The sequence below is a fragment of the Eptesicus fuscus genome, chromosome 2 (genome assembly GCF_027574615.1).
Source record: "Eptesicus fuscus isolate TK198812 chromosome 2, DD_ASM_mEF_20220401, whole genome shotgun sequence".
NCBI classification, from domain to species: domain Eukaryota; kingdom Metazoa; phylum Chordata; class Mammalia; order Chiroptera; family Vespertilionidae; genus Eptesicus; species Eptesicus fuscus.
In genome coordinates this window covers 48,616,794-48,688,882 of record NC_072474.1, presented here as the reverse complement: position 1 = coordinate 48,688,882, position 72,089 = coordinate 48,616,794, and the positions used below count along the sequence as shown (strand labels likewise).

Sequence of the window (72,089 nt, the reverse complement as noted above, 5' to 3'; positions counted from 1 at the left end):
AGAAATCAACCCATGCCTTTATGGTAAATTAATATTTGACAAAAGAGGCAAGAATATACAATGTGGTAAAGATAGTCTCTTCAATAAATGTTGGGAAAGTTGGACAGGTACATGAAAAAAATTACACCATATACAAGAATAAACTCAAAATGAATAGAAGACTTACTTGTAAGTCACAAAACCATAAAAATCCTAGAAGAAAACATGTGCTTTAAAATCTCAGAAAAAATTAGGGCAATATTTTTGCCAATATGTCTCTTAGGGCAGGGGAAAAAAAGGAAAAATAAACAAATAGGACTACATTAAACTAAAAAAAAAAGCTTCTGCACAACAAAGAAAACCATCAACAAAACAAAACAAAAAGGGAACCCACTGTATGGGAGAACATATTTGCCAATGATACATCTAATAAGGGGCTAATCTCCAAAATATATAAAGAACTCATACAATTCAACAGCAGGAAGACAGGTAATCCAATTAAAAAATTGGCAAAAGACCTGAATAGACACTTCTCCAAAGAGGACATATGGATGGGTCAATAGACATATGAAAAAAATGTTCAACATCACTAATTAGCAGAGAGATGCAAATTAACCCTACCAGACCACTGTACCGATTTTTCAGTAATTTCTGAATCTGCCGCTATACCGCTGTACCTAATTTTCGGTACTATGCCTAGTATGTGAAAAAAATGCGTCACAAACTAAAAATAACCAACCAATCATGGTCAAACCTCATGGTTAGACATTGGAAATGTCTGCCCCCATGAGTTTGAGTTGACTTTGTGTGGTTTGACGTGAAAAAATTCTGAAAATTCCCAATGAAACGAGCGGGAACCAAGCACTTCAACAGGAAAGCGAAGTAGGTCTAGGCTTATCACAGTCCAACAGGTGATCGATACTTTGGTTGATTCAGACTCAGGTGGAATATTGGCGCTAGATGAAAGGTAGACCTATTTTCTACAATGTCTCTAAGTTCCATCTTATTCTAACCACTTGTTTGCATGTAACTAACATTTTTCTATATCATGTTGATTTTTTCTCTTTAATGCTCAGGAGCCCAGGTATAGGGGACAGTTAGGTTCAGGGCCTCAGGTCTGGTAGGGTTAAAATCTCAATGAGATATCACCTCACACCTGTCAGAATGGTTACCATCAATGAGATATGTGGAGAAAAGGAAACCCTAGTGCATTGTATTGGGAATGCAGACTGGTTGTAGTCACTGTAGAAAACAGTATGAAACTTCCTCAAAAAATTAAAAATAGAACTGCCTTTTGACCCAGCAATCCCACTTCTGGTAATATACCCTGAAAAATCACAAAACACCAAGTTGAATATATGCATCCTTATGTTCATTGCAGTGTTATTTACAACTAGAGGCCCGGTGCACGAAATTCGTGCATGGGGGTGTGTGTCCCTCAGCCCAGCCTGTACCCTCTCCAATCTGGGACCTCTCGAGAGATGTCTGACTGCCCATTTAGGCCCGATCCCACCTGGATTGGGCCTAAATGGGCAGTCGGACATCCCTCTCACAATCCAGGACTGCTGGCTCCCAACTGCTCGCCTGCCTGCCTTCCTGATTGCCCCTAACCACTTCTGCCTGCCATCCTGATCACCCCCTAATCACTCCCCTGCCAGCCTGATTGATGCCTAACTGCTCCTCTGCCAGCCTGTTTGCCCCTAACTGCCCTCCCCTGCAGGCCTGGTCACCCCTAACTGCCCTCTCCTGCAGGCCTGTTCCCCTCAACTGCCCTTCCCTGCAGGCCCGGTTGCCCCCAACTTCCCTCCTCTGCTGGCCTGGTCACCTCTAAATGCCCTCCCCTGAAGGCTTGATTGCCCCCAACTGCCCTCCCTTGCAGGCCTGGTCCCTCCCAACTACCCTTCCCTGCTGGATTGATCACCCACTACTTCCCTCCCTTGTAGACCTGGTCCCTCCTAACTGCCATCCTCTGCTGGCCATCTTGTGTTGGCCATCTTGTGTCCACATGGGGGCAGTCATCTTTTATCACATGGGGGCAGCCATCTTGTGTGTTGGAGTGACAGTCAATTTGCATATTATTCTTTTATTAGATAAGATTAGATAGGATAGAGGCCTGGTGCATGGGTGGGGGTCGGCTGGTTTGCCCTGAAGGGTGTCCCAGATCCGGGTGGGGGTTACCTTGGGGCTTGGGGTGGCCTGGGCGAGGGGCCTATGGTTGTTTGCAGGCTGGCCATGCCCCCCGGAGACCCAAGCGGAGGCCCTTGTATCTGGGATTTATTTATCTTCTATAATTGAAACTTTGCAGCCTTGAGCGGAGCCAAGCCTCCTGCTTGCTCCGTGGCCGCAACTATTTTTGTTGGGATTTATTTATCTTCTATAATTGAAACTTTGTAGCCTTAAGCGGAGGCCAAGGCAGGCCAGGGCTGGGGAAACTTGGCTTCTTATGGTCTTAGGCGACCCTGCTAGCGGTTATCAACCTGTGGGTCCTGACCCTCAGGTTGAGAACCGCTGCTGTAGAGACTAAGACCATCGGAAAACACAGATATTTACATTACGATTCATTAACAGTAGCAAAATTACAGTTATGAAGTAGCAACGAAAATAATTTTATGGTTGGGGGTCACCACAACATGAGGACCTGTATTAAAGGGTCGTGGCATTAGAAAGGTTGAGAACCACTGTTTTAAAGAAAGAACAATATACGATGTCCTTTTTAGAGTGTGTGGAATAAGATGTGAGCAGGACAATAACCTATCATTTTTCTAATTTCTAAGGATAGTTTCTAAACTGAGAAAGAGTCCATTTGATATTTTACCAAATCATCTGAGATCAGGACTTTAAGTTATCAGATCAACCATACAAAAATCATTGGTCAAAATAGGTCCAGTATTGATAACTTCATAAGATTCAACCTATTAACTTTCAGTTTCTCTGCCATACATCAACCCAGAGTTGTTATAGTAAAGAATACAAATTTAAACTTCTATTTACAAATACAGAATTGCTTAGGGCACAAGAAATAGGGGGAAATAGAAGACATGGCTGCTATTATTCAAGGAACTTAGATTAAAGTCATACACAAAACAATCAGGGTCAAAGTTACACACAAAATTATTACATCACCATGGAATAGATGGAGAAAGCTACAGAAATGTGGCTAGGTGCCTGGATATGAGTGTTGTGAAAAGAGATTGCTGGAAAATGGTTATAAAGCAGTTCCAGTCAGAAACAACAGCAAGATAAAGAGCAGACAATTGGGAACCATGATGAAGTGCAAATAACGTTGGAGTCCAGAAGGGAGAGAGAACTAATTGGGTGATGGGTCCAGGGGATCCATGAGGAGGTAAAGTTAGTTGGGTAAGTGGGAAGAGCTGAAAGTGGAAGGAAAAACCTGGGCCTCATTCTGCCAGGAGTGGTTAACGCTTTTCCATGAGAACCTTGTGAGTAAAACCACATGCTCTAGGTTTAAACTGGTCACAGGCACAATCTGAGAGAGTGGTCAGAGCAATTGATGAGAAGTCTAGCTAAATGGTTCCAGGCCACGTATAAGGGCCAAGGTCAGGGTGATAAAAATGAGAACAATATTTTGAATTGAATACCTTGAATTAGAGACATACTTTGAAGGAAGAAGTAATAGGGTTTGTATTATGTTTTGACATATTTATGGAGTAGGAAAACAACTCTAAGATATTGGGCTTATGCAATTAAGAATGAGGTTTTAGCCCTGACCGGTTTGGCTCAGTGGATAGAGCATCAGCCTGCGGACTGAAGAGTTGCAGGTTCGATTCCAGTCAAGGGCATGTACCTTGGTTGCAGACACATCCCCAGTGGGAGGTGTGCAGTAGGCAGCTGATCGATGTTTCTCTCTCATTGATGTTTCTGACTCTCTATCCCTCTCCCTTCTCTCTGTAATAAATCAATAAAATATATTTTTTAAAAGAATGAGGTTTTATTGTTTTAAAAAGAAATAAAATGGAGAAGACTGAGTAGATTATTTATTCTAATAAATATATAAAGTAATGATAGCTTATTATTGCCTGTCAACTGTCTCAAGCATTGAGTACTAAGGAATGTAGGAAGGTATACACATACTTCCACATACACAATCCTTAAGACAATATTGCATGACAAGTATTAATATTTCAGTTTTATAAGTAAGGAAATGGAGACTCAGAAAGGTAAAATATTTTTTCCCAAAGTTGCACAGCACTAAATATTTATGAGTTCTAAGAACAAAGCCCCTGCTCTTTCACCTGTTTCACCCAGGTAGAATTTGAAATGACAATTGAACCTTCAAATGACTGTATCTTAAACATAGCAGAGAGAGGAACACTAGGTCTAGAGTGAGAAGTGAAGCCTGAATCATTGAATTCGGAAGTCAATCAGGATAAGCTGAGCTTTGGAAGTAAGTAACCAATCACTTCAGAGTTTAGGGATATGAGAGGAAGAAAAAGAAACAAAACTAAATTCCTGAAAGTAACTGAGCATAATGGATAGAAAGTAGAGAGGACAGATTAAGAAAGATTAGAGAACAGAGTGAGAGTGTCGAAAAATATGGTTTCATGTCTCTCAGCAAATATGCGTTGAAAATTCATAAATGGCAGCTTTTGTGAATAGCAAACAAACCTAGACATGGCCTTTGCCTTCATGGAACTAAGAATGGGAGAAGACTGAAATTTATCTAATAATCACACCTACAATTGTAATGTCTAAAAAATATTTTTGTTGATTTCAGAGAGAAAGGGAGAGGGAGAGAGAGATAGAAACATCAATGATGAGAGAGAATCATTGATTGGCTGCCTCCTGCATGTCCCACACTGGGATTTAGCCCACAACCCAGGCATGTGCCCCAACTGGGAATCAAGCCATGACCTCCTAGTTCATAGGTTGACACTCAACCACCGAGCCACACTGGCCGGGCATAAAGTTGTAAATTTAAAATAAAATTTTAAAGATGCCAGCTACCCTTACAGTTTATAGTAAGGGCCTCCGCTGGGAAGGGGTGGAAGGGCTCACAGAAGACATTCTTGAGAAAGGGACAAATGAGCTGGCATCTTAAGGTCCAATGGAAGTTAAACAGGTGGAAAGTGTCCCAGGCAGAGGGGAGCTAAGTAGAAAGGGAACATGCTCAAAGGTGAGTGTCAAGAAGGAAGAGCGATTGAGGGCAATAATCCGTGGAGGGCTGGAGTCCAGGAGGGCTTACCTTAGGGTCTCAGAGCAACCCATTTTTTTCTGGATCAAATACTTCTGGAGTAAGGACTGTCCAGTCCTAGGCTTTTGAGAATCTCAGTTGTTCCAGATTTATGGTCATGGAAACAGCTTCTGTCTGTATCTAACTCCAAAAGAATTTTTGAACTGGTATCTCACTTACCTTCCCCACAGTTTCATTTGATAATAAACAAGATATATCACCAAAAACTTCTCATTTTTTAAAGCTTAAAAATTGCTAATGTGATTTTTGCTAATTACATTGCCACTTCAGGATTAAATTTCGATGTCAGTAGGGAATCCTCGCCTACTATGGCTGACATAATATACCTCAAAGGGGTACTAAAAGGAAGAAAAACAGTGGTGAATTTCAGAAAATTTTGAGAGAAATCTATTTCCCAACAATCCCTGACTTGTGCTTTGATTCTTTTTCTCATATCTGTAGTTCTAAAATGGAGTAGAGCAGGAGCCAAATACAATTTTTGTCCCATGAAGAAATAAAACCCTATAGCAGTGGTCGGCAAACTGCGGCTCGTGAGCCGCGGTTTGCCGCTCTGTTGACTAAAGAGTTTGCCGACCACTGCTAGACTAAATGTTACCATGTAGTTGGAAGCTGTGAGGATTAGGCAATTGTGGCATATTGTGTGCAAAGAGGTAAAGGGTAGTATATGACAGTGGTCGGCAAACTCATTAGTCAACAGAGAGGCAAACCGCGGCCTGCGAGCCGCAGTTTGCCGACCACTGCCCTATAGCCTTCTCCACCTCTAGTCATAAAACAGGCAGAAGAGCAAGTGGGGATATTTCCCAGAAGAGTACTGCACCCCTCTGTCAGTGTGCTGAGCAATTGCCCCTTACTTGTATTGTCACAAACACCACACTCTAAGGAAGCCACTTTTGCAACAAGCAAATGGATTTGGGAGAGCGGATAGCCAGCCACATGGTTGATACATTCTGTAGCCTTTGTTAAAAAAGTTTCTTGGTCTCCTAGCAACATTGTAGGGAAATCCATCAGGAGTATGAAATTAGACGGCCATGTAGGCGGCATACCTGTGGAGTGTTCAGTTTTATGAAAAGCTTTCACTAAAAATATATATATTATGTAAAATGCTACAGTAATGTAAGCTTACATTGTTCTACTCCTCCACAAGCAAATTCAAGGTTACAACAGTACCCAGGAGCCAAGGTTCTACATTGTACAGAAAAAAATAAAAATAAAAACATTATGTGGGTTGTCAGATAGATTAACCATTCGTGATTAGGGAGAATTTTGTCTTCAAAAGGACATTTCCAAGTAACCTGATCCAGGATTTCTTTTGTAAAAACTTGCTTCCAACTTTTGAGGTAGAAGGAAATAAAACATTTTCCCAGGAAATACACAAACAAGTGAATACGCAAGTTAGAATTACAAAATTCAAGGAACAAGGACACAAAGCCCTGCCCTTTGTAGGGGTAGCTGCAATTGATTAGGTTCTCTCTCCATGCCTTCTTTCTCAGAGTGTTTAAGGAGCAGCTGCATACAGATTTCTGAGCTGCAACCCAACTAATCAGAGTTGGGGAGCAGTGGGTTCCGGAATCTGCATGTGACCAGTCTGCCCAGGTGATTATTGATAGTCTTGCTGCATTTTGTACAAAGTACTTAGTCTTAAGGGGGTCTGCCCATTCCTTCACTCAAGGCTGTTGGAGGATGAGAAAACATGCTCTTACAGATTACCTATAATGTTTTCCTTCTGCCCAATCTGATGCAAAACAAAGATCACTTTAAATAACAAAACAAATTTCTTCTGCTCAGTTGATGTATTTACATGTGTAGTTTTGGTCATCTTCCTTTCCTATATCCTCCCAACTAATTCCATTAAACATCTATTGAGTGTCTACTGTGCATCTACCACAAAATTACAAAATTTTACAGGACTGAATATGTATCCTGCATGTTCTTGGCTTCTCTTGCAGTCTACTGGCAACAACAAACAGGCAATACACATTCAAGATACATGCTGTTGAAGATCATTTGTTTAAAATTTTAAACACATTTTAGGTTCCAAAAGATTTTTTTTTAATTTTATTTCTTGATTTTAGAGACAGAGAGGAAGGGAGAGAGAGAGAAACATTGATTTGTTGCTCCACCCATTCATGCACTCATTGACTGCTTCTGATATGTGCCCCTACTGGAGATCAAACCTGTAACCCTGGCATATCCTGATGACAGTCTAATCAACTGAGCTACTCTGACAGGCCCCAAAAGACCTTTGATTCTGGATTTTAATTATATCTATATATATATAAAAGCTTAAGCATCATCTGACCATCTGACCATCTGACCAATAGCTATGACACGCACTGACCACCAAGGGGCAGATGCTCAATGCAGGAGCTGCTGAGCTGCAGTGACTTGGCAGCTGTGGTTCTTGGGTGATGCACTGGGAACCAGAGAGGAGGGAGCCTGATTCCAGGGTGCGTCACCCGAGAACCGCCCTCTCTCAATCTGGGACCACTCAGGGGATGTTGGAGAGCTGGTTTGGGCCCAATCCCTGCAGGCCAAGCTGAGGGACCTCACTGGTACACAAATCCATGCACTGGGCCTCTAGTTTTCTAAATAAAATTTAATTGCTTGGTATTATCCATATTTATTTTCAAAAACCATCAAAGATATACAGCAGAAGGTTAAAGATCCAACAAAAAGTGGTTAAATTGTTTGAATAACATTGGAAAAATATGAAATACCTTGGGACAGAGGAGGCAATATAGTTCTCGTCTATTTCTGAGTTTCTCTGTACCACACACATTACTTTTCTCCTGGGTTAAGAATGGGAACTAGGAGGTGGCATACAAGGACCTTGCCAGGGTGCTTCAGATCTGTCTCTTCTATACAGTATTTACTTAAATTGAAACTAGTTTCCTGACTAAAAGATCTGTTACACTAACCAAAAAATTCAAAATCTGATTAGATTTTGAGAAAAAACAGGGTTACAAGCTTATCCAATTATGCTATCTTTGAAAACAAAACTGTATTGATTTCAGAGAGGAAAGGAGAGGAAAAGAGAGAAAGAAACATAAATTTTGAGAGAGAATCATTGATTGGCTGCCTCTTGCACACCGCACACTGGGGATTTAGCCCACAACCTGGGCATGTGCCCTGATCAGGAATTGAACCATGACCTCCTGGTTCACAGGTTGATGCTCAACCACCAAGCCACACCAGCTGGGCCAATTATGCTGTCTTTTGTAATTACCTACATAACTTTTATGGGTTCTCTTTGTTTTTGTTTGTTTGCTTGTTTTTGTTTGTTTGTTTTTTTATACAGATTTGAATTACTGTCTGTTGTCACTAGCTTTCTGCAAAATAACTTTTTTAATAGTTTTTAAGTCAGATCCTCTAGTAAATTATCTGTTTTCATTTATCTGAGAACGTCTACTTTGTCTCCATTTTTGAAAGAGTTTTGTTGAATAAAAGATTCTTGGTTGGCTGCTTTTACTTTTAGAACTTTGAATATGTCATCCTACTATCTGGCCTTCATTGTTTCTGGTAAAAAGTCAACCATTAATCTTATCAGGGTTTTCTTGTATGTGTTGAGTCATTTTTATCTTACTGATTTAAAGATTTTCTCTTTATTTTTGGCTTTCAACATGTTTACTATGATGTATCTGACTATAGATCTCTTTCAGTTTATTCTATTTTAAAATTGTTGAACTGCTTGGATGTATAGATTAATGTTTATCATTGAATTTAGTATGGTTTTGACATTTAAAAAATATTTTTTCTTTTTCCAATTACACTTATGTTGGTACACTTAATAATGCCCCACATGTTTCTCAATTTGCATTCATTTTTCTTCATCCTTTTTTTTTCTCTGTTTTTCAAATTTTAAGACCTCTATTGATCAATCTTTAAGATTACTGAATCTTTCACCTGTCAGTTCACTTCTAATGTTGAGACCCTCTACTAGTTATTGTTCTTTTCTACTCCAAAATTCCATTTGGTTCTTTTTAATAACTACCTCCTTATTGATATTTTCTGTTTGATGAAATATCATCATCATAACTTCCTTTACTTCTTTAAACATAGTTTTTTTTGTTGTTGTTCTTTGAACATAATTATCATAGCTACTTTAAAGTCTTTGTCTGCTAAGATGACTTTCCAGACCCCTCAAAAAGCATTTTCTAGTGCTTCCCCCCCCTTTTATATGGGTCATACTTTCCTGAGGTTGTTTTGCATATCTCATAATATTTTTGGTGAAGCTACAGTTTAGAAAATATATTGTAGCAAGTCTAGGTAGTGATTCCTCTGAACTTAGTCATTACTACTGTTTGCTTGATGGTTTATTTGTTCAGTGTATTGGCTTAAGCCACTTTTTTATCAAATGTTGTGCTTAAGCCCTCTTAATTAGCTATATTTTTACCCTTTACCATTGAATGTGGGTATGACTTGATGGCTATTATAATTCAGGGGTTTTTATGGTGTTAACCCTATGTTTAGGCAAGGATTGGAAGATTGGAGGTTCTCTCTCTGAGCATTCTGAGAAGGGTGCAGCTGTGGGCATGCACAGTCTTTGAAACTGCCAGGGGAAACATTTTGAGGACGAGAAGAGCCAAACAAGGAATTCTGAGTTCACGTTTCTCACAGTAAGGTTCTCTAGAGGTCTTCGCCTTCAGTAAAGTCTTCCATACATGCAAATCTTGTGTAGGTTACATCTCACAGAATCTAAGAAATAAAATTTTGTTGCACTTCAACGTTGACACAGTTTGATAGAAGGTCAACTGGAATGGTATGGAAAACTGTCCTACAGCTGAAAGACTTTTGTGGGCACAGAAGCTCAGAGCCAGAGATAACCATGAAAACAATTCAAAGAAACGTTTGGAATGTAGTTTTTACAATCTATGGAGTAAGAAAGGAGTCAGAACACCTTTGCTTGAATGTTAAGGAGCAGGGTGATGATGCTAACTGGCATCAGGATAACAACTGGGCTCCCTGTTACCCAGGTACAATTTATCCTAAGTGCCTTATCCATTCTCTCCAAGATTGACCCCACCTGTACACCCAGTTTTTGTTGCAACAAGTATATCAGATGAGATAGCCACTGTAGGCATGGTCATTCTCCCTATACTGCACCATGGTAACCTGCTTTTCCTGATAAGGCACAATCTCCTGTTTTATCAATCACTTCTTTCCACTACTCAATGCCTCTGTCTATATTTTCAGGGACTGAGAAAGTAAAATAAATTTGGCGAGGAAAAGTTCTGTTACAAAATCTGCTGTGAAACAGAACCTCTGTTGTTGATGGGCTTAGCCACCTTATACAAACCGAGTGACTGCGCTGACAAAATATGCAACCTGTAGACCTACCAGCAGCTGCCCATTTGTTCTTTCTTGATAAATCAAGGACAGAATGTTGGCAATTCATTTTGGCGAGTCACAAACATTACAGACGGGGAAGATTACTTGATACAGGAAGCTTATCAGGAGATGCAGGTTGTTGCCAGCAGCGGAGGAAATGACTGCCCCACTTGCAAATAACGGGCTTTCTCATCTGCTTCCCTGGGTCACTGTGAACCCCCTGGGAGAATTCCACTGGGGATGTCTGTGCCTCCACATCTTTCTGGAAACCTTTCTGGGGTAGGAAAGTTGAAATCAGCTTTGACACGAATATCAATCTTGACCATCTTCCAGGACCAAAGTGGATTTATTTTTTCTGGGAAAGAACCATGAGAGAGAAACTGATAGTTGCTATTAAGACACTTTCTCCAGCTGCTGCAGGCAGCCCATTGCAAGATGCTTATTTGTTTTCCATCTTATGTTATTAGAACATGGTGGAGAATCAGGCTTCCACAGCAGTCTGAGGGGAAATCATGTAAATTACATAAGGAAAGTTTCTCTGTTAGTCTGGTTTGCTCTTTTATTAAAAAAATATAATTTTTATTGATTTTAGAGAGCGAGGAAGGGAGAGGGATAGAGAGATAGAAACATCAGTGGGAGAGAAACATCGATTGGCTGCCTCTTGTACTGCCCCTCTTGGTGATGGAGCCCACAACTAGGGCAAGGCATGTACCCTGACTGATGGGGAATCAAACCAGAGAACTCTTGGTTCATGGGTCGATGCTCAACCACTGAGCCACACTGGCCAGGCTAGTTTTTCTCTTTTGCTAATTGTTACAAAAATAATTGTTTTTTTCTTATTCTTTGTTAAGCTCCGTCATATCCATTTATGTCTGTAGCTTTCCTTTCTTTCAGACATTAAATTCTCTCTGAAGAGAAAAGAAGCAAAACCTATACACCAAATTCATTATTCTGGTGTCAAGACGCCCATCACTAGCTTTAGAGGGTGCATAATCCTTAAAAAGGAAACCATCACTCCTCCTCTTCTTCTTTGCTTTCTTTGATGTTAAATAAAAACAGGATTTTTAAAAAAATTTTTCTAGTTTTTTCCTCTATTTGGTAAAACGTTTTAGAAGCCAAACTTTCAAACTTCTTAATATGTTTTTCCCAAACAGGTCCATTTTATTATTTTGAATATATCATATCATAAAGTGGTTATCCATTCACTCACTCCACTATTTCAAGATCAACCTTTTTGTCAAAAACCAAACTGTCCCTAATACTTACAATCTAAATCACTATCTCTCTGTGTCTGAACCACATCCTTACTCCTAGATACCAGGAAGACCCGGGAAGGACAGAGAATAAGGAACTATTATTTTAAGTAGCACTGACTTCCATAGGCTTGACAATCTTTGATAGTTTAAAACAAAGATGTTAGGGACTTAAAAGGAGAGAGCTATGTATTCATTCACAAAACTTGATAGAGGGCCCACAATGTGTAGATACTGCACCAGATGCCGGAGATAGGAAAATGAACAAGACACAGGACACTGCGAAAACAATGTGTGCTGTGATGGCGCTGGTAGCTGCCAGGCAGGCACAGTCAGAGCACTGGTGATAGAGGCCTCAATTCTGGCTTGGGGTTTGAGGTCGAAAGAAAAAAGCTTCTCTAGAAGTTTCCAGCACTGGGATTGGAAGGAAGGTAACTTTTTGCCAGGGAGACAGGAAAAGGAAAACGAAAACAGAAGCCTTCCTCCCTCTCGGACCACAGCGTGCAAGTGAATAATTAAATACTTAGTGAACCATTAAGCATTATGCTCTTCTACTAGTACATCAGTGTTATTTGGCTTCAGAATTTAAGTTTGAAGCCTTAGTTCAATAAGGATGTTAGATTTTTAGGGTTTTTTATTTTTTTAAGGACCATTAAAAAAATAGATATTTAGTGACTACTTAATTATGAAAAAAAGAACCGAAAGACTGTAATTTGATCCTTTTACAAATCACAAAGCTCTGACATTCTTCCTCAATGCCAAATAGATAACAGGAAAGCACTGAGGCATTTTCTATCAGAGGCAAATAACAAAGTCACATTTGCGCGCATTATCCGGGCTGAGGTTCCCCAGGCCAATGGACTGCATTGTTCTTTATTCCTTGAATCCAGTATTCTTCTCCCCATCGAATCTGTGCTCTCCACTTAACCTTAACTCCATCTGCATTGTAGTGAAGAAAAAGAAAAGACATAGTTGCTGCTAGGAGAATAATCTTCAACTCTCCACAATGATCAGCCAAAAGGAAAAAATCAGCTTTGGTTATTTGTCTTCCGCCTTCCCCTACTTCCTGAGGAGTGTTCTCTGCCTTTCGCTTGGAAGGGTTATTTGGGTTTTCATGATGCTACAGTAAAGAGGGAATCACCAAGGTAGTAAATGGAAAAAAAGAATTTACCAAAGCTGCTAAGTTGTTCTATATGATCAAATGGTGAGGGAAGGCTGCGAGAATGAGGAAAGAAAGGCCACATGTGATGGGAGTGGATAAGAAAGTATGTGGGAAGTAAGGGATATGGAGGAGCTGCAGGGCATATAGGCAGGTGAAGACAGGGAATTTTAACAAGTGTGCTCTAACCTAAGTATTGAGATACCTGCACATCTTTCATGAAATACCAGTAAAAAGTTTGAAAATTTTAAAATTTATTTTGATTTTAATTTACTTACTCATAGCTGGGCTCCAAAAGTAAATCCTGTGGCTCCACATTAACAAGAATTATGCTTCTTTGATAGGTATGCTTACTGATCAGCAAAAATAGGAATCTTTCTCTGTCCAACACAGTAGCCACTAGTCACACAGAGCTGTCAAATGCTGGAAGCGTGGCTAGTCTAGATTGAGATTCACTGTAACTGTAAAATACATCCAGGATATTGAAAACTAGCCAAAAACAACAACAAAAATAAAGCAGGAAGGCAAAATATTACTTTAATAATCCCATCTAATAAAGAGGGAATATGCTAATTGACTACCCCGCCCTCAAAGATGGTGGCACCCACAGCCAGTAAGGAGCGAATATGCTATACTGCCCACCCTCAAAGATGGCAGTGCCCACAGCCAATAAGGAGGTAATATGCTGATTGACTGCCATGCCCTCAAAGATGGCAGCGCCCACAGCCACAAGATGGCGGTGCCCAGTCCCCTCAGCCCATTCTAATCCAGTCTGACCTCATCTTAACTCATTGAAATCCCCAAGGACCCTATCCTATATAATAATAGACAAATATGCAAATTGACCATACCTCCGACACACCCACAAGCCACGCCCACTCTCCAATCAGAGCGAGTATGCAAATTAACCAAAACCAAGATGGCTACAGCCACAGAGAGCAAGGTTCCCTAGGTAACAGAGGAAGCCAAGCTTTCTGCCAGCCATTGCAGGCCTAAGCCTCCACTCAAGCTACAAAGTTTCAATTATAGAAGGTAAACAAATTCAAACAAATGGCAGCAGAATGGAACTTGAGAGAGCAGGCCAGGGTTGCCGCCGGCAACAGGGGAAGCAAAGCTTTCTGCACACCCTGGCCGGGCCCACCCGCTTAAGGCAACAAAGTTTCAATTATAACCCCAACACAAATGGCTTTGGGCCTCGGAGGGAGCCCCAGGCTTGGCTCCGCTCCAGGCTGCAAAGTTTCAGTTGTAGAAGGAAAATAAATTCCAGATACCAGGGTCTCCGCTTGCGTCCCAGGGGGCGTGGCCCACCTGCAAACCACCACAGGCCCCTCGCTCAGGCCGCCCCATGCCCCAAGGGAACTCCACCTTGATCAGGGACACCCTTCAGCACAAACCAGCTGGCCCCCACCCCTGTACCAGGCCTCTATCCTATCTAATAAAAGAGAACTGCAGATTGATCATCACTGCAACACACAATATAGCTGCCCCCATGTGGACACAAGATGGCCAGCAGGAGAGGGCAGTTGGGAGGCACCCAGCCTGCAAGGGAGGGCAGTTGGGAGGGACCAGGCCTGCAAGGGAGGGCAGTTGAGAGGGACCAGGCTTGCAAGGGAGGGCAGTTGAGAGGGATCAGGCCTGCAAGGAAGGGCAGTTGGAACCCTGCAGGAGAGGGCAGTTAGGGGTGACCAGGCCAGCAGAGGAGGGAAGTTGGGGGCAAACAGGCTGGCATGGGAGTGATTAGGGGGTGATCAGGCTGGCAGGCAGAAGCAGTTAGGGGCAATCAGGAAGGCAAGCAGGCAAGCAGTTGGGAGCCAGCAGTCCTAGATTATGAGAGGGATGTCCGACAGCCCGTTTAGGCCCCATCCCAGGGATCGGGCCTAAACGGGCAGTCGGACATCCTTTGAGGGGTCCGAGATTGGAGAGGGTACAGGCTGGGCTGAGGGACAACCCCCCTCCGTGCACGAATTTCGTGCACCGGGCCTCTAGTTTTGAAATAAGGCCACATTCACTGGTTCCAGGTGGATATGAATTTTGGGAAGATAGTAAGTCCAGTAAATACTTGAATTTTTCATTTTATCATACAAATATAGAACAAACACCAACTTCTAAAGTAAATGTTTGTATACATTGTGTTTTAAGGAGTTGAACTACTCTGGGTGCTAAAGCAGTGATTTATGTCCTAGGCAGAGTCTTACTGCCATCAACATGAAATGATCCTTTGTTAATTATACTTTTGGACTACTCAGGGACTCAAAACTCTCATTTATTCTTTTAGAGACATGCTTATATTTGAGCAGTGGTTCACAGATTGGGACCTAAAACTTAAAAGAGTTGCAAAACCACCTCATTTTGGAGGAGATTGACTTGGCAGGGCCAAGTGTACCTAGCTGGGACAGTTGCTGTCTCACTGGCTACATGTACCATTGAAGGCTAGATGACTCAGATCTTGGTAAACGTAGTTGTGTTTAGGGCTAAATATAGTGGTAGACATAGGCATAGACATAGACACATATATTTATGTATATAGATGTGTGAGTGTGCATTTTAAAATTTTATTTTGTGTAAAGTAAAAAGCCATATTTCTTAGGTAGGCAGTTCCTCTTGCTACTTGAATATTTTCTTCACTATCTAAATTCTCCAAACTATAGTTCATCAGGTTTTCCTAAAGATTCCATTAAACCTTTTTGTCCTTTTGTTTGTGAGCAACTCTTCCTATATCAACACTATATGCCTCATTGTGTTAGAGCCCTGAGAATGGCAATGGAGTAGATAGTATGATTCTTTCTCTAGCCCTCTAGACCACTAGATTTTCAACCTGTGTGCCGTGGCAGGCACACTGGAGTGCTGCAATAATTTTTAAAACATGCAATACCTGGCTGGTTAGTCAGGGGCACTGACCTCTTCTCCCTTAGATAGTCAAATAAAAAATGACAACAGCCAACACAACAATAGCTGTCTGATGTGAATGAATAAAAATTACACCATTTTTTTTGACAGATAAGCAAAATATATTTTTTGGTGTGCTGCAGAATTTTAGTAATTGTTGTTTTTTTTGTTCCATGAGATGAAAAAGATTGAAAATTGCTGCTCTAGACCCTAATTAGTAAGAGGATATTTTAATACATCAAACAATGTATGCTGAGGTACTAGAAAACATAGTACCACACTTATACAGGAATTTAGAATCAGGAAGATTTGATAGGATTTTAATACAAAGACTGCAGGAAGGGGATTAAACTGAGCAAACAATTATGATAAGTAAAGTTAGACATACTTATGAAAGGCACTTAATATCCTCATGAGGATATTAGATTTGGGAATACAATTATTAAACAAGTTTAACCCTCCTTTGTTTCATTTTCACTTTAAAATAGGAAAATTAAAGTCTGAGATAAGTTTAAATGGTTAAATGGAAAAATAATAATTTCTGAGGGTTGCTAAATACATTATGTATGTGTATTTGAAGTAGTTATTATTCTCTTAGGTAAACTGATTTTTAAAAACAGTTCAGATAAGCAGTGAATGATAGCCAAGGGAAGGAAATGGAGAAATGGGAAAATAAGAAGGAAGAGAAAACAAACAAAACATTTCCTCTAAATGTTGGGAAATTGAAAGTTAGTGGATCCATTTAATTATAGAAATAACTAGGAAGACAGGGTTGTGGATGTAATTATCTGAGATTTTAAATAGGATCTTAATAGAAACTGTAATATATAAGCTCTGAAAATAAGCCTTTGGTGAAGGGAAAAAGCTTTTTTAAAAAAGAGTAATTACTTAAAAATTCAGAAGTCTAAAAGACATTAATGAGAAGGTAATTATTTAGTCCTTAGGAGGCATTGCATTTAATTGCTTTAATATTCTAAAATAGTCCAATTAAATGGCTTTTGGGCTATCTTAAATAATTTATGGTAGCCTTTTGCAAATTTTCCTTACCCACTCACAAGTTTTTCTATAAATGGGAAAATAGGTCATTTACTAGAGTGCTGTAGATAAAATAAAGGAGAGATACTGCAAATGGTACCCATCACTGTCGTCCCCATAGTATTTCACTCCAGGCTGCATGTCAGGACTGAGTAGCTGTGAGGATGAAGTGGGTTAATGACTCTTCTTGAACACAGATATGGCTGTGGAGGTCCTTCTTCTGTTTCTTGGATTGTTCTTACACTAGCAGTCAAAGGAGGTGGAGTCAGGTCTCAGGGTATCACCTAAGCAAAGGAAGTCTGTATTTCAGTAGCCCCTGCCCTGTGGCTTCTGTGCAACAGAAATCACCTTGCCCCTTATTAGTCAATATGCTCTGCGGCTTTTATTTTAGAAGGCTGAAATAAATGCCCTCTTGTTTATTGGAAGACCTAGCCAAAAGGATGAGGAACTAATTAAGATTTATTTAATTGCTTTAACTTACCCAAGTGGAAAAGAATATATATAAAACAGGGTATCTATTAAGATAAAATGAAAATAAAGGAGCAGCAGAGAATGCAGTTAAAAATCAGTCTGGCCTCTGTGCCTCAGAGCGAGTTCATTGGTAACCTTCGAACAAGTCCTCTTTGTTTAGACAATAGTTATTTGAATGTGCTCCCTCTTAGTTATGCAACTGTTCAGTGAGGGTGATTCATTGGCTAAACTGAAAGTAAGGATAGGACAGATTGGGGATTAACCAAGGTCTCTTACTACCCAAGTCCAAATGAATGAATTGGTGAATTGATTTACCGCAGAATCTCATGACTCATAGGAGGAAAGAAGTCACAATCAAGCCCCTCAAGAATAAAAGTTAGGCAGAACAATTGGAATAATTCAGAATGGTCTGAATCAAGTCTTAGTGGCAGAGAATGACAAAAAAAAAAAAAGATCCCTGAAATAAAAATTTCTTTAGTTAAAAAAAATCAAGAGTGGATATTCCACTCATGATGAGGTTTGATTGCTCATGGTCATGCACAAGTATTAATTTAATCACCCCTAGAATGCAAGCTCCACTAAAGGTTTCTGTTGGCTTTATTAATTGCCTTCTCTCCAACACCTAGAAGAGCGCCTTGCATGTTGTTGATGTGGGAAAATACCTTCATCCAATGGTAGTCTCCAAGTACACAATGAGGCAGGTTATCTCAAATAATCATTATCTGCACATGTCTTTCTATCTCTGTCTGTGTTGTATCAGTCTTTCTTACTGATGATATGCTTATGAGGGCCAAAACTGAGGGAGAGGGAAGCAGATGGAAGATGCCTGGAGCTTGCTCTACCAGAAAAACCAAGAGTTAATGTGCCTGAACACAGCAGTGAATCACCTGATGATCTGATGAGTAACAATGAATTTTATCTGTATGTATCAGATGGAAAACAAAGAGCCAAAAAATAGGTGTCACCAATGGATGGCCAACTTGATCCTGTATGAATATTGAATACTTTAAGAGCATTGAGTGACTCAAGTATATTTAGTAGACTGCTTTGTCTTTACATTATTTTTGTGAATTATCAATACTTACACACTCTTCTTTATCAATGTCTAACAATTTGCATAAGTTACTTGCTTCTTTCTTTAGTTTCATCTATTCTCCTTACATATCTGTATCTTTTCTTTAGCAGAATATAATATTATTAAATAATACTGCAAACACATTACATAAAAAATAGACACCCAGTAAACATTGGTTAAGTGAATGAATGCATGCATGAAGATACATATTCATAGCATAGCGAGTGCATTTGATAGAAGATCCTTTGGGTCCAGTCAGCCTGGCAGTGATTAGGCTTCAGCACAGTGGCTGAGCACGGAAACTTAAAAAGAGCCGAGTCACACAGTAAGTGATGCCATTGTCCCCTCAGCCCAATCAAGGTTTTCCTTGCTGCAGTTCAAAGCTTGCAAATCAGCAGCATCACTTCAAAAGTAATACTGTGAAAAGAAGCACAATATTTGTGGACTAATAAGATTCCAATTATATTTCCAAAGGACCATTGGGAAAAAATTGTTTTGAGTGCAAGTTCCTGAGGTTCAGACAATTGAGGTTAAAAGAGGAGGCCTCAAGAAGATGTTGGACTTCCTGCAATCTTGCATGTGTAATTCAAGTAATTAGTTAGATAAGAATTAGTTCTGTGTCTCTATTTGCACTAAAAAATTGGTGGACTGTGTTATAACAATGGCAGTAGTAAATCAAATATTTCTCTGTTCAATTCTTACTGATCAGCATAATGGTATTTCTGATCCATTGTGTATTTTAGAACTAAAATACATTCATTCACAGAACCAGGGAACACAGATTGATAACTCCTTTTTTTTTTTTTGGGGGGGGGGAGCCAAATCTAAGTTTAAATAAATAACTATAACACAACATGAAGAACTTCTTCATACATATTCCTTATTATTCAGACATGCATTGATTTGTCAAAGTAAATCCATGCATTACATGTGTGCATATGGGATAGCAATGGGTGAATATATAGAATTCATGTTATTTTAATATGTTTATGTTTAAAGCAACACTAAATTAAGTACTTGTCTTGTCCTAATGTAGCAGCCATGTGAGGAGTAGACATATTAACTTGGAATCTATAAGGCTTTCCTAAAACCTCACAGTTTTCACTGAAACCATAACACCTGATTTGAAAGGTTGTGGAGGATTATTTTAATTCTTATTGAAAAATATATCTGTAGAAAGCTTTAGTAGGACAGCCAATGAAAAATGGTGTCAACATGGGAGATTCACATTTACAAGCAAAATATTTACTATTGTCCAGCTGGAGTGGCTCAATGGTTGAGCGTCAACCTATGAAGGGGAGGTCAGGGTTCAATTCCCAGTCCGGACACATGCCTGGGTGGCTGCTCAGTCCCCGGTAGGGGGTGGTCAGGAGGCAGCTGATCCATGATTCTCATCATTGATGTTTCAATCTCTCTCTCCTTCTGAAATCAATAAAAATATTTTTAAAATATTTACTATTTCTGGATACCAGAGGGAAAAAGGCTAGAGGGGAGAAGCAGGGGAGGAGAGAAGAGATGCCTCCAGGAGATTATACCAGGGAAGAATATGGCAACTGGAGGCAGGTTGGAGGTAGGAGGGAATGGCAAAGAGGACTTGCTAGCTGACAAAAGAAAGGGTAACTTTTTGAGAAAAAAAAAATGGGTCAAGGGAGAAATGGATTGCTTTGTTAAAGAGAGAGGTGAGTTCAAATAATTTGGCTATTTTTTGTGTGAGCCCTCTCCAATTCTTTTCCATTAGGTTTAATGATAAACCAACAGAGATGGTTGGCTCTGGCATAAACTGAAGCAATGATTAAAGACAGAGACTCTGTGTCCTGGAGTTTTGTCCTGCTGTACTCCTGCCACCCATTTAGTTTTCAGGCTTGCAAGTTTTAACCAGGCCATATTGCTGATGTGTATTTTTAACTTTTGCTGTTTCTGTCAATCCTTGTCAATGCTGAAGAGCTTCTCCATTTCTAGAAACTTTACTGTGGTCAAAAAGCAACTGACAAGCACATAGTACATTGCACCCTGTAGGCATTAATAGACACTTGTTTCCTAACAGCCTGGCTGAATGTGTCTTCAGAAACATAGGCAATAAACCCAACTGCCTTAAAATAACAGATGTTGTATCTGGTAGGCCTTCCCCTGAGGCCTTGTTAAATACATAACTGACAACAGGAGGCACCTGTATTTTATTACCTATTCAAAGCGAGAACTATTTCAGTCATTTGCCAACATACATGTATATGTGTGAGAAAATGAACATTGGTCCCTAACCACCTGAGACTCCTATGAGGATTAGGAAAAGCAAGTCACAACAAGGGAAGTAGTCGATAGTTGCAAAACTGGTCAAGTCAAAGAGATGAGATCTTGTGGGGTAATAATAAACTTGGAAGAAGTTTGAATTGATGAGTTAATCACTTAGCCTTTAGGAATATACGGGGACAAAATGTGGAAAGTTGGGGGGAGGCTGAAGAGCACGTATGTATTAAAAACATATCATTCATATTCCTGCCAGTGTTATCTTTGGAAAGTTTGAGCATGCTACTTTTTTACCTAAAGCCCTAAAATTAACAAGAAATTTGACATTAATATTAAGTTTTGGAGTAGGTGAAGCTTTCTAAACAAGAAATAAGTAAAGAACAATAGATTTAACTACACAAATCTTTAAAATTTTCTACATAAAAATAAAGGTCAAATAAAAAATCAGGAACATATTTTCAGACACTCAGAGTGTTAAATCGTTGATAGGTAAAGCACCCCTAAAAATAAGAAAATCATTAAATGGCAACATAGAAATGAGTAAACAATATGGAGATGATTTTCTAAGTAGAAAATGCACTTAACTGACAATCTTTTTTTGAACTTCAAGAACATTTCTAATTAGAAGAATCCACATTAAAACAGTTTTACTTATCAAATTAGCAAAGATTAAAAAAACAAGAGTGCAGACTATTAGTCATACTTTATAATGGGAAAAAGGATGAGCAGGTATCTTTAGAAGCAGAGTAATAATGTTTTAAATATTCAGTTCTTCACTCTTGCCTCTTAGTACGTCATCCAAATTTTTCCATGATACAGCCCCTGCGCACTGCTTCTGGTTTTCTCACTGTTCCTCCTTTCCCAAGTTATTGTTCAGCAAATCTGGAATTTGCAGTTTCCCAAATGTGCCATAGTTTGTCAGATGTCTATGTTTGGGGGCACCCAGGCTAGAATGTTTTCTACTTTTGTTCACCTGGCAAGTTCCTGTTCACTCTTCCTTGACATCCTTCTTCTGTTAAGTCTTCCCAGTCACACTCCTGTCATCTCCCTCACCCCATCATCTCAACAAAGAAACTCTCTCTTACTCATTTTGACTACATTTTTATTGTTCCATATTTTATCCCATATTTTATCAATTTATTTGCATATATATATACATACATATATGTATATATATATACATATATGTATGTATGTATATATACACACACATACATACATATACATACATATATATATATATATCCTCTATTAATTAAAGGATATATTGCTTGAGAACCTCTGAATCCTATGTTTCTACCACTGAGCTTGACAAGAGAAACTTAGTGTTGGCTGATAGGAGTTGAATTAAAATTTCACTGTAACATCAGTGTACATGAAGCAAAATCATAATCTTAAACCATATCTTTGCACACACACTCACACACATATACAGGGTGTCCCCAAAACTGTATACACGCTTTAACAGCTGATAGCTCAATGGATGTTTCTTTCTTCACAGATTTAACCCATTGGAATTAATAATTATTCAAAGTGCATATACAATTTGGGGGGACACCCTATATGTACACACACACACACACACACACACACACACACACACACACAGAGCTTCTCTATGGGTGCCTGGTTTAGAGCTTCTATTAAACTGAAGGTTTTATATATGCAATTTTCATCAAAGTATTTGAAAATGTAAAAACTATAGTAGTTAATTACTGACTATCCACAAAACTAAACCCTCAATGCTCAAAAAACCCTCATGGCTTCATTTATTTCACGCGAGAACTACCATCAGGGAAACATATTATAAGCAGACTTAATGGCTAACTAGATCGAGCTGTAATAAAACCCCAATACTTAGGGCCCCTGTGAGCTTCTTCTAGAAGCCCCAGGACTTGCTCAAATGTCAGAGGAACCCTCGAAATCTTGTAAATAAACTCAGAGACACTTGTATCCAGAGATAGAAATTAAACCACCTTCAGTCCTCCCAAGTTGACTGAATTAGAAAGATGGTAAAATACAATTGTAATTTAGCAAGCTTGGGGAGGGGGAGAGGGCTAGAGGCTGGTTTAGCAACAGCCATAAAAATAAGTTTCAGATGAAAACAAAGAAAGTGAAAGAGACCTACCAGCACCCTAACCTGGAATCCATTAACGCAGGGGCAAATTCTAAGATGCCCAGGGACAGGTCTATGCCTACAGCCTGCCTGTAAGGGATTGGGCACAAAACAACCATGTGTGTTAATTCTGATGCCCTGAGTCATCAAGAAGATTTCAGTTCATTGGTTTCCTCCTTATGGATACAAAAAAAAAGCATAAATATATTTTTGGAAGTTTTTATACCTCTAAAATGTTAAAAATGTGAAAAGGCATGAGAGTTTCAGAACTTACTTTCACCAATAGCATATGAATTAATGAAGACACATCCACCAAGAATACTAATAAGTAAGATAATTTGTTGTACCACATCTTCTTTTTAATCACATCTTAAAATGTATATCATCTAGGCTGTAATGAATAATCGGTCTTAAAATCAAACAACAAAGTTACCAACTTGTGAGAATCCCTTGGTGGCCGACATGAAATAAAATCTGTGATCAAAAATCACTTTGGATCTTTGTTGTTATGGCAGCAAAAAAATGCTTTTCTGGGATAGTGAAAGAAAGTGTGGGTGAAAAATAATTGAGCATGCCTCTCTGACATTTGAGCAAGTCCTGGGGCTTCTAGAAGAAGCTCACAGGGGCCCTAAGTATTGGGGTTTTATTACAGCTCGATCTAGTTAGCCATTAAGTCTGCTTATAATATGCTTCCCTGATGGTAGTTCTCGAGTGAAATAAATGAAGCCATGAGGGTTTTTTGAGCATTGAGGGTTTAGTTTTGTGGATAGTCAGTAATTAACTACTATAGTTTTTACATTTTCAAATACTTTGATGAAAATTGCATATATAAAACCTTCAGTTTAATAGAAGCTCTAAACCAGGCACCCATAGAGAAGCTCTGTGTGTGTGTGTGTGTGTGTGTGTGTGTGTGTGTGTGTGTGTACATATAGGGTGTCCCCCCAAATTGTATATGCACTTTGAATAATTATTAATTCCAATGGGTTAAATCTGTGAAGAAAGAAACATCCATTGAGCTATCAGCTGTTAAAGCGTGTATACAGTTTTGGGGACACCCTGCATGTGTGTGTGTGTGTGTGTGTGTGTGTGTGTGTGTGTGTGTGTGTGCAAAGATATGGTTTAAGATTATGATTTTGCTTCATGTACACTGATGTTACAGTGAAGTTTTAAGTTATCTCTTTCTGAAACGTTATGACTTTCTGGTGAATGTGAGTTTGTGCAGAAGGTAGAGGGACTGATGGAAAACAATCAGTGAGTCTGAGGCCTGGGGAGGGAGTGGTCAGGAAAGCAGGGGGGTTCTGGTGAATGAGGAGAACAGTTAAATAACCAAGTGACCAAAATCTTACTTTACTCAGCAGAAAATTTACCTTGGAAGGACCCATTTGGGGAAGGTGTAGAGACAGACATGATACTTGAGAAGGAAGGCAATACCATCAAGAATATCACTGAATAGGCTAGCTATATTGTTTTACTTTGTAATTCTGTATATTAAGCATTTTAATTATTTTGAGTATTTTTATTTTTATCTGAAATTTAAAATTATCTTTCATATCTTCAGAAAAGTTGGAATTTTTATTGTAATTGCATTAAATATATGAATTAACTTAGGAAGAACTGATGTCTTTAAAATATTAAATCTTAACCTAGAACAGGATATGTGTTTGCTTGTCTTATACAGTCCTTGTACAATTTAGAAATGTGTCCAACATTTTCCCATATAGGTTTTATATATTTCTTATTAAGTTAGTCACTAAACATTTTATGTTGGTGTCATGTATGTAGTTTCCTGATTCATTATATCTTGTATTTGGTGGCTTTTATATATATACTAGAGGCCCAGTGCACGAACTTCATGCACTCAGGGGGTCCCTCAGCCCAGCCTGTGTCCTCTTCCAGTCCAGGAGCCCTCGGGGGATGTCTGACTGCTGGCTGAGCGCTGCTGCGGAGGCAGGAGAGGCTCCTTCCACTGCCACTGCGCTCGCCAGCCATGAGCCCGGCTGAGCAGGGCTTCTGGCTGAGCAGTGCTCCCCCTGTGGGAGTGCACTGACCACCAGGGGTCAGCTCCTGCATTGAGCATCTGCCCCCTAGTGGTCAATACATGTCATAGCGACTGGTCATTCTGCCGTTCGGTGGATTTGTATATTAGCCTTTTATTATATAGGATGAAAGCTATATATTTGTTAATATTAATTTACCCTATTGGATTCTCTTGTTTTGGGTTATCTTGCATTTACAGTTAGTTATTTTTTCTTAGTATAGTACTAATCTCACCTCCTCCTTTAGTTCTAATATCTTTTCCTTGTCTAATTACATTGACTAATAACTCCAGTATAATGTTAATAGTACCAGCTACATTAATTACAATAATAAGTTATAGCTAATATCCTTTTATTTTTCCTAACTTTAGCAGGAATTGCTCCATTAAGTATAATGCTGACTCTGGGACTAATTATACATTTATACACCAAAAAAACTACTGAATAAGTATACTTCAGCTCCTTTTACTCTTTAAAAATATTTTTAATGACTTTCTGAGGAAGACAAAGGGAGGGAGAGCATGAAAGCTAAACATTGATCGCCTCCTGCACACACCCCACCCTCCAACTGGGGACTGAACCCACAACTCGGGCATGTGCCCTAACCTGGAATCAAACTGGTGACATTTTGGTGCATGATGCAACACCCAACCAACTGAACCACACTGGCCAAGGCAATTTTTTTAATACTTACCCCAGAAAATTTTCCCACCCTTTCTTCCCCTAATCAGTTTTACTATTCTCTTAAGACTCAACTTCCCTACACAAGCATGTTTTGTTGACTTCAGGATGATTGTTTTTCTTTTCTATTTACTGGCAAAGAAATACTCTGAGTCCTTTTAGGTTGTCAGGGTAGTTTGCAACTACTCAGTCTTTTACGTCAGATTTACTTTTGATCCTCCAAACTTGGTTTACATGAATAGAAACAAAACAAAACAAATGTGTTGGTCTCTTTCTAACACTGTGACTTCACCAAGTCACTCTGACTCTCTTGATATTAGTTTCCTCATAAGCAAAACAGAGGAGTTGGTTTAGATCAGTCCAACCCTGTAATGTGGAACTCTAAGATTGTCCCAGGAAAAGCTCCTGAGTCTCTAAGAAGGAGACCAGGGAAGCATATCTCCTTCTTCATCTTTTACTTCAAACCCAGCCACTGTTCTCTTATCTGTCTTATTTATTAAGTGTTTGCATGAGATTTCTTTTGAAGAGCAGGTCAATCAACTGAAAAGAATTTGAAAATGACTAATCTACATAATCCTTAAGATCCATTTCAGCTCTCACATTTTATCTTCTCTAGCTCTTCTGTTTTTTATTTCCCTGACATACTTCACGGTAACCAGTGTGTTGGCAGTATGTATCACAACGTTGTGTCAGGGATACAGAAAATGATTCATTAAATGCCTTTTAAGAAAAAAAAAATGAGCAAATGTATTAATGGGTTTGTTAATCCCATCACAGATGTTTAAAGATATCATTAATTTCCAGACACTCCTAAAGAGAATAGAGACATAATGTTGAAAACTCGGATTAAATACCTGCCCTCCTGGAATGCTCATTGAATCGTTGCCTTAAGTAACAATTATTGGACACCTAATATATTGTAGGTATTTTGTTAAATCTTAGTTATATCAAGACCTATTGCGCCCTGTCCTTGTCCTTGAAGATTTTGAAGTCTTCTAAGAGAAAACATGTAAATAGATTATTAAAATAAAACATGGTAAGTATTATTATAGAATTAAGAGAAAAGTGCCAGGAGTGTTCAGAGAAATGAATTCTGACTCTGGCTGAGGTAGTGAGAAAGATTTCACAGAGACCTGTAAACAGTTCTAGGAATGAGACTGTGCCGTGTGGAGAAAACCCATAAACATGCTGGCAGTAGGAAAGTATGTAGAAGGCACAGAGAGAAGAAGAACTAGGGAGTGCTAGGAGGAATTTGGCATGATTGCACAGCTCAGTGGTTGGACATAAAAAGGTAAGCTGCAGCCCGGCTGGTGTTGCTCAGTGGTTGAGCATCATCCTATGCACCAGGAGGTCACCAGTTCGATTCCAGGGCAGGGCACATGCCTGGGTTGTGGGCTCAATTCCCAGTGGGGAACATGCAGGAGGCAGCCAATTGATGTTGATGTTTCTCATTGATGTTTCTATCTCTCCCTCTCCCTCAACCTCTCTCTAAACTCAATAAAAAACATATTTTTTTAAAGTAAGCTGCAGAGTCATTTTTGGCTTCAAATTATAAAGTTATTTCATGCTATTATAAAGCTTTTGAGTCCCATAATTTAGGAATAGACAGTCAACAGAAATTTTTAAGGGTGATGTGGCAGCATAGGTTTGTCTCCTAAAAATAAAGACAACACGGGCTGGCATAACAAGTCCAATGAGCAGGAGAGCAGTAAAGATGCTGTTGCAATAGGTCAAAAGGAAAAGGAAGAGAGTCTGAAGGATGAAGAGAGGGATCCCATTGGAGAGAATACTTCAAATGGATTTAAAAGGATCTGGTGACTGGCAATCACTTAGTAGTACTTTAGCCTAGAAAAAGATGATCAAACATTATTTCAAAATATTCTATTTATCACAAAACCTGACTAGCAACTGCTAACTCTCTCATGTAAATATATAGTCAGTCCACTTGCAGAGGCTAATGGATGACTTAATTAAGGTCTGACAAGATTCTCTAGGATAAGAGATAAATAGAAATTCCCCCTGAACAGTCAGTCCACCTTAGATGGATGACACAGGCATTATTAATAATTTCTCTGGGCATTTCCCATCCTAAGGAAGAATTAACACAGGAGATCACATCTGGCCAGAGAGTCCAATCTGGAGTCGCTCTTTTTGTTCCATCAGAAAGCTCGACAGTTAGCCATGGCAGGTTGTTGTTATTCACGTTGACTTCAAGTGCAGTATCAGTGGCGGGACTTGGCTGGGAGGGGCGAGCGGGTGTCAGGAAGGATTGTTTTCTGAGATGGCAGATGGTTTGGAAATCATTTCCCACGACAGACCCAACAGACTAGAATTTCAATTCTCTGTTTCTGAAGTGGTGACGAAAAGGGCCCAGGCGGGAAATTAACTCTCCCGATGTAACTGCAAATGACAACCCATTGCACAGTCAAAGCACAAACTGGTAACAAGAAGGAAAGATAAATGCGAGGCAAGTGGGAAGTTCCTAATTAACTCCAATCTACTTCAAGTAAATTTCCCTAACTCAATGTTATTGCACATATGAGGGAAGTCAATTCATGCATTGCAAGGCTTGATTTCATAACGTTGCTCTTGAAAAAAATGAGATAATCAAACAACAGAAGGATTATATTAACCAGGGACCTGGATTATAGTGAGTCAGAGTGAGGTACCAGGTAATCGAATCTAGTCAGTTTATCCAGAGCAGGATGCAAATAAGTAATTTGGACATCTTCAATGAGCTCTGCCAACTTCAAAGTCTCATGAAAATTTTGTAAACATGCCATGTGCTTTAATCTGAGAGTGGAAGGTGATTAACAATGATTTCAGACTTCTATTTGACCATTGTTATTATTATAGCTTTTTAAGTGTTTCCCCTGACATCTTCCTGTGTAAATGAATATGTCCCAGGGACACTTCAGTAAATGAGATGAACTAATGTAAAATGTTAAATAATTCATGTTTTTGGAAGCCACTGTGACTTAGCTCATGTTTTCATAGAAACCAAATCACTGTTGTGATGCAGGGGAAAAAAGGCATCTGCATATGAAAATATCTCAAGTATTATCTTTTCAGCTTAAATGTGTGCTCAGTAAGTAAAAGGAGGAAGAGGAGCATGTTGAAATAATATAGCACATGCCACTTTCACCATTTTATAACAGTAGAGATGACGAATAGGATTTTGATTTGGTATTTTTCTGTTTTGTTTAATTTGGAGTTCATCTCCCTGCCTGTGTCATAATTTCTATCATTCTGAATTAGACTGGATGAGGCAGTCAGGTGGGATGTGGAGGTGAGACTGAGACAGCAGAGGCAACATTGAGGAGGAGAAGGCAGCATAAAAGGATTAAGGACCTGGGATATTTGTGTTCCAAGTTCTGCCCCTGTAAGGTCTGATTTGGGGTTTGTTATAGAACCCCTCAGGGCCCCTGTTTTCTTTTTTTTTTTTCTTTAATTTCTTTATTGATTAAGGTGTCACATATTTGTCCTCATCCCCCCATTCCCATCCCACACCCTTCCCCACGGATGCCCCCAACCCCCTGTTGTCCTTAACCATTGGTTAGGCTCCTATGCATGCACACAAGTCCTTTGGTTGATCTCTCCCCACTACTCCCACCCTCCCCTACCCTCCCTCTGAGGCCCGATAGTCCGATCGATGGCTCCTTGTTTCTGGTTCTGTTCTTGTTCATCAGTCTATGTTGTTCATCATTGCCCCTAGATGAGCGAGATCATGTGTCACTAGAAATATACTTATAAGAACTGAATGTGAGACGAGCAATAATAGTTATGCTGACAGGCAAATGAATCAGTCTGTAGTGAGTTTCTTTCTGGACCAACAGTTCTTTTGAGACCCAATTTCAATGTCCACCAGTTCCTTATGTGTACATGTCGGCACTGACTTTTCAGCTCTGGATGGTGGACAAATGGTGGTAATGCAGGTCCGACTCCCTCTGGTTTGGTCTCGGCCAGACCCAGGGGCACGGCTTCACCCGGACTCAGGGGTGCGTGGCCTCACCCAGACCCGGGACCCAGCCTCACCCAGATCCAGGGGCACACGGCCTCACACGGACCCGGGATCCAGCTTCACCCGGACTCAGGGGCGCGTGGCCTCACCCGGGCCCGGGACCCAGCTTCACCCGGACCCAGGGGCGCGTGGCCTCTCCCAGACCCAGGGTCGCGTGGCCTCACCCGGACCCCGGATCCGGCTTCACCCGGACCCAGGGGCACGCGGCCTCCCCCGGACCCAGGGGCATGCGGCCTCCCCCGGACCCGATGGCCCCAGTTTTCTTATCTGTAAAATGTTATGATGATATCAGCCTCACAGGGCTATTATGAAGATTAAATGAGATAACATGCATAAGAAGATTAAGGTGTCTGGTACAAAGAGGGCACACAAAATTTGGAACCTACCTGACCATACCATTCCAAGAAAGGACCTCACACTGCCAGCTTCCCCTGGAAGGGAATTTCCAGAGTTCCTCTCACTATTAGCAGCAAGACAGTAAGCCAAAGAGGTTGTGAGTTAATTTTAAAGACAAAGTTCTTCGTCTTCAATGCCAAATCGACCACTTACCAGTAGTGTCATAGCTAGTTATCTAACCTCAATTTCCTCATCAATATACCTTACTAAAGGTAATGTTAGAACCTATCCTACTGATGGTTTGCAAGGATTAAGTGAAATAATCTGCCTTAAGTAATTAGTACAGTTTTAAGCACATGGCAGACTCTCTAAATGTTACCTTCAAGTATCTGTTGGTTAGAACCCACAGAATTAGAGCCATGAAAATTCTATCTGTAATCAGGGACAAACAGAGAGAATGGTTTTCCTCTCTCACATAGGACCTTGCTATGAAAATGTGACAAAACAAGAATTTTTCTTTTAAATGTTGGTTAAACATGGTTTGTTCCAAAAGGAATTTTGACCCATTAACAAATAATTCTGAGCTCTTTTAAACACTGTTTCAGAGGAAAGATTTAAAGCTATTAATAGTTCCACTTCCAATATTTGAAAGCATTGGAGAGTGGTCAAAGTGATAAAAATCCCAAGGATAGTCCATTTTTGAAATAAGGGAACCATACTATGTGAGTTTGCATTTGTGCAGCTTTTCTCCTGTGGGCACACCCCAATCCATATTGTGTGGGATGGCTGAAACTCAGAGAAACTTTGTCTTTCTGGCTTGATGAGTCAGAGGACAGAATTTGGAACTGCCAGAGTGGCTAGAATGTAAGGGGAGAAATGAAGAAGAGCTCATAATATTGTGTAAATTCTGCCCCTGTCCCTGGCTGAGGCTTGAACTGCAAATGGTCCAGGGAGACATCAAAGAGCCTGACTGAAGGACTATAACTAGAAGACTGAGGGAAGTGAGCCAAAATTTCAGCCTATTTATAGTAGGATTTGCAGAATTCAGAGTTTGTTTGCAGCCAAAGTTAACTGCTTGCTAAAATAAAAATCACCATTATTCAGGAAGATATCAGAATACAAAGTATTTATAACACAGCATATAATTAAAAATTACTAGTTACGAAGAAAAATGTGGCCCATCATCAAGAAAAAATTCATCATGCCCTAACTAGTTTGGCTCAATGGATAGAGCATCGGCCTTCGGACTGAAGGGTCCCAGGTTCGATTCCGGTCAAGGGCATGTACCATGGTTGCGGGCACATACCCAGTAGGGAGTGTGCAGGAGGCAGCTGGCTGATGTTTCTTTCTCATCGATGTTTCTAACTCTCTATCCCTCTCCCTTTCTCTCTGTAAAAAAATCAATAAAATATATTTTTTAAAAAAGAAAAATGTCATCAGTAAAAACTGACTCTGACATGTTAGAATATGTAGGTGAAGAGTTTAAAATAGCTATTATAAATTTGTTCAAAACTGACTTAAAATTATTACTCAAAATGAATGAACAGATAGAAAATCTGAATATATAAGTAAAAAATCTAAAAATGAGTCAAATGGAAATACTAGAACTAAAAAGTACTATATCTGAAATGAAAATGTCAGTGAATTTGAAGACATAACAAAAGAATTACCCAATCTGAATAATAAAGATCAAAACTTAAGAACAAAAGCTCAGTTACTGTGGGACAAAACAAGCTGATATCAGCTTGTTTATATAAATAATTGTTCATGATAAATGGACAAAAAATACTTGAATAAATTATTATAAAAAATTTCCCAAATCTGATTATAAATATCAACTTTTAGCTTCAAAGATTTCAGTAAATCACAAGCAAATTAAAAACAAAGAAAAGAACAATTAGTTATAGGATGGTTAATTTTATGAGTCAAATGACTGTGAACCACAAGATGCCCAGATTAAACATTATTTTGAGGGGTGTCTCTGAGGGTGCATGTGAATTGGTGGATTCAATAAAATAAATTACCTTCCCAATTGTGTGAGGCTCATCCAATCCCTTGAGGGCCTGAATAGAACAAAAAAGCAGAGAAAAGGAGAATTCGCCTCTTTTTCCTCCTGACTGCCTACTTGAGCAGCTTGAGCTGAAACATCAGTTTTTTCCTGTCCCAGGGCTGGGACTTACACCACCCATTCCCTTGATTTCAGGCCTTCAGAATCAGACTGGCTTTATAGCACTGGCTTTTCTGAGTCTACAACTTGCAGACAGCAGATCATGGGACTTCTCAACTTCCATAATCACATGATCAAATCCTCATAATAAATCCCCATTCATATATGCAATATTTCCTACTGGTTCTGTTTCTCTGAAGAACCCTGACTAATACAAGCCACATCATAGATTTGTTGAAAATTTGAAACCAACACAAAAAAATACTGAAAGTAGCCAGAAAAATGACTATATTTAAGGAGGGGGGACAACAAAAATAATGGTTGAGTTATCAGAAAACATAAAGGTCATACAACACTGGAAGAATATATTTAAGGGGCTAAGAGAAAAGAAAAAATAACTACCAATCTAGAATTCTATATTCAGCAAAAATGTCCTGTGGAAATGATGTCAAAATAAAGGTAGGTCTCACTCAGATAAACAAAACTGAGAGAATTTATTGCTAAGTAAATAACTTCATAATAAAGAGAAATGACACCAGATAGAAACATGGATCAATAAGAGGTAAAGAAGAGCAACAGATATGGTGTGGGACACCTTGTAATGATAAAAGTGTTAAACAGGCAAAATGTGTATGAGCTTAAATATAAAGCTTCAAAATTTAAATAAGAAACTGAAAAATCTATAGGGAAAGTAAATCTATCTTTAATATTGCAGATTTTAACACTCTCTCAGTAACTGTTAGAAACAAGGATTGGCTGATAAAACAGTAATTGCTAGAACAACTATATAAAAAAAATAGTTCAGAGATCCGAAAAAGATTAGAGAAATACTATCAACCAGTTTAACCAAACTGATATCTATGAAACCTTATATACTACAAATGTACACAACAGTTATTTAAATTGTGTTGTGCAAAGAGCACATTCACAAACATAACTTCTATGCTGCATCTAATCCAAGTCTTTAATAAAGGTCAAAATGTGAAATGTTAAATAATATGTACATTTTGAAAAAATTTGGATAAAGTCCCACATGTGTGAAGAAAAAATAATACATTTCTAAATAACTAGTGGGCCAAAGAAGAAATCACAAAAGAATGTAGAATATTCAGAAATTCAATGTATTATAATTCATGTGATTCAGCTAAAGAGCACAGAGGGAAATTTATAACCAGTTATATAGCCAATATTTTCTTAAGAAGTTAAAAATAAAAGAATAAATTAAAGCCATAAAAGTTGAAAGAAGAAAAAATAAAGATAATATCAGAACTCAGGGAAATAGAAAACAAAATTAAAAAATTGACAAAACTGATATTTTGTTCCTTGAAAAGATTAATAAAATCAATAAAACCCAAGCAATAAAAATATTAATAAATACAGCGATTAAATTGTCATTATTATGAATAAAGTAACATCTATTTTATTATACATACTTTAGAAAGATAAAAACAAAATATGTGAACAACATTATAACTTAAATGAAAGACAATTTTCTTGAGGAACATAACTTACCAAGACTTATCCAAGATGAAATTTTAAAAAGTGAATAACCCATATTTATTAGAAAGGTCATTCTGTTATCAAATACTTTCACACAAAAAAATTCCTAGCCCAGATGGATTTACAGTGAATTTTCTAGTACAATTCAAAAACACATAATGCCAATCAATGTTATCAGAACTCTCCATGCATAAGAGAGTCTACATTGGGGTCATTGTTCTGAGCAATAAGTGACTACAAGTTCATACTGTACCTTGGCAAAGAAGACCTGCATGCACAAAAATAAGCAAGAAACCATATGGCTAGCATGAGTTTTCAAGATTTGATGAAATGAATCATGTTGTACATGAGTCAGTGGTTGTAACACATTGTATTTGGTAGGTATTTAATTTGGGTGCCATTTCCATCTGTAATACAATGTTTTAGACTATTTGTTTTTAAAATTTTTATTTTCTGATGAAGTCACCACTCACTGACATAAGATGTTTTCCAAGTTATTCATGACCAAAAGGGGAAAAAAAGATCATCATGTAGTAAGTATAATAACTATAGAGTTCTACATATTAGTTCTGTATCCAAAATACTCAAATAACAGTGATGGAAACAGCTATCTGTGCATGTAACCCAGAAAAATTTATTTTCTGAAAATTTTCATGTTTTAGGAGGGAACTGCTCTATACTGATCTCTATATCTCCCATGTAATGTAATTCTTGTGTTTAGTAGTGCAAGTACCTTAAGCCCTTTCTGCAGAGACATATATTTTATTGGTTCAAGCCCTTACACAAACTCTGAAAATTTAAATTCAGTGGTCAACCTATGCCTTCCCACTTGAAAGGACCCTGTTCCCAAGGAAATATTAGGGAGATTTTAATAACAACAACAAGGCAAAATTATAGCCCAAACATGACCAGGCCCAAAAGCACAACCTCATAGCAACTTTGGAGCATAACTCAGTTTTTCTCTGTGTTCTCCAAAGAAAATATTTTCCAAATGGTATTAGTAAGAAACATAGAATTTACACTCAGGTTAGAAAGAGAGAGGGCGGGAGGGGGGGGGGAGGGGATTTTATATCATGTACTAGATAGAAAAACCCAATAAAATTCCAAGTAAATATCTTTCTTTCTCTTTCATTCCATCACTCCATGCATCATAGTGTCTTTTCCTTTTTCCTTCCTTCTCTCCTAGCTTCTACCTTGCCCTGCCTATGTCTAAAACTTGCATTGTTCACTAGCCATATGTGGTTATTTTAATTTAAATAAAAATATTAATTCAATTTCTCAGGTATACTGGTCACATTTTAAGTGCTCACTAGCAAGGTGTGGCCCATGACTTCCATATTCAACAACACACATAAAGAGCATCTCCATTATCTCAGAAGTATTTGTGGGACAATGCTGATCTGTCTCTTTCAAAAAGAAAAGAAAAGTAGAAGAAGAAGGCTTCCGAGGAAGAGCAGGAGGAGGGTGGGGAAGAATGCATGTTATAGTTCACCTTACTCCTGGTAGAAAGGAGTTCAAGAGCTTCCTGTTCCGGCAGGAACTTGATAGCAACCTTGTCTCAAGTCTACTTTCTTCTCCTCTAGGAAAACCAATAGAACCACAAGAAGGGTAGGCAGGAAAAGCCTACAAGCTATATCTTCAGTGAAACTAGGAGATGGAGAACACTTTAAAACCCCAAATTCTTTGTGTGGGCAAAAGCAAGTAAGTCTTATAAAATCTGCCTGGAAAGTTATAGCAGCTTGATAGGGAAAAGCAGAGAGGATAGAGGTGGGCTAGAGGGGACAGATTTCAACAATGACCAACAAATACTAAATCCTAGACAGGAAAGCCCCTTCTTAAGTAGAAAGTGCTGATTTCCAATGGGGTACAATCACTGTGGCTTCTGTGACATAAGGTACTGAAAGTCCCCAGAGATCCTGGCAGTGACAGATTTAAGAAAGCACCATCTTTCAGAAGAGAGCATGACACTTTGAAAGATGAGGCTTGGGCTCTTGGCAGCAGTGTTTAGTAAAAGAAGAGTGGTCTGGGGCTAGGTCTGAGAAGTGGAGGGGGCATGGCTGGCTGCACAGAGGAGTTATATTGTAATCAATCAATCCATCTCTTCTGCCCCACTCTCCTGGAAAATTCTCACCATCCCTTACAGTCTCCTGCTGTTATCTTGTTTGGAAAATTTAACATATTCAAACCTGAGTGTCAAAAACAGCAACAACAAAAAACAGTGTCCTGCTATTGAATTGCCGCCCCCCCCCCCGCCCCCTTCGCCCCCCCGCAAAAGAATGATATGTTGAAATCCTAATCCTCAGACTCTCAGAGCATGACCTTATTTGGAAATAGGGTCATTGCAGATGTAATTCGTTAAGATGAGGTCATACTGGAGTAGGGTGCATCCTTACTTTATATAAGAAAAGAAGAGACACAGGGGAGAATAGTGACAATGATGGAGATTGCAGTGCAACAGCCACAAGTCAGGGAATGTTAAAGATTGCTGCCAAACACCAGAAGCTAAGGATTCTCTTCCACATGTTTCATAGGGGACATGGTCATGCTGACATTTTGATTCTAGACTTTTAGCCTCCAGAACTATGAGATAATACAGTTCTGTTGTTTCAAACCATCCACTTTGTGGTACTTTTTTTTATGGCATCCCCAGGAAACTCATCATCCTTTCAAAGACACCATAAAAATAGGGAATAGCAACAAAAATCATTTATTTTGAGGGGAAAAAAACTTCTCCAGAAAAATGTTGCCTCAAAAAGATAACAATACCACCTTTCACCATGATTAAAGAAACAATTACAACTGTGAAGGAAATATAAGGACTCAAGGAGATATGACTTGATGAGAGAAGCTACTTTTTTAGACATATGGCAATAAAATGGAATCTAATAGAATTCAAGAAGAACATGTAAGAAAACAGATTTATTTAGGAATAAAACTAGATTACAGTATCACAAAAGATAGTGACACCATAGAAAACACAAGAAGAGATGTACATGAGAAAATAAAATAAACAGAAATAAAGATAGAAACATGTTGCAGGTAATACACAAAAGACAAGCAAAATATATCTAATACTCACATCATTGGAACAAAAAAAACAACAACACATCAGAATAATAGAAGAGAACCAGTATTTAAAATACATTTCCAGAAAACTTTCTTAAATAAAAGAAGACTTGACTCTAGCTCTTGAAGAACTATAACCCACAGAGAGGGTACACTGTGACACAGAATGGTCACTATTGAGACAGAACCTGAAAACAATTGTTTAATTTTAAAGATAAAGAATTTGGGGGCAGCAGAAAGAGATATTAAAATCATTTTAGGTGAAAGAAAATCAAGGTAACATCAAACTTCCCCTGCAAAATTACCTATGAAAAGATGGTGAAAAAAAAATTTCCAAGGAAAAAAATGCAATGACTCAACAAAAGAAAGTGTGAGTAAGCTTTTATACCTAGCTAGGCCATCCTTCAAGTATAAAGGCTATAGACAACTATTATTTTTTAAGATATATCTTTAAGTACTCAAGGAACAGAATCTGAGTGGAGTGAGCTTGTGAGCTCAGTGGTTGTGTGGTCACGTGCCAAAAGGCAGTACCACTTGCATCATGGCTGACCAACTGATTGAAGAGCAGATTGCAGAATTCAAAGAAGCTTTTTCACTATTTGACAAGGATGATGATGGAACTATAACAACAAGGGAATCAGAAACTGTAATGAGGTCTCTTGAACAGAATCTCATAGAAGTAGAGTTACAGGACATGGTGAAAGAAGTGGATGCACAATCCACTTGGCACAATCGACTTTCCAGAATTTCTGACAATGATGGCAAGAAAAATGAAGGACACAGACAGTGAAGATGAATTAGAGAAGCATTCTATGTGTTTGATGAGATTGGCGATGGCTATACTAGTGCAGCAGAGCTTCGCCATGTGATGACACACCTTGGGGAGAAATTAACAGATGAAGATGTTGATGACATGACCAGGGAAGCAGGTATTGATGGTGATCAAGTAAACAATGAAGAGTTTGTACAAATGATGACATTGTGAAGCCAAGTGAAGACATTGTACAGAATGTGTTCAGTTTCTTGTACAAAATTGTTTATTTGCCTTTTCTTTGTAACTTATCTGTAAAAGGTTTCTCCTACTGTCAAAAAATATGCATGTATAGTATTTAGGACTTCATTCCTCCATATTTTCTTCCCTTATCTTATTGTCATTGTCCCAAAACCTTATTTTAGAAAATTGATCAAGTAACATGTTGCATGTGGCTTACTCTGCATATATCGAAGCCCTTCTGCACATCTAAACTTTGATGGAGTTGGTTAAATGAGGGAACATTGGAACATTTGGGTTATGCCATTTCTTAAGTAGTTTTCTTCAGGAACTGTCAGCATGTTGTTGTTGAAGGGTGAAGAAGTAACTCTCTGTGGACTGTGGACAGTCAACAATATGTACTTCATAGTTGCACTATTGCAAAATGGGTGTATTATCCAGGTACTCATACACTATTTTTTTTAATATATTTTATTGATTTTTTTACAGAGAGGAAGAGAGAAGGATATAGAGTCAGAAACATCAATGAGAGAGAAACATCGATCAGCTGCCTCCTGCACAACCCCCACTAGGGATGTGCCCGCAACCAAGGTACATGCCCTTGACCGGAATCGAACCCGGGACCCTTGAGTCCGCAGGCCGACGCTCTATCCACTGAGCCAAACCAGTTTCGGCGCTTCATGCACTATTTTTTTGTACTGCTGGTCCTGTACCAGAAAATTTTCTTTTATTGTTACTTACTTTTTAAACTTTGTTTAGGCATTTACAGAAAATCTGCTTATGGCACAATTTGCCTCAAATCCATTCCAAGTTGTATATTTGTTGGCCAATAAAAAATTTTTACTCTTCTCCTCTCCAAAAAAACTCAAGTAATTTTAGTCCTACAAGCCTTTTTCAAGAATTCTATTAAAAAATAAAATTTAGCTAACTAAAATATTCTAGAAAAATAGCAGAGAAAGAATGGGTGGTAAGATTAAATGTCTTTGATAGTCAATATATTTAAGACACATCTAAGATAAGAGCGAACAACTAAAAGTGATAAAATGAAAAAAATATATATAATGGAGTTTGAAAAGTATAAATAATATTAAAAATAATGCTAAAGGGGGAAGAAATGTGCAAGTACACTAAGTCCACCATTGCTTTACTTAGAATAGCTAAAAATTAAATTATACCATTTAAAACTGGCAAATCTCAAAAATCTTAAGCATGCCTCTGATTGCCTATCCAGTTAAACGCTGTTGCTTTTGTGAGATGAAGAAAGGCCTTGAAGATGTTTATGTAGGGCTTCATCTGTGGATAAGCACTCAACAGAACAAACAATATAACGGGACAGTTTACATTTCAGAAATGGCACAATATTTCATTTATGGAATCTCATTTAAGTCTGTTGGTCTAGAATAACTGGTTTTCTAATCTTATTTCTTCCCCTATACTTTCTTTTACTCCATCTCTTATCTTTATTTCTTTCCCTCTCCTTCTTCCTCTCTCCCTCCCTAACTCCCTCCCTACTCTTCCCTTCTCTCTCTCTCTCTCTCTCTCTCTCTCTCTCTCTCTCTTCATTTTTCTCTCTCTGAGGTCAGAATATTTCAAGTAAAATACACTTTGGCTGCATAAATGGCTGTCTAGAAAGATAATGCAATCTTCTAAGTGATCACAGCAACAGAAATTGACAATAGAAAGGGAATATATTGAAATAGCTCCCAGAATAATAAGGAAAATAAAGAACCTTGGCTTTGAAAGGACAAAAATGAGCTCTGGGAGAAGTCTAGGTAGCGGGAACTGATAAACAGCCTTTCAGACACTACCATTGAGGTGAATGAATTCTAACTTTTTGAAGGATTTTTGATGTTCTGCTCAAAAGTAAAACTCCAAAAACTGTGTAGATCACATGTTACAACACCAGATTGTAAGACGAAAATTAACCAGGAGAAGGTAGAATACTTGGTGTACCAGTTAATAATGCAGATTTTTTTTTAATAGATGGACTTACACATATGTTCATATAAATGTGATTTGATATGTATGCTATTTTGTTGTATTGACAACAAGCTACAAAATGTTATATGTCGAATTTGCTGAAGGTGTTAACATCATAGATGTTTTTTATGCTTAAACATGTCGAATTTCCTGCCAAAAAGAGAGTACATGCAAGAAGTTTTAATTCATTATTTTGAAGAAAAGTGCTGCTGAAAGTTATCGTATACTTCGGGAAGTGGAAAATTGGGTCTCTGAATGGTTTGCCTCAAAACAAGAAAAGTTCTATTGGGACAGTATCCACAAATTACCTGAAAGATGGGGGAAATGTGTAGCTAGCGATGGACATTACTTTGAATAAAACACTTTTGATGTTTCTCTTGAAATTATCTTGTTTTCTTTGATTACAAAATCCACATTATTAACTGCTACACCTGGTAAGTGCTGGGTGACGAAAGCAGCAAATGTCCAGTAGAAATGTCATGATCTGCGTGCCTACACTGGTAGGTTGGAAGAAAGGGACCAGAACAATTCATTCCTATTTCAGAGTTGGTAGAGAAGCTAAGAAATGGAGATGAGTCGAAGGAGGCACAACAACTAGAAGCTGTTTACCAAAGCTCTCTGTGCTCATGTCCACATCCTGTTTACCCTCCCTTTTCCAAAACTTCTTCAACTCATGGAACTTACTCTGTACTCACAATCACTCTTGCTTGTTCATATATTTCTCCCTGTGACATGGCATGGTTCCTGCCCAGGGGCATAACACTTTTCCAGATGTTTCCATGTTTCTGGTACTGCAAGATAGCACCTTTAAGAGAATGTGCCATCTTGTTCATGGCACTAATTGAATTAGAAGTTCCTGCCTATTGAAATCGTTTCTGGTACCCCTCTATGCTTTCTGTGCCTTGGAGCATTCAGACTTTCAGCTCAATGGGGGTGTTCTAAGCTTATGAACTTGTATTCAATCGCCTTAAGTCAGGTCTGCTACAAAGAACCACTGGCAGTTGGGAAGATACTGCCAAATCCAGAAACATTTTGCCCAAGGCCAGCAAGTTGGCAACAGTTTTCCCCTAAGTTTCACAATTCTGTACAAAGTTTTATTTTCTGATTTGATATTATAATGATTCCATCTGCCTCCACTTTGGGGCAGTTTAGAAAGCACTGGAAAAAATGTTGGGAGCAATCAAATCTTTCTTAGGTAGACTTTTATTTTTGCTATGGTGCTATCTGGAATTTAAGAACAAAACAAAACAAAACAGCAACCGGAGAGTCACTACAAAAGCCATCTGCTACTGAAGGCCTTCAGCTATTCCTTTCCATACCTACTGCCAAGGGAGGTCCCCAAGACATTACAAGTCCAAAGCGAGAGTTCCAAATCCCAGCCTTTTAAATAGCAAATCAGTACTAGTGGAAACACAATAACAGATACTTGTCATTTTTGCATATTTGAATATGTTTATATTCATAATAAGTTCATTTGGAGATAAACATGAAGATGGAAGAGCATGGTGGCATTTTAATCATCCTTAACCAGGAAAATGATAACTACTTTTTGGCATGGAAATTTTCCACTTTTAGTAAGAGAAGAGTGAGAGGAGGCAGAGTACACTGTCAGTTCCACCAGGTTCAATTAATTGTTGAAATCAAACAAAAATAGCCTCTCAAGGATCCCATTGTTTTGCAGCTGCTGGCTTCAGAATGTTTGCTGTCTCCTTCCTTCTGACTAATCACCATGGTTGCCCAGTTTCCTTTCTTGATTTCCTACCCGAGTTTGTGATGTGTCATGGGAAGAAAGGGCAATCCTCCCAACATTTCTTTCCAGGCCTTTTGAACACAGCCATCCTGGAGCACGTGGCCTTCTTTTCAAATTCCTGAATTTTTTGACCTGTCTGGCCTCAGAGGCTGTGTTTGTGAGCATGCATGCTTGAGCTGCTTGATAAGGGACCCTAAGTGGCTTCCTGTTTTAAAGAGGTCAGAAAGATGTGAGTCTTGAATGGAATGCATGCACAAGATCTAGCCCTAATGCATTTTCTTCTTCTTCTTTTTTTAAATCTCCCTTTGCTTCTTGCTGCTTTGTTGAAAGAGTTCTAGATTGCTAAAAGTATAATCTGCTTCTCAGTTTAGCAATTACTGAAAAGGGTTATATCACATGGAGATAGAATCCCATTTAGCTGAATGCCAAACTTCTAGCAACTTGGATGTCCAGAACATAGACATGAACTTCAAAGGAAAAGGAAAAGACCTCTAGCATAGTTGCAAAAACTCTGTGCACAAAGACCCAAACACTTCACATAGAAAAGTTTTAAAACTTGGAACACTGCCTGGTGTATGTTAAATACTACATAAATGTTTGTGGTTATTATCAGGACTCATTAGCTGTTTTTACATATAAATCTAGTAAACTTAATTTTCATGTTTCTCAGGAAAAAAAAAAAAAAGATTGCCAAAAGCATTAATGAACGATGGGAAAAGATAAAATGAGAATATTGTGAAAATCTAGCTATAATGAAAGTTTTAAAAAAATCACAATTGCAGTAGTTGGGCCATTTAAACTGCCAAAGCATCAGGAATATGTCACTCCATTCTTTACAGACACCACCCTAATGACCATAGTGACCCCCAAAGTCATCCAGAAAAATCTAATTAACTTTCATTTATTCTAATAATGTAATGCAAGCCCTAGCTGGTTTTGCTCAGTGGATAGAGCGTCAGCCTGTGAACTGAAGGGTCCCAGGTTTGATTCTGGTCAAGGGCACATGCCCAGGTTGCAAGCTTGATCCCTAGTAGAGGGTATGCAGGAGGCAGCCAATCAATGATTCTCTCATCATCGATGTTTCTATCTCTCTCCTTCTCTCTCTCTCTTCCTCTCTTAAATCAATAAAGATATATTTTAAAAAAGAATGTAATGCAAGGTAATATTATAAAAATGAATGATTAAAAGGGGTGGACTGAAGCACTAAATAGGATTTTTATCAACTGTCTTGGAAAATCTATTTAAATAGGGCAGCTCATGCATCAACAGTTACCGTGAAGCCTTGCTGAAGACCATGATGCTGTCGAATTTGAGGATAGCCCATCACATAGTCTAGCGCTCTCCACAGGCAAGGCTTAAAGACTGAGGCGAACTCCGCAGTCCTCTCCCTGGACTGGACCATGTGGGGCTCTCCTTATAACTAGCTGTCTGATTGTTAGGAAGCCTCCAGCTTGCCTTCCAGGAGAATGCAACTCCTTTGCTCAGGATGAGTCACCACAGTCTATTTACAACCCGCCTAATTGGTGTGTATGCTGACATCGGTTCCCCGCTGTCAGCCGAGGCAGCAGGGCTCAACCGTATGATTCAGAGTATCCTTCAGTTATGTCTCCTGCCCACGTGTGCGTGTCACAGCTCTCTCCAGGTATCCACACATTTTTTCCCTCCTCCATCATCATCAAACACACTTGCTGCCACATTGCACCTCACAAGTCCTGCTCTTGGACTTTCATACCCTTGTTCCCAGTGTGGCCTCTCCCTGACAGTTCTCTCCCCACCCACTTTCCACCTCAGTATCTAGCTCAGTAGGTCTCCACGTGGGCCAGTTTTGTCCCTGAGGGGACATCTGGAAATGCCGCAAGATATTTTCAATTGTCATAACCTGGAGAAAGGTACTAACCAGCGTGCAGTGCACAGAGGCCGGTGATGCTGCTAAACATCTCACAGTGCACACACCAGTCCTTCAACACAGTATTCCTCAGTCCAAAACGCCAACAGTGCCGAGATCTCACTGGTCCCCATTTCACATCTCAGCTCCCCTGAAAGCTTCCCTGCCCTGTACTCCTTACTGCATGAGCCGGGTTAGGGCTCTCTACTCTCCCCTTTTAGTCCTGGAAACGGTGTTCTTTCTTTGAGATTTCCACACTGTGGCAAAACTGCCTTTGCGTCCTTCCCTTTTCCCTAATTCACTTGAAGCTCTTTTTTCATCCATGTATGACCAGCACTCGGACTAATACCTAGCTCTTTGCACGTTTTAAAAAAGCGTTTGAATGATTAAATGAAAAAGGAACAATTTGGTTTCAAGCTTTATGCCCTTGTTTTTCTGCTAATTAGTTGGCGGTATCGGAGACATCTTGCTGATCCTCTTGAGAATTTTAAAATACAGAGTAAGTGGTCCTTATCGTCTTACATTCCATTAGGTCTGTGTTCTAGAGTGTCTCATCATCTTTGATGATAATCTTTGGATGGTGGTAACAGTACACTTAATGCTAACAATGAGCCCACATTTCACTGCAAATAACCTGCTTTGGAATTATTTTCTATTTAAGAGCGCAGCTTCTGCAGTCAGATTAAGTTCCTGCCCGTGTTCAATTCTGGGATCTACCACCTACCACTGTGTGACCTTACCTAAGTTCTCTGTGCCTCAATTTTGTGTCTGAAAAATGGGGGCAATCATGGAACAAAACTCATAGATCTGTTATGAAGACTAATTGAGCTAATATTGGTCAAATGCTTAGGACAGAATTTGGCACCTAACAAGTTCAACATAAGTGATTGTTAAACAGGGACAATCGGGTATCAACCCCCTGTTGCTTGTCATGAGTGCATCAGCCAGGTAATTCAATCTCATGTTATCCTGTTACTCTGTAATATTGCATTCCTGGAAGAAATGCATAGAACCATGTTAAACAATAAGAACATGCATGATCTGCTCACTAGGTGTGCTGGTCAGACCAAAATAACTACAGAACTCATCAAGCTTTTATGCAGGCAGATGACAAAGCGCCTCACAATCTTGGCACAGATACAAAATCCACCGATCCTCTATGTTTACCACTGCTGCTGCATTCTAATTTTTCTGCTTCAAAAAGTAGCATTTTAATCATTCTGCTCATAGCAACTAATGTCCTTTAAATTAACATTAAAAATTCATTCTTCTGGTTTATCCTTCCTGAATCAAGCTAATTAACTATCAGCAGAAAGCCCTTTAAGTTATAATCTGAATAGGTTACATGTTCTAATTTACAGTGTCTCATCTAGGAAAATTGAAAACCCCAAAAGGAGTGGATTAATTAATGTTAATTAAAGAGTACAGCATGAAACGATGGACAGGTCAATCTCTGGAGGGCACTTAGAAAGCCATTGCTGGGACTAAGTTGACCCTTTGCAGCATAGAGTTTTGGACAAAGGATTTTGCCACAGTGACTTTGTAAAGAATGGGGCAAGGAAGCCAGAGACAAGACTAGAAGCAGCACTGCAGACAGATTGTATATATCTGTCCATTACATATATACATATATAATATTAAATATTTTCTGTAATAAGAAACCAAATAACCAAATCAACCCCTGAAGGTTTTACATTTTATATTTTTAATCAAATGTTTCCTGAATCCTTCCTACATACAGGTTTTATTAGCTACTGAGGGAAATACAAAGATAAGATAGTCATACCTGAAGAACTTACAGTATACTAGTATGTCTGGCCGGCGTACCTCAGTGGTTGAGTGTCAACCTATGAACCAGGTCACGGTTCTATTCCCAGTTAGGGCACATTCCCGGGTTGCAGGCTCAATCCCCAGTGTGGGGTTTGCAGGAGGCAGCCGATCCATGATTCTCTCTCATCACTGATGTTTCCATCTCTCTCTCCCTCTCCCTTCCTCTCTGAAATCAATAAAAATATATTTTAAAAAATAACCAAAGAACTTACAGTATAGAGCAGTGCTGTCCAATGGAACTTTCTGTGTGATGAAAGTATTCTCTACCTGCACCATCCAAATAGATGCCTATATATAGATAATCAACCCTGGAAATGTGGCTCCTGTAGTTAAAAATGAGAATTTTTAATTTTGCCTAATTTAAATTTAAATATAAATAGCCACAAAGGATTACTATAATGGATATCTTAGACCTGGAAAGTGAGACTTATGGAATACTGCTGATTTTTATTACTTAAAGATTTCCAAAATTTGTCAATCAATGTTTCTCTCATGCCAAACCATTGCATTATTGTATCTCTCTCTACTCTCTCTCTCTCTCTCACACACACACAAACACGCATACTCACACAGGTGCATGCACAGAAGCATATGCACATGGCCTGTACACATGTGCACACACACAACTCTGTTTTCTATGCAGTATATTATTCATCAACTTAAACTGATTTTTCTCATGGCTTGGAGAGATGGAACACATCTGAGTTTCTGAAGAAAAGAAAATAGCTGCCTACTAAATATTATAATTTTATAAAGGAAAATACTTATATACAAATTATAGGAAAGTAAACTGGAGGTAGCATTTGGGAAACACAAATGGTTCTCAACAGAAATCTATAGGGGATTATCAGAATCTAGGAAGGAGAAGGAGAGAAGCTATGAGATTTTTACGGTAAACTAATTGGTGCATAGGTTTACAAACTTCAAGAAATACTACCGGGACTTACAAATAGTTAAAACACATTTGTTCTAAAGGGCTGATGGATCTTTTCACTGCATAGCCAGCATGCACATGAACATTTTTTTTTTCCAATGGACATCAGAAATTCACTGAGTATTCTGGGGACTAATAGCTTGGGTGGTCCTGGGTCTCTCCCCAGAGTTGCTGACACAATTACTAATTGTGTATATTGGACAATATAAATTGGACTTTACCTTCATATTCTTAAATAAAAACTAGGCGTATAGTTGTGAAAAACTGATTTGAATTTATTCATAGTTTACTGAGTTAACAAAATAATTTAAAGTTCAGTAACAGTGGGATTCATTATTCAGTACACATCATTAAGAAGATTTTCCCCCCAAATTCAAATCTATAATTCATTAGGGGCATTTCCAATGCCCCTACTGAATTCCAAGAGGTTTGATAAATTTACACCTCTTTTAAAGTTGTGTTCATCAAGGATGGGTTTCAGATTCAGTGATTTTCTTTGTTGAGTCATTAAATTATGCTTCCTTATTCCCCCATCTTTTTGTGCTTGACTTGAACAATACCAATATTGCCACCTATAGGTCAAAATGATTTTTTGGTTTGTTTCTCAAGACCAAGATGAAGAAGAATGAAAAATCCTTAGAGAATGGATCATTCTGAATAGTTGAGTTGACAGTTTTTCAGAGTCAATGTTTTGCTCACCTTTGTATTTATTTAGTTTTAGTGATTTTGAATGGAAAACTAATTGAAAGGTCCTATGTAAGTCCCTGACTTCTCAACTAGTACTAGTACATTGAAAATAATCAAATTTTTTTTTTATCAAAAAGAAGGATCATTATCAGTATGAATTACAGTACTAGATTATTTGACCCTAGGCAAAATCATCCCAAGCTGTTGTATCCTTTGAGTATTTCAGTCAATAGATTATTCATTTAGTCACTTGTCTGAACCCTCTACTGACTTTTCACAGCTGACAGTATATATTCCTCTTTGGCAATTCCTACTCTTTCATAGTTGCTCCCAGTTTCTGTAATTAAAATCCAAATGACTACCCTAGTTAGGGTTATTTGAAAAATAAGAGTAATTCCAAAGTGAGTTTGTGACTAAAGAATTCATAAATCTTACTTTAGGAATTTTATAACTCTGATTATGTTTTCTCAGATGAGTTTTTGTAACACACTTGCTAATGCATAGCTGTATTTCCAACAGGTGAGATTATAGAATAAAAGATCTGGAGTAGATGACTCATTAATGGCATCATTATTTTGAAAATTCCCCCAATATTTAGCTTTATTTTAATTTTTATATGTAACTCTTTATGCTTGAAATAAAGTATCAAAATTTAATAAAAGATGTTTATTATATTAGAAATATTTAAAAATTGGTTATCTTCCCTAAATTTTTCAGTACCAGTACCAATATACCATATAAAAGTTATTAAACATGTTATATTTTTCTCCAAATTACCAGATTATATTATTCTGAGAAAGAATTAATGAACTTTAAACAACCAGCTAGCATATAGAACATTATTTACTAATTTTTACCTCATCGAATTCACAAATATATCACCCCTTGACATCTGGAAGACTTTTAAAAACTGAAAATGAGAAAATTTTTGTTTAAGTTAATTTTAAGAAAATGAAGTAAATTCCAAACTTTTAACTTAGAAGTACTATATGTATGCGGTTTGTGTAAAACCTTAGACAATACTTTAATGCATCAGAAAAAAATAAAATAGACTTCATAGTCTATTCTTCTACTATAGACTTTAACATTAATCAATAACATTCTAAATTAGAACTTTTCTGAAAGGAAAAATGGAGCTAGACATCCATGATCCTTATTTGAAAAACATGTTTATTTTTTATCTATATCAAGTTTGTGTTTTATTATGTTTAAAATTAATATTATATAAGAAATTCATAGAGAGAAGTTAAAAAATTGGGGGAGGGCTCAATTTTTAGTACATTTTGCAAAGATGACCAGACAAACAGTGTTTCTTTCTTTTTTTTAAAAAATATATATTTTATTGATTTTTTACAGAGAGGAAGGGAGAGGGATAGAGAGTCAGAAACATTGATGGGAGAGAAACATCGATCAGCTGCCTCCTGCACACCTCCTATTGGGGGTGTGCCCACAACCAAGGTACATGCCCTTGACTGGAATCCAACCTGGGACCTTTCAGTCCACAGGCCGACACTCTATCCACTGAGCCAAACCGGTTAGGGCCAAACAAGTGTTTCTGTGAAGAAAAATATTTCCACAATTTATTTAGTTTGGGAAGCACTTCATATAATACCTCTTAATTAGATATTCATAATTCACTTTGCAGATTAAATACTATTAATCCCAAAAGGAAGTAATATATGCCACTTCAACTCAAATTTCCCCAATTAATTGGACCATGGAATCCCTTTCTCTCCAAATGCTTTTTAAAGTCCTACCAAAGCACTGTCATCTGGGCACACATTCTAGTCAAACTCACAGATGCTTCTCCTTTCTCAACAGGCCATGATTGATTTGTACTTCTTTACATCTTTCAAAGTTTGACATCACCAAATCACCTGCATTTGCCCAGATAAATGTGGTAGTTGTGACCTGGGTCACTTCTCAGCAGAGTTTTAAGGGCCACTATGCAATATATAACCTTCTCCTTTCTTGGCAAAAAGAAATGAGATATATGTGTTAAGGTGGAACTTGGGTGAGTCTAGGTCAGAGAATGATCATGATGACCAGAGCCTCTCACTGCCTTCAGCAGGTAGAGAATGAGCAAAAATAACCCTTTGTTGCTTTTTAAGCCTCTGAGATCAGAGGGTTATTTGCTATAGCAGCATTGCTTAGCTCATTCTGAATGATACACTGGACTATGCAGCAAAAATCTTAAAAGCATCAGAGGATTTCTAAAATTGCAAGATGAATCATGGCTCAGGAAACAAATTTTAATGGGATCCTATAGCAGCTTTGCCTTCTTTAAAAAATTGGACATCTTAATAAAAAAAATCTAAAAACATTAAGAATGTTAACTTGGTGAATTTACAATCAAGTCAGAGAACCTAAGTTCATGATTGAACTGAAAACTCAGAAAATCTTGCAGGAACACAAATGCAACAGTGCTTAATAATTTCCTATTATATTGCTTCACATCCCCAATAGCATTTATTTTTGCACACTGTCCCCACTACAGCAATTTCATATTGTTCTTGCTCTTCTCACAGGATTAAAATTCCTACAGTATAAGTCAGTCTATCAACTTGATGAAGAGGCTGACAACGCTATTATTTACTGTTTTTTCCAAAACTAGCACTGCCATTTGCTCTCTGGGCATAAATTAAAAGACTAAATAAATAAATAATTTGGTGCTCCAGTCCCAAGTGGGAGTTCAAATTTCTCTCCTGGGTAAGCTAGAAGTAAATGGGCTTCTTTAATCATAGACTGAAGAAAGGACAATTGAGGTTATGCATGAGGATATAAAACAGGTCCTCTTTCCTGCTAGGAATCAGGTTTTTAAGTAAAGAAAACTTTACAACATCAGTTTACACTTATATATGGTATTGACCTTTTCTAACACCATAATAAGAGACAACTACATGAAATAATCTCTTAGTTTATAGAACCACATTTCTGTGGACTTTCCAAGCCACCCCAGTCTTTAATCCCTGTATTTTTCTTCCCTCACAACTCTGGAAAAACTGAATAAATGACATAGTTAAGATCAAACTAAAAAAATAAGAGCTTATTTTCTGCTAAAGTAGTAAACGAATAAGAGCTTATTTTCTGGTGAGGATGGCATGGAAAAGTGAAATCAATTTCTCTTGATTTGTCCAGCTACTCTGCAAAAACATTAATTTTTCAGTCTTCTAGAATTTATTCTCTCATTTAATAATCACTTAATAGTGAGTGTCCACTCTGTGCTAAATACTGAGCACACAAAGAAAGTAGTCAACTTATGTTCTCTGCTTCTAAAACTATTTAAAATATTGTCCTATACTAGCCACATGTCAATATTAAAATTAAATTAAAAAATTCAGTTCCTCAGTCACACAAAACCTATTTAAGTGTTCAATAACCACATGTAGCTAAAGGCTACCATATTGGATATTGCAATTATAAAACACTAGAGGCCCATTGCACAAAGATTCATGCAATAGGCCTTCCTTCCCCTGGCTGCCAGCACCAGTTTTCCTCCAGCATCCGGCACCCAGGCCTTCACTCTGGCTGCTGCCTTCAGTCTTCGCTCTGGCTGGAATGCTTCTCCTGTAGCTCCCTCCACCCCACCCCCCCGCCTTCCCCCTCATAGCAGGCGTCCTGCCCTGCCCGGCCACTCAGCACCTGTGTATGCAAATTAACCCGCCATATTTGTTGGGTTAATTTGCATACACACTCCTGATTGGCTAGTGGGCATCATGGAGGTATGGTCAATTTGCATGTTTCTCTTTTATTAGTGTAGATTTTCATAATTACAGAAACTTCTATTGAACATGAAGATACAGAACATTAACATATCACAGAAAGTTTTATTAGACAATGTGTATTTTAGATAATAAAATTGACATGTTTGTAAACAAATAATATACAAATAGCAATCTTAAGTAAGGAGTATATAGTGTCAGTAATATATGACTCTGCTTGGGAAAATTAGAGGAATGCAGAGAAGATTAAGTAGAAGATGGCCAGAAGGACAAAACAAGGTCATTCTAGACAGAACTGTCAACAGATGCCAAGGCTCAGGTGCTTGAAGTAATGTGTGTTTGGAACTAGCAGGAAACTCAGTGTGGCTAGAATGAAACATGGACAAGAGGGAATAGTATGAAATGGGATTGTAAGCTTTATCAGGGGTTGGATCTTGGAGAGTGTTGTGTGCCATATTGAAAGTTGTCAACATGAATCTCAAGAAAATAAAAAAAATATGTTAAGTAGCATAGTCATATAATTGTTAGCAATGTAATTCAAAATCTATAAAAATTGTATTATAAAAGGCACATATCTAAAATGTATGTTTTAATAATTATGTATTTATAATAATACAAGATAATTTTGCAGATATTGGATTGACTGAGTAAAATGTTGAGAGAATACAGAGAAATGCTCAAACACTTTTGGTTAAAATAGAAATTGGCACAAAGTTATGCTGGGTAACTATGTCTTTCAAATTTTAAAAGGCACACACTTTTTTAAAACAAAAATTTATATGCAGCAATACATATCAATATAAATATACTAGAGCATAGTGGTGGAGAAAATTGAAATTTCTTGAATCAGAAAAGCAGTGAAAATGAAAAGTATGAGCTGTTTATTAGAAAATAACAACAAATAAATAAGAAATAGATATAAAAAGAAAAAGTTGAAAATGATGCTTATAACAAAATTAATGTTAAAATCAATGAACACATATTGTTTGTAGAAGCAAATACATTGTACTCATATTTGTTAATTTGTTGTTTTGGTTTTATTTAGAACTAGAGGCCCGGTGCACAAAATTCGTGCACAGAGAGGGGGGTGTCCCTCAGCCCAGCCTGCACCCTCTCCTATCTGGGATCCCTCTCACAATCCAGAACTGCTGGCTCCCAACCACTTGCCTGCCTGCCTTCCTGATTGCCCCTAACCGCTTCTGCCTGCCAGCCTGATCACCCCCTAACCACTCTGCTGCCATCCTGATTGATGCCTAACTGCTCCCCTGCCAGCCTGTTTGCCCCCAACTTTCCTCCTCTGCCAGCCTGGTCATCCCTAACTGCCCTCCCCTGCAGGGTTGATCACTTCCAACTGCCCTCCCTTGCAGGCCTGGTCCCTCTCAACTGCCCTCCCTTGCAGGCTTGGTCCCTCCCAATTGCCCTCCCCTGCTGGCCATCTTGTGGTGGCCATCTTGTGTCCACATGGGGGCAGCCATCTTTGATCACATGGGGGCAGCCATATTGTGTGTTGGAGTGATGGTCAATCTGCATATTAATTTTTTATTAGGATGACCAGGGAATGCTGTTTTACTGACAATATTCCTAGGATATATAGTACACATAAAGTTTTAACATAAATATTGAAAATTCAGTAGTGGAAAATGTTAATCATTTTAGAAGCTGGAAGTTCAGAAGTGCATGATTATTACCTGACAGTAGTTCTGACTTTGAGTCAGAAGAAAATTGTCTGCATTTTAGTTTATGAAGAGAGAAATAATCCTGCAAATTTGCAACACACAAATCTCAACAAACTCTGAATTATATGAGTACAATGTGCAGGAGAAAGCAGTTTCTCTCCTTTTGTTCCATTTAAAATGAATGGAGTTATTCAGTCTGCACATATGTATGTCAGTTCCGGCACTATCAGAGGCTCACCTAAGGAAGCTCACACTCTAAACTTAAACTGGCAAACTCCAAGGATGAGTCTCAATCTGAACAGTATCTTCATGTAACCCAGATGGTCAGATATTAGACAAATAGCTTGGCAGGAACACTGAAAACAGATGAAACTGATCCATCTAGGCTTAGCTAAGCTGTTGGCCCAGACCAGCAACTGTAATACAGTTTCCCAAGGTTGCAATGGTCTGGGTCAGGTTGAGCAAAGTAAAGGATAATAGGAATAACCAATAGTAGATGCATGGTTTTCTTTGAATTATTTGTTGGGTTGAGATTTGATTGTTTGGTTCTAATAATTGTAAAGAACTCTTATACCCAATTAATTTAGAGAGCTGTTTTTTGCTTTTCTTTCTAGTGAGAGAAGGTCCCAGGTCTATAAGTGATTTTTTTATTCTTGATGCACTTGATAAGGTTTACGGAGCACATTTTGTCAGTAATCTGAGGCAGGAGAAGGGCTCTCCTAAGAGGCTGAGCAGGAGTAGTAATACTAGAGCCAGTCTGGAGTCCTGATCTTAGTGTAACCATATTTGTTCTGGTTCACCCTGGGCCCAGTGGGTGAGCTGTGTACTGAAGGAGCAGGGCTGCTGAGAATCAGGCAATACTCCCCGATGAAATATCTGAAGGTATTTCTGGAACAGGTGTGATTTAGTTTAGTTACCTGGAGAAATATAATTGCGGGTTATTAAAACTAATCTATCAAGATGACTTTCTTGCTACTCTGAAGACCACCAGCAATGCCATTAACTGAGAGTCTGTTGCAAAGGCAGAATCTCAGGTCCAACCCCAGACCTTAGGAGACTGGGAAACGTTGGCTTCAGCTCTCCGTGCCTTTCAGGGAGAGCCTGTGGAGCTCTTCATCTCAGCAACTTTTTTCACCGAAGGTTATGCCCTCCTCGTCCCCTTCCCAACACACACACACACACACACACACACACACGGATTTATTTTTTTCAGTTTCTAAATTGGAGAGCATATGTTAGGTGCTGTCAGACAAAACAAAGTACCTATGGCCCCAATTCTACTTCAAGCGGTTCACAGTCTTTCTCGTGATTTTAGGAGATAGAAAATAGCTAAAAATACAAGGTAACAATTCATAAGACATTCAATGAGAAACCAAGAAACTAAGATGGGCAGAGGGATCAGTTTTTAGAGATTTCATAGGTCTTAAGAATTACAAGTCAGATGCTTTATTTATTTATTTTTTTTAAAATATATTTTATTGATTTTTTACAGAGAGGGAGAGAGAGGGATAGAGAGTCAGAAACATCGATGAGAGAGAAACATCGATCAGCTGCCTCCTGTACACCCCGCACCGGGGATGTGCCCGCAACCAAGGTACATGCCCTTGACCGGAATCGAACCTGGGACCCTTGAGTCCGCAGGCCGAAGCTCTATCCACTGAGCCAAACCGGTTTCGGCACAAGTCAGATGCTTTAAGTTAAACATTCTTTGATTCAAAGAAGTAATAACATCGAAATTTAGTATTGTATCTTTGCTCTTTAGAATTTTTGTGCCAGGTGAACTGCTATTTGTTTCTTTACTATTTTATTCTGTTGTGTTCATGTCCTACATCATCTGTCATCTGCATTCCATGATAAATCAATTTTAAGTATATTTTGTCAGGCTATATTTTAAATATATTTTCAAAAAGCATTCTAACAACTATGTGCAATTAAAATAAATAAAGTAATAATAATAAAGAAGGCCCACTCTCACATCATTTGCATTTCTTAATAAATAACATCAAAATGTAAGATGTAAGTACAAATTACCACATGGTATGTAGCAAGTTTAGGACATGAGAAAAAACATGGTTACAATTGTTAGAGGCACCTCTCCCTGACACCAGAGGTGTTCCCGGACAGCCAGCCCCCTGTCAGTGGGAGAGGGCTGTTCCCAACCTCAATCCTTGTCTTCTCATATAAATAATTTTATATGAGAGGCCCTGACTGCAATGTGAAAAGCCAATTTATTAAAGCAATTAAAGCTGCACCTTTATTGAAAAAGCAAAGCAAGCAAACCTATATACTAGTACATCTGCTATATAGTGCAGACAGACCCTCAGCTAATCTGAAAAGCAGGTTGCGTGGGGTCCAAGGCATTATTTTCCTCCTCTCTCTAAGTTTCAAAATTTCTTTGCTGAATATTTTGGTGCAGATTAATCCTCAGGGTCCCTTTCTACTTCCTGTGGCCCTCCCAGAATTCATGAGAAGCCTCTGGCAACTTGATCTTGCCAAGCCTTGAGACTGCTGGCTTCTCTGCTTAGGGAGTAAAACGGCCTTTTTCCTCTTTCATGTCCTTCAGTCGGTGAATGGCCAAATAAACTCTAGTACATTGAGACATTGAAATATTATTCAGCACTAAAAAGAAATGAGCTATTAAGTTATGAAAAGACACGGAGAAAACAAATGCCTATTACTAAGTGAAAGAAGTCCATCTGAAAAGGCTACACCCTGTTTAATTTCAAATATATGACATTCTGGAAAAGGCAAATTATGGCAACAGTAAAAATATCAATGATTTCCAGGGGATAGAGGAGGGAAGGGATGAATAAGCAGAGCACAGAGGGTTTTTAGAACAGTAAAACTACTGTATACGACACTATCATGTTGGATACATGTCATATATTTGTCCAAACCCATGACATACACAATATCAAGGGTGAACCCAAGGTTAAACTGTGGACTCTGGATGACTAAGATGCATCAGTGCGCAGTCATCAGTTGTAAGAAATGTACTACTCTGATGGAGGACGTTGGTCATGGTGGAGACTATGCCATCAATAGTGGAGACAGGATATATGAGAAATCTCTGTACCTTCCATTTAATTTTGCTGTAAACCTGAAACTACTCTAAAACATAAAGCCTATTAAATCGTGTGTTTTTTTAATAAAAAGAGTTCTAATTTGATTGCACAAACCACCTTTATCTTTGAGCACAGATAGCCAGAATTTTTATTATATGTTATCATTAATTCACCTAATCTGAATACATATTTCATAGTATTCTCTTTTGCCCATCAAGTGGTAAAATTAATGTCAAATGTTTAACATTTTATTCAGCATTATCATAATAATTTAGAGTTTTTTATTTCATTTTAATTTCACAGTTCTTTTATATAAATTCTTTACATTGATCGAGACACAGTTTTTGTCAAATTGAATTATATATATTAGCCTTCAAGTGTTCCTTATTCAAAGACAGCACTAAAAAATAATAATATTAAGAATACTATTATCCTGATCTGTTATGTTTATGTGTTCTTTTCGATCTTATTTAAGTTTATAGATTTATATATGTGATATATTGGACATTATCATTTCTTTTCATTCACTTTTTCTTCTACATATAGTATTTTTAATTCAATTCTCACAAACCTCAGTTTAGAACACATTCCTTATACTTTTGATATTTCATTAGTTTTCATAATTACAATTTACTCATTGCATGGAAACTTAGTTTAAGGCTGCTTAAAAACAATTATTCTGGTCTACTGTGGTACTTCAAAATTGGTTCTCTTTGTCTTTTCCTCTACCAGCTTATGTCATCTCAGTAAGGTGCTCCTGCCCGTTTCACAGAAACATAGTCTCCTTTTGGTTTGTTTGTAAGGTCATTCATAATTTACACTTTTATTAAAAACTGCCATTAGTGACATCATGGGTGGGCCTTGAGAATATCATGCTTAAGCAAAGTAAGTCAGACAGAAAAAGTTAAGAGCCACATGATTTTACACGTATGTGGGATATAAAACTTAAAGCAACAAATAAGCAAATAAGGTGACCAGACGTCCCGCTTTTGGCGGGACAGTCCCGATTTTTAAAAAAGTCCCGATTTTTGGAAAGAATGCATGACAAGCTAGGGAATGGCGGGAGAACGGGAAGGGAATATACGGTTTTCGGCGGCCATGTGGCTATTTAGCCAGGATATGAGTTTTATATTATTTTTGTTAATTTTATAATGTTAAACTTTAATAATAAGAAATAATTGTTGAGAACTGATTATCGAGAACTGCTTATCAAAGTTCGCATTGTTGATCAGTTGTTGGAATTCGACCACCATTGTTTGGACTTAATGAACAATGGCATTTTTGGGGATTGGCAACGACGAAAACATTTTGTGACTGTCTCTCAGACGATACACATCGTACTGCGTGCTAGTAAGCTAGTTAAACAAGTGATGCCATTACAAATCAGCTATTCAGATAATTTAGCTAAGTAATTTATTTATTTATTTCATAAATACATAAATTTTCTTGAATTTAGCAGACAGTACTCGTATTATTTATATTTTATAGTGGTGGCAAAAAGTCTAGCGCCGGCCTTGAAAGTGACACTTACGACTTACTTTACGGCAAATTCATGACCTTTTAAACAACGACAGCAATCTACTAAAAAAAAAAAAAATTCACTTAAATGAGAAATATGCCAAAGAATAAAATAATACTATACATAATTTTTATTTATTATATTTGTAAATTGTACTTAAGTTGAAATTTAAAAATATATATTACAATACTATTTTTGCGTTCTATGAAAATTTTTGTTGCTCCATATAGACCAGATTTTTAATCAAGAACCGCCCCCCCCCCCCCCCATCAATGGTGTCCCGCTTTACCAATGTTAAAATCTGGTCACCTTAAAATAAGAAAAAAAAAAAAAACCTCACAGATACAGATGCTTACCAGAGGTAAGGGAAGTAGGAGAGGGGATAGAAAAGGGTAAAGGGGGTCAAGTATATGGTGACAGAAGATTATTTCAGTTTGGGTGGTGGGCATACAATGATCATGTATTACAGAAATGTACACTTGAAACCTCTATGATCTTTTTAACCAATGCCACCCGGATACATTTCAAAATAATAAAATCTTACATAACAACCATCTCATTTTGTTATGTATAGGTGCATATCTTTTTTTTTTAATGCTCACCTGATTATATTTTTTCCATTGCTTTTTTACAGAAAGTGGAAGGAAAGGAGGGAACCCACAACCCGAACACATGCTCTTAACTGGTAATCCAATCCATTACCCTTGGGTGGGTGTGCCGATACTCTAATCCTGTGGTCAGCAAACTGCGGCTCGCGAGCCACATGTGGCTCTTCGGCTCCTTGAGTGTGGCTCTTCCACAAAATACCACATGCGGGCGCGCACGTACAGTACGATTGAAACTTTGTGGCCCATGTGCAGAAGTCAGTTTTCGGCTCTCAAAAGAAATTTCAATCGTTGTACTGTTGATATTTGGCTCTGTTGACTAATGAGTTTGCCGACCACTGGTCTAATCACTGAACACACCAGCCAGGGCTGTTGGGTGCATATCTTAACCTTTGTGGCTGGCAGAGAAATCCCCTTTTCTTACCAAAGGCCAAGGTTGCCCAGACTTCTAGGTTTTAAATTTAAAATAGATTATTTGTATCTCCCTCAATTTCTTTAATATATTATAATTTTCCAAATACAGGTCTTTACCTCCTTAGTTAAATTTATTCCTAGGTACATTATTATTATTTGCAATTGTAAATGGAATTGTTTCTTAATTTCTGATAGTTCATTACTGTTGTATAAAAATGCCAAAATTTCTTAATATTAATTTTGTAGCCTGCTACTTTATTGAATTCATTTATCACTTCTAGTAGTTTTTTGGTGGTGTCTATGGTTTTCAAAATATAGTATCATGTCATCTACAAATAATGATAGCTTTACTTCTTCTTTCCTATTTGGATGCCTTTTATTTCTTTTACTAGACTGATTGCTGTGGCTAGAACTTCCAAGGCTGTGCTAATTAAGAGTGGTGAAAGCAGATATCACTCTCTTATTCCTGATATTAAGGGAAACAGTTTTTGCACATTGAGTAGGATGTGAGCTGTCATATATGGTCATTATTATATTGATGTATGTTCCCGCTATTCCCACTCTCTTGAGCATTCTGCCTTATGACCCAGCAATTCCACTTCTGGTAATATATCCGAGGAAACCTAAAACACTGATTCAAAAGAATGTATGTATGCACCCCCATCTTCATTGCAGTATTATTAACAATAGCCAAGATTTGGAAGCAGCCCAAGTGCCCTTCAGTAGATGAGTAGATAAAAAACCTTTGGTACATTTACACAATGAGATACCACTCAGGCATATAAAAGAAGAAAATCTTACCTTTTGCAACAACATGGATGGAAATGGAGATTATTACACTAAGTGAAATAAGTCCATCAGAGAAAAACAAATGCCATACAATCTTAGATGTGGAATCTAATGAACAGAACATTTAAACAAACAAAATAGAAACAGAAGCACAGCTACATAGATCAGATTGACAGCTGGGTGGTTGGGGGCCGGATAAAATAAGGAGGTGGATGGAATAAGGGGGAGATTAAAGGTAGGAAGGAAGGAAGAAATAGTGACAAAAAGTGACTTTAGTTTGGGTGATCAATATGCAGATGATGTTTTATTGAGTTATAGAACACTTGAAACCTGTATTGTTTTATTAACCAATGTCAACCCAAAAAATTCAATAAAAATATTAAAAATTACAAAAGAAAAAAAAACTCATTTCTGCCTGGCATGTGTGGCTTAGTCTTTGAGTGTTGACCTATGAACAGGAGGTCACTGTTCCATTCCTGGTCAGGGCACATGACCCAGTTGCAGGCTCCATCCCCAGGGAGGGAAGGAGGTGCAGCAGGCAGCTGATCTAGGATTCTCTCTGATCTTTGACGTTTCTATCTCTTCCTCTCTGAAATAAATAAAAATATTTCTTTTAAAAATAATAAAAAATAGCAAACTCTTTCCAAGTCACTCTATCTTCATCTATCTCTTCCTCTCCCTTCCTCTCTGAAATCAATAAAAATATAATTTTTTAAAATTAATAAAAATAGTAAACTCTAAGTCACTCTATCTTTAAGAGAAAACTTTCAAAACATTACTATGATGTGAATAAATAAAAATTATACAATATAAAATTACTCTGAATTTAAAACAAAGGCACAACTCAATAATAAGGGAAAATGTTTTCTTCAGTGTCCTCAATTTTTAACTTGTAGAAAATTAAAAGCTATCATTATACAAAACATAATTTTAGGTACTGGAATCATTCTTGGGTAGACACTGTAGAAAGTACTAGACTTTTTAAGACATTTTATAGTGTACTTAGTATTAGGTATACTGGAATGAGGCAGAAAATGATGACAAGCATAGAGAGGATTTTGAACCTCAACAGGATATATACATGCTTTTTTTTTTAGAAAATGGGGAAAATAACTTAGTGTAACATATACAGATAATAGACTTATTAGCCATCATATAGAAAATAAGGACAAATGAATTGGTAGCATGTAAGAAATTTTATTTGCTTTACTGATTTAACAAAATTCCCTATGGAACAGATCAATATATGTTACTTTGAAAATACATTCTAGGCTCTAGTACATGCTATCCTAACAAAACACTTTCATAGAAATATGAGGGCTGAGTAGAGGGGAGGGATATTACAATCTGTATTATTAAATTTCTAAGGTTCTTACAGTCTTTTTCATCAGGCGTGTATTCATGGATGGCATATGTAGGGGGTATAATAAAGTTGGATAGAGGGTAGGACAGTATCTGGGATGTGTGGTCTGCCTTTTTCCTGAGGAAAGTGCTAGGTGGTATTAAAAGGGGCTGTCTGCTCATATTGCTGGGATGGTTGTAGAGACTGTGATGGTAGATGTGCATAAAAATGTTGGCTACTATGCTAAATGCACTTTCCTCATTAATCAAGGACATACTATATGTATTGTCTACCAGTATATCCCTTAGTGTTTCAATATGAAGTCAGAGGAATATAATGTGTTCCTCCTTTCTAGGTTATGTCATTTCAGCTATTCAAATGGAAGAAATTATTATGTTAAAGCTAATTAATTAAAGAACATGCTACAAACAATAGGCAATGGCGTAGGCTAACTGAGGAAAAAAACAAGAACTTATTGAAGAGTTAGTGCTGAGGCTTAATGACTTAAAGTCACACTTTAAACAGCCCGATCTTTCAAAAGAGAGGAATTGAAGAGTGGAAAAACTTTGATTTGTAAACAAAGGATAACTCACCACCACCACTACCACCACCACCACCCCAATCTCTCTCTCTCTCCTGTTTTACCTTCCAAGTTATCAGTACAGATTGGTCAGGGATAGATGTTTACTCGGGGTAACTGGGTCGGATGATGACAGGAAGGCAGAGAAGTAATGACTTCACTTGACTAGTCTGAATTGCCCACATATTTGGCAGAAAACAGAGCCTCTTTTCAAAGGAAGAAGTAAAAAATAGATGAAAACAACAGCAACTGTAATTCATCTCTTAGCTTCTATGTACTTGTGGACACACGGGTGCATATATAGTTCTTATACATGTGTTTTTATGGGGAAGGATGCAGCACAAAATGAAAAGTTACAAGACAATCTAATATGAATACATAAAGGTATCCAAAATATCATAGTACAGGTTTAAGCTTTAATAATTTCAAAAGGGTAAAAGCTAAAAATTATATAAGATCATTTAAAAGTGGATCTATTTTAATTTCCATTCTCCCTTATAGTTTTTGAAATTAGAAATAATACTTTTTGAATTTTCATTTTTTCTGAAGATGGCAGGGAGAGAAAAATTAACATTGACAGTTAAAAATGTACAAAGTCAAGTTAAGTATAAATGACATGCATGTAAATAAAAATGGAAATAGTGTTTTTCAAGTTGGTAGCTCTCACCCTTCTAAAGTTATTAACCTTAAATATGCACTATGACATTTTATAAACATCTAATCTAATAATAGACAAATATGCAAATTGACCATACCTCCGACACACCCACAAGCCACGCCCACCATCCAATCAGAGCGAGTATGCAAATTAACCCAAACCAAGATGGCTACAGCCACAGAGAGCAAGGTTTCCTAGGTAACAGAGGAAGCCACGCTTTCTGCCAGCCATTGCAGGCCTAAGCCTCCACTCAAGCTACAAAGTTTCAATTATAGAAGGTAAACAAATTCAAACAAATGGAGGCAGAATGGAGCTTGAGAGAGCAGGCCAGGGTTGCCGCCGGCAACAGGGGAAGCAAAGCTTTCCACACACCCTGGCCGGGCTCATCCGCTTAAGGCAACAAAGTTTCAATTATAATCCCAACACAATGGCTGCGGCCTCGGAGGGAGCCCCAGGCTTGGCTTGGCTCAGCTCCAGGCTACAAAGTTTCAATTGTAGAAGGAAAATAAATTCCAGATACCAGGGCCTCCGCTTGGGTTACCAGGGGGCGTGGCCGGCCTGCAAACCACCACAGGCCCCTTGCTCAGGCCGCCCTACACCCCAAGGGAAACCCCACCTGATCTGGGACGCCCTTCAGGGCAAACCAGCTGGCCCCCACCCCTGTACCAGGCCTCTATCCTATCTAATAAAAGAGTACTATGCAGATTGATCATCACTGCAACACACAATATAGCTGCCCCCATGTGGTCAAAGATCCTGCCCCCATGTGGACACAAGATGGCCACCACAAGATGGCCAGCAGGAGAGGGCAGTTGGGAGGCACCCAGCCTGCAAGGGAGGGCAGTTGTGAGGGATCAGCCCTGCAAGGGAGGGCAGTTGAGAGGGACCAGGCCTGCAAGAAAGGGCAGTTGGAGGTGATCAACCCTCCAGGAGAGGGCAGTTAGGAGTGACCAGGCCGGCAGAGGAGGGAAGTTGGGGGCAAACAGGCTGGCAGGGGAGCTGTTAGGCATCAATCAGGCTGGCAGCGGAGTGGTTAGGGGGTGATCAGGCTGGCAGGCAGAAGCGGTTAGGGCCAATCAGGAAGGCAGGCAGGCAAGCAGTTGGGAGCCAGCAGTCCTGGATTGTGAGAGGGATGTCCGACTGCCCGTTTAGGCCCGATCCTAGGGATCGGGCCTAAACGGGCAGTCGGACATCCCTTGAAGGGTCCCAGATTGGAGAGGGTACAGGCTGGGCTAAGGGACAACCCCCCTCCGTGCACGAATTTCGTGCACCGGGCCTCTAGTATATATATATATATACATATGTTAATATAAATATTAGAGTATTTTGTAATTGTTCATTGTGTGTTCACACAATGAACAATTACAAAATACTCTAATATTTATATTAACATTCTTCCCTATGGATATGTATGTATAACATTCTAATATTTATATTAACATTCTTCCCCATGGATATGTATGTATAAGAAGTGTATATGCACCTGTGTTTCCACAAGTTCATAGATGGTTAGAGGTGGATTATAGTTGCTTTTGCTTTCATCCATGCAGTAACTTTTTATACCTCCATAATGTCTGTCTTCCAGCCAAATAATTGTGAGGGTGAATACATCAGAGAGAGATATTGGAAAAAGGTATATCTTCATTTAAAGAAAGGGATATAGAAAAATGTAATTTTTTTTAACAAAGACCAATTTCATGGAGAAGTGGAGGTGGGTACAAGGGATGGGAATTACAATCTATACTATCAAAATTTTATAGTGTTTACAGTCTTTTGCATCAAGCATGCATCAAGGATGGTATATAATAAACTTGGATAGAGGAAAGGCAGAATCTGGGATGGTGTGGTCTGCCTTCTTGTCCCTCAGGAAAGTGGTGGATGGTATTACAAGGGGCTGTCTGCTGAGACAGGTGGTAGGGGTGTAGAGATGGTGGTGGTAGATATGAGTAAAAAGGTTGGATACTATGTCTGCTCGAAGGGAATGAAGCCTCCTCAGAGGAGTCTAACATTCACTTCCTCTCTTTTAGGAGCTGAAAAACAGTCTACTTAGTTGTACAAGTTTGTCTTCATGCCAAAATGTTTTTCCTTCTAAAGCAGTTCAGACTGAAAGCAACCCTAATGATCAGATAATTATAGTCAATGAAAATATAATATTCATGCAATGATATACATGTACCAAAAAGGAACAAAATTAACGTCATACACAACATGGATAAATTCCACAAATATAGTGGATGTAGATTATTTATGGAATTAGTGTGTAAATGGGTGAGTATGAAAGTGATTGTGTGAAGGAATGAAGGTAAGAGTGCACCTGGTAATGCTGCTAGAGAATGGGAAAGACAGATGAGGAGGGAAGGCCTGTGTATATGAGAGAATAAGGGAAAAGCAGCAGGAATGGGGCCTTACCTGCTATGACGGAGGACAGATGTGTGAGAGAGTGTGAAGATCTGTGTTTGTGCTCATCTGAGGGGAAGGTTCTGAGTAACCTCCCATGCACATGTCAGCACTGTGTGCTCTACCTCAGCCATAGCTGTCCCAGTGCTGCCTGGGGATTTGTTCTGAAGGACTTAGCCCAGTTCTGGAAGGCACACTCCCTACTTGTCCCTCTGCAGAAGCCTTAGTACTGGTCCTTCTGCCCTAAAGCCCCTTTCCTGTTTTTGAGGGGAAAGTGAACTAACAGAGAGTAGACTGGGGAACTGAGCTACATCTCTTGACCAAACTCAGATCCCACCTGTGTATTCATTACCATCTTCATCAACACGGGGATGCTTGGATGGGGTGGAGACACCAATAAGATGTTCTGAGAAGGCAGACTTTTCTCCTGCTGCCTGACTACAGGCTGCGGCCTCCACGGGTGACTCAGGCTGAGGCACGTTGTCTTGGTTGATGCAGCGTCCTGGGCAATGGAATAAAATAGAACATTGAGATGAGGCATTTGCCGAGGTCTGTGTCAATTCAAAAATTACATGTTGAGTGGACATGACATGTGAGGCATCATTACTACACATGACACCACTTCTCATAGAAATTAATACGAGCTTTCCATTTCAAATTCCATTAACTCCAAACTATAAGTAAACTTGCTAAATGGTGTGTTTTGTGAATATCAGTGGGATTAGGTATCAAAGTGTTATTTGAATGTAACGTGTTTGCTGTTTAAATGCATAATGTGTTGGTTAAAACTGGGTTAAGGTTTAATGTAAGGTTGATTTGGTATTTGCTAATGTGAAGTGAGATGAACTTTGTGTGACTGAAAAGGTTAAAGTTGTGTGTGCTTTATGTCTGTTAGTTCAGCACACATTTATGTATGTAGATTGCATTATCAATAATGATATATTTATGTGCTTTATATATTATGTTGTTTAGATAAGGAATGTTGTTACTGAGAATATACTCTTTGAGACTAAGAGCAGTTAGTGTATTTGCAAAATGTGAGGGAATAATTAAAGGGGATGTGAAAATGAAGGCATATAAAAGAAATAATACCTGTGCTTTGAAAAAATGGCATAGAGTTCAACATTAGGTGTGTGGTAACACGTGATTGCATTAGAAATTAAAAGTATGAAAGATTGAGTTCTGAAGGGATTAAGATAAAATATGGGAACTAAGGCCTAGCAGTGTAACTCTTAAGCATTCACCAAATAGAAATGTGTCCATATTGAAAAATACATGCAATAGAATACCCACATCATCACTTTTTCAAGCAGTTCAGACTGAAAGCAACCCTAATGATCAGATAATTATAGTCAATGAAAACATAATATTTGTGCAATGATATACATGTACCAAAAAGGAACAAAATTAACGTCATACACAACATGGATAAATTCCACAAATATAGTGATTAGTGATAGGAGCTAGACACAAAGTATATATTGTGCCCTTCTATTTCCATAAAATGTAAAAACAAGGATACTAATCTAAGGTCTTAGGAGTCAGAGAAATTAGACCTGTTTGCATGGTATGGACAAAAATCCAGCATGGAGAATTTAGATGCATGTGGAAGATTGTAGGGAAATGAATGATGGGACAGTGACAGCAAAGGGGTCTTATATGGGATGAATGTGAATGGGAAACTCTGGCTATGAAAATATATGGATGTGATGGTGTCTTTGCCTGGGTATCTCTGCACTCTACCTCAAGTTCAGTTCTTGAGGATCCTACCACATTGGGCCTTTGATAAGTTAGTGCTTCTCAGGTTCCTGGTAATATGACATGCCCTTGGCCAGCTCACAGGAACATATTCTTCCATGTTTCTCTGATAAAACTCTCATCCCCTTAGGCCCTCTTCCTTTATTTCCTCAAATAGAACACTGTTCTCCACTGATCTCCTTGGGCTCACTCCAGCTGTTTTCAATGTTTTTCCTTGGAAAGTATTGCTTCTATGCTGATCCCACTGAGAAGATGCAGAATCATTGGAGTATCTGTTTGTACTGGGCAGCCTATTGTTGATTAATGGGCAGAAACGCTCAGCTCAACTCCGGGTTCTGTCTAGATCCCACCTACCTTTGCATCCTACTCAATAGTCCCTCCTTACCAGCATCGTTTCCCTGGTCTTTAGAAGAGATGCTTTGTGAAGAAGAGGCCTTCCGTGCTTTCTGGCATTGAGTTAGGGCCACGGCCTTGTGTCTGCGCTGCAAAGCACCTTCTCGTGAATTCAGCTTTGCTGAGAAATTAAATAAAAATAATAGCTATGCAGTCCATGATTGTTATTTGTGTATTCATCTGTCCATTAATCAAGGAGTCTACTATGTACCACATTCACTGAGCACACAAGCCTGGATGGATAGTGTAATGTGGTTCCTATGAAAATATTAAGTGCACAGAAGTAGTTATTGTGCCAATATATGTCCTGAGTAACTAGGTTTGTTCAAAGTGGCTTTTTAAAAAAATGGAACAGAGATTGCTGTCTAGTTTCAACCTGGACATACAACTATCTTATCTTTGTGAGCTTTCCTTGCAGGTAGTGCTGACCATGAGATTACATTTCTACAATGGAAAAGGAATGGAAATGACATGTGCCATTTCAGGCTTCGCCATACAAACCTTGGAAGTGCCCCTGTGTGCTCTTCTGTTTCCTAACTGACTGGAATGCAGGCTTCTCAAAGGCTCCAGTACTGGAAACTTTTCGATGTGGTTGACAGCATACTGGGAAAGAAAATTTCCACCATAAGAAAGGTAGACCAGGTGTGTGAAGGCTATAGGCGTTAAGATGTCCAAAGCAGAATTTGGAGTGAAAGTCCATGCACAGATTATATTTCAGAATTCAGTGTATGGGATACTTTGAGGTGTTTACATGGTATAACAATGTGGGAATGCGGATGTAGTTTTGTATGCAAGTATTTTTGGAATTGTATGTATGTATTAGAATATTTATGGTGAGTGTTTTCCATGTTGGTAAGGAGGATGGGGAATGAGTGTGTGCATGTTTGCAATGTGGTATGACAGCACATGTGAATGGTGCAGGACTGGTGGTACTTGTTCTTACTCTAAGACTGTGAGACTGAGAGTATTAGGGGAGGTGTGTATAAGATCTCAGAATGTTGAGTTCAGTGAAGATCTGAAGGCCTGGTATCTGAAGTGCCATATAGATTAGAAAGGCAACAGATGAAAGTAAATTTTCTTCAGGGCATATAACTTTATTAGACTTTGACCTAATAAGGTTATCTGTGTGAGGAGATGTGGATTATTTATGGAATTCGCGTGTGCATGGGTGAATCTGATGATGATTATGTGATGAAATGAAGGTAAGTGTATACTCCGTAATGCTGCTAGAGAATGGAAAAGGCAGATAAAGAGTGAAAGCCTGTGTATATGAGAGAACAAGGGATATGCAAGACATGCAGAGCCCTACCTGGTATGAAGGAGGACAGATGTGTGAGTGAGTGTGAGTGAGGCAACTGGGCAGTTCAGGGGAAGGCACCAGCCCCATCACACCACTGCTGCAGCCACTGCCAGTCACCACAGCCACCAAGGTGTTTTTATCAACACGAACTCCAGTCCCTTCACCAAGAAAAAAATGACAACTTTCTTTAGGCATTTTAAAGATGTGTCTTTCATAGGATATGCTTTTCTTTATTTTTTTTTATCCTCACCTGAGGATATGTTTCCATTGACTTTTAGAGAATGTGGAAGAGAAAGGGAAAGACAGAGAGCAACATCAAAGTGAGAGGAACACTTTGATTGGTTGCCTCCTGCATGAGCCCTGATCTGGGTCCTGGCCAGGGAGGAGCCTGCAACCTAGGTACATGCCCTTGATCAGAATTGAACCCAGACCCTGCTGTCTTCAGGCTGAGGCATTATCCACTGAGTCAAACCGGCTAGGTCAGGATATGACATTTCTTAGCCTTCCAGCAGTGGACCTTCATTTTTCTCTCCAGAAGTGTGGTGGAAAAACCCTAGATCACCTTTTTGGATTCTTATTACCCAAGTTACTAAGAATATTACCAGTGGCATACAGGAAGCTTAGCCAATGTGCAGTCAGAAAAGATGTTTCCTCTATAGTTCACACCAATCGAGGGCTGGGCCCTGCCCAGGCCTAAAGCCTCTGGCCGAACCTTTAGGCCTGGGCAGGGGCCCTCCAGCTCCCTCTGATCCCCGGCTCCTCCCCTGCCCAGGCCTGCCCAGGCCAAAAGCCTCTAGGGCAGGAGTGGAGCCCCAGCAACCTGCCATTGATTGCAGGGGGTCCGCTCCTGCCCCAGGCCGAAAGCCTCTGGATTTCGCCTGGAGCAGGAGCAGGGCCCCAGCTCCCTGTGATCGATCGCAGGGGGTCTGCTTTCGGCCTTGTGCAGGAGCAAAGCCCCAGCTCCCTGCGATCGATCGCAGGGGGGTGCACTCCTGCACCAGGCCAAAAACCTCCACCAGAGGCTTTCGGCCTGGTGCAGGAGTGGAGCCCATTTCCCTGTGATCAATTGCTGGGGCTCTGCTCCTGCGATTGATCGCAGGGGTCCACTTTCGGCCTTGTGCAGGAGCAGAGCCCCAACTCCCTGCAATTGGTTGCAGGGGGTCCGCTTTCGGCCTTGAGCAGGAGCGGAGCCCCAGCTCCCTGCAATTGATCACAGGGGGTCTACTCCTGCACCAGGCCTTACCTCACAGTGACCTGGGTGCCAGGATGTTCCTGGGACACAGGCACTGGGCGCCTATGTATGCAAATTAACAGCCATCTTTTTTGTGTTAATTTGCATAGTCACTCTGATTGGCTATGGGTGTAGCAAAGGTACGGTCAATTTACATATTTGTCTATTATTAGGCAAGACTAGTGGCCCGGTGTACGAAATTCGTGCACAAGGGGGGTATATTCCTCAGCCTGGCCTGCACCCTCTCCAATCTGGGACCCCTCAAAGGATGTCCAACTGCTGGTTTACAAGGATCAGGCCTAAACTGGCAGTCAGACATCCCTCTCACAATTCGGGACTGCTGGCTCCAGCCTCTCACCTGCCTACCTGATTGCCCCTAAGCACTCTCCTGCCAGCCTGCTCACCCCCAAATGCCCCCCATGCCAGCCTGCTCACCCCCAACTGCCACCCCTACTGGCCTGCTCGCCCCTACCTCCCCTCCCACTGACCAGCTTGCCCCCAACTGCCCCCCTGATGGCCTTCTCACTCCCAACTGACCCCCCTGCTGGTCTGTTTACCCCCAACAGCCCCTCCATCCACTAGCCTGATCACCCACAATTGCCATCCCATCCTGACCTGATCACCCCCCAGTGACCCAAGCTCCCAGCCCCTCTTTTTATTTTTCAGCGCCTCCTTGAGCAGAGGCCAGGGCCAGATGGAAGCAAATATCTGGGATTTATTTATCTTCTATAATTGAAAGCCTTGAGTAGAGGACAGGTCTGGCCAGGGCAGGCAGGAAGCTGAGCTTCCTCCATTGCTGGGGCAACCCAAGCCTATTGCTTGCTCCAACTCAGTGGCCACTGCCATCTTGGTGTGTTAATTTGCATACTCTCTCCTGATTTGCTGGTGGGTGTGGCTTGTGGGTGTAGCAGAGGTATGGTCAATTTGCATGTTTCTCTTTTATTAGATAGGATAGATGATGGGGATAGTGAGTTCATAGGAGTTTGATATGGAATGAATGGGAATGGGAAAGATTGTCTATGAAAATATATAGATGTGATGGGATCTTTGCTTGGTTATCTCTACATTCTACCTCAAGTTCAGTTCTGTAGGATCCACCACTTTGGACCTGTGTTAAGTTATTAATGCTTCACATGTTTCTGGTAACACAACATGCCCTTTTCCAGCTCATATAAAAATATTCCTCCATGTTTCTCTGATAGGACCTTTCCCACTATTTCCTCAAATCGAATGCTGTTTTCCACTGATCTCCTTGGGCTTGCTCCAGTCCTATTACTTGTTTTTCCCTTGGAATGTATTGCTTCCACTGTTGATCCTATTGAAGATGATGCAGAAGCATTCCTGTTTTTGCCCTTGGCATCCTTGTGTTGACTAATAGGCAGAACTATTCAGCTCAACCCTGGATTCTGTCTAGATCCCAAATTCCCTTTGCATCCTATTTGATAGCTTATCTTTAGAAGAGATTCAGGACAAACTGTCTGAAGAAGAGGCCTTGCATGCTTTCTGACCTTGAGTTAGGGCCACTGCCTTGTTCTGTGCTGTGAAGCATCTTCTCATATGTATGTTAAGCTTTGCTGAGAAATTAAATAAAAATAATAGACATGTAGTCGATGCTTGTTATTTGTGTATTTATCTATCCATTTAACAAACAAGGAGAGTCTACTATGTGCCATGTTCAATGAGCACACATGGCCTTCATCTTCATTGATAGTGTAATATGATTCCTATGAAAATATTAAACGCACAGAAATATATATTGTATCAATATATGTCATGGGAGACTGGGTTTGCACAAAGAGTTTTTAAAAATGGACAGAGACTGCTGTCTCCTTTCAACCTGGACATACTACTATGTTGTATTTATTAGCTTCTCTTGCAGGTAGTACTGACCATGAGATTACATTTATGCAATAGGAAATGAAGGGAAATGACAGGTTCCACTTCCAGGCATCACCGTATAATCCTCCTTTGTGCTCCTTCGGGCTCTACTGCTTCCTAGCTGACTGGGATGCAGGCATGTTAAAGGTTCCAGGACAGACAACATTTTCATGTGATTGTTGGAATGCTCAGAAAGAAATGTTCAAACATAAGAAAACTGGAATATGTGTGTGAAGGTGGTAGGAGTTAAGATGGCCATGACCTACGTGAGCATGTGGAGTGAAAGTTCATGTATATATTTTATTTCAGAATCCTGTGTGAAGGTTACTTTGTTTGATGTGATTACATGGTATAACAATGTGCAAATGAGAATGTAGTTTGTGTGCAAGTTTTTGCCGAGTGGTATGCATATTCTGGGACTTATCTGGGAGTATTTTCCATGTCTGGAAAAGGGGATGGTGACTGAGGGTGTGCATCTTTGCTATGTAGTATGACAGCACATGTGAACATGTGCAGGAGTGGTACCTGTTCTTACTTGAGATTTTGAGAGGGAGCATGTTAGAGGACATGTGTGTGCACTCTCGGAATGTTCAGCTCTTTAAAGGACTTAAGGCCTTTTCCTTCAGGGCATGTTAGGTTACCTGTGTGGATTATTTATGGAATTAATGGGTAAATGGGTGAGTCTGAAAATGATTGTTTGAAGGAATGAAGACAAGAGTGTATCTAGGTAATGCTGCCAGAGAGTGGGAAAGATAGATGATTAGCGAAGGCCTGTGTATATGAGAGAACTAGGGAAAAGGAGGAGCATGGAGCCTAACTAGGTATGAAAGAGGACAGAAGTGTGAGTTTGTGAGAATCTTTGTTTGTACTCATTTGATTCTTAGGTTCTAATTAAACTTTCTTATACCTCTTGGCATGGTCCTCTACCTCAGCCACAGCTGTCCCAGAGCTGTATGTTGGGGATTTATGCTGAAGGACTTTGCCCAGTTCTGGAAGGCACACTCCCTACTTGTCCCTCTGCAGAGGAATTAGTACTAGTCCTTCTGCCCTGAAGCCCTTTCCTGTTTTTGAGGGGAAAGTGAACTAAGTAGAGAATAGCCTGAAGAATTGAGCTACATCTCATGACCAAGCTCAGATCCCATCTTTGTGTATTCCTTACTATCCTTATCAAGACAGGTATGCTTCAATGGGGAGAAGACACAGATGAAACCTTTAGAGAAGTCAGGCCTTTCTCCTGCTGCCTGACGACAGGCTGCGGCCTCCACAGGTGACTGACGCTGAGGCGTGTCCTCTTGGGTGTTGCATGGTCCTGGGCAATGGAATAAAGAAGAACATTGACATGAGGCATTTTCTGAGGTCTGTGTCAATTCAACAACTACATGTTGAGTGGTTATTACATGTCAGGCATGCTCACTTCAAATGACACTTGCTTTCACAGAAATTAAAGTGACTATCACACTTAAAATTCCATTTACTCCAAACTATTAGTAAATAGTTATTATATGGTATGTTTGGTGGATTGTAGGAATCCCTTTCCACGTCCCGCGTGGTCCAGGGTTCCAGTTCAGGGTTCGGGTTCTGGAGAAGGGCCGCACACAAATGAATGGAGACTGAAGAAATTCAATTTGGCGAAATGGGGGTCCAGGCGGTAGTCCACCTCTAGTGGGAGAACTACTCACTGCTCTGGCTCTGCCATCCCTTTTATTGAGGCTTTGGGGAAAACATCTTAGGCAAGATAAACAGAAATATACATGTAGCCCTTAGGCAGGAAATAACAAAAACTTGATGGGACAAACCAAGGTGGAAGCTGCTTCAGCTAACAATATCTCAACTAAAGGGTGAGTGGTTAGAGCAATTAAGGTTGTTGACCAGCCTTCCTGGCTTCCTGTCAACATCTCTCTTTTTAGTGAAACTGATTTGTTTCCGGCATCTCCCCCATTTTCTTTCCTTAAAAAATCTTGCATATGCAGACTAGAAATAAACATATAAGAACAAAAAATAAGACAAGCAACAATGGCTATGCTGAGAGTCAAATGAAATCAGTCTGCAGTAAGTTTCTTTCTGGGTCAACAGTTTTTGAATCCCAGTTTCAATGTCCAACAGTTTTTTGAGAACATGTCAGCAATGGAATCTGGATGGT

At 39.1% G+C, this 72,089-nt stretch overlaps 1 long non-coding RNA gene and 1 pseudogene across 1 annotated transcript; one reads left to right on the top strand and one right to left on the bottom strand.

Moving 5' to 3' along the window:
• Nucleotides 1-37,106: 37,106 nt before the first annotated feature.
• Nucleotides 37,107-37,623, top strand: LOC103299808 (calmodulin-1-like; annotated as a pseudogene).
• Nucleotides 37,624-47,941: 10,318 nt separating this feature from the next.
• On the bottom strand, nt 47,942-70,948 carry LOC129150710 (uncharacterized). Its single transcript, XR_008557434.1, has 3 exons — nt 70,857-70,948; nt 63,727-63,891; nt 47,942-48,177 (listed from the first exon to the last, which is right to left on the bottom strand). It is a non-coding gene; the product is annotated as an uncharacterized LOC129150710 (long non-coding RNA).
• Nucleotides 70,949-72,089: the final 1,141 nt, after the last annotated feature.